The sequence below is a fragment of the Ixodes scapularis genome, unplaced genomic scaffold, assembly GCF_016920785.2.
Source record: "Ixodes scapularis isolate PalLabHiFi unplaced genomic scaffold, ASM1692078v2 PGA_scaffold0__279_contigs__length_252992795, whole genome shotgun sequence".
Taxonomy (NCBI): Eukaryota; Metazoa; Arthropoda; class Arachnida; order Ixodida; family Ixodidae; genus Ixodes; species Ixodes scapularis.
In genome coordinates this window covers 23,441,760-23,513,848 of record NW_024609835.1, presented here as the reverse complement: position 1 = coordinate 23,513,848, position 72,089 = coordinate 23,441,760, and the positions used below count along the sequence as shown (strand labels likewise).

Genomic DNA, 72,089 nt, shown 5'->3' with positions numbered 1-72,089 from the left:
AGACGGAAAGTACCATTCGTCGTGTGTGCTTTGAAAGCGAGGGGAGTCACAGGGTCCACGAGTGCGCAACCACAAGCCAAGGTTCACGACAGCGCTGCGTTCTTCGGCGATCTCGTTCTGTTTGGGGCAACACGGCGATGCGAGAAAGGGCCGAAACGTTCGTGGTGTGTGGTGAGGTGCTTGGAGGTAGAAAGCCGCACTAACGCGGAGCTCATATTGGTTGTTGTGGGGTTGCGTTTGGCGGGTTTAGCCCCGTCGTCGTCAGCTGATCCGGTCCAGCTGGTCGGGGAGGACGCAGCGAGCGTTCTTAAAAGTAAATCTTCCTTCGTTCCGTTTAAAAATGTGGAAGATTCCCGACGCATACCGTGAGTAAAATGCTGCGGACGTTTTCAACAAAATTACGTCGTTTTATTTGAACAAGGGACTTCGGATAGTTTCCCTAAATCTGCCGTTTCTATGCTTCGTGTCGTTAGACTGCATTCGCACAGCGACGTGTTCGCACAGCGACGCACACCGCTCGAGTAGATGATTCGGTCCCGCAAGCAACCGGTTATACAAAATTTCAGGGAAACTTAAGTCACCACCGATGTTTTCCTGTAAATCTCGTGTGACTCGTGTGAGTTTGTTGCGCTCATCATGCGGTGTGAATAAACTAGGGCAAGATTTTCTACCTGCCCACAGATGCATGAACTGAGACCAATTTTTTACGTAGAGAACATAGTGGTTTTTCTTTACATTGGGAAGTGGCCCGAATTTGTCTCTTTTCCCTCTGGCACTGCCCCAAGTTTCAAGTTGCAGTTTCAGTAGACATACCTACTGACAGGTACAAATTGCTCTAAAGCAGGTAAAAGACTGGGAAGTCAGGACGGTGCGGACACCGTGTTTTGCGCTTCTCGCAAGGTGACTGATGCTTTTGCGAGGTATGCGGAATATGCAAACGATTTTGTTATGCCCTTCGTTTGCGTCTCCAGAAAAAAGAATAAGATTATTTACAAATTTAGGCGCAATCACAAGCCAAGATTTACGATAACAGTGCGTTCGCTACGGCGGTCCGTGTAGTGGTATATACGCTGCTTTCTGCAACACCGCGTCATGACGAAGAGCTGGAGCGGTCACGGTCTGTGCTGGGCTAGCGGTTGACAGAAACCCGCTTCGCCTGCATCGGCACCGAGTGCACTTGGGCTGTTGATGCTCGAGCCTTTCATACGCGGCTTGTCGCCAGCTGATCCTGCTGCTCGACGGTGAGGAAGCGGCGAGTGTGACCTCTGAAGTAAATGTAAATCCTCGTTCATCCAGTTATCCAGTGTCAACGTGTGGAAGATGTCCGACGTGTACTGAGGGCAGGAACTACGAGCGTTTTGCCTTGCTTTTATAACCGAAACCAGAGCAGCGAGATAATTGCCTTGCGTACTCCAAAATGACGCAAGCAATAAGTTTCAACAGGTCGAGTACGTCACCGCGGATGTAGGCGAAACTGTGCACTGTTTAAGCGCTTGCAGTATCCAAGAGTGCTACCAGAAAAACGACGTCAACAGAGAAAGAGCTCGCGATTTTAGCATAATGCAGTGCCACGGGCTCGTGAATTTTCAATGTGGCTATATAGAAATATTTAAAAAAAAAAACGCATCAGCGCTACATTAATGATCACGAATAACACCGGTCACAAACTCCCAAGCCTCACCGCTTCGCTCGACACCAACACGACATACGACAACAATCTGCATCAAAACGCCCCCAAAGTGAAGGCGTCTGCTCCCGTACGCGTACTACAACTAGCGGAAGTGAAGTGTTGGGCGGATATCCTTCACAATAATATATATAAAAAATGACTTGCGCAAGTATAATTTCCATTGATTATTGAATACGTACTGATAAAATCCCAATCATTTGTTTTTCTATCTGATTCAAGCGAGTCGGACTGCTCATAACACTGGTCGAGCATGAAAATAACAAAAATTTGAACTTTTTCATGGCCGGTTTAAGACTTATTGTTAGTACATCGTTGTTTTTCGCAAAGGACTAATTTTACAGATTTTGCCTCCATACTTTTTAAATGCAAACAGTTTTTACATACGGCTGTCCATTGTGCCGTGTTTTGTGTCTTCTTCTATAAATCGGTAACGGTCAGCGAGCAAAGAGCTCACCCGTACATGTCAAGCATATATACGCCGCGGGGAGAGTCCGTTGTTAGTAGGAAGTGTCGGGCGTAGTGTCGGTGTTGTGTTTGTGTATGTGTCGCTGCTGTGTCCTGCGTGGTGCTCGTGTTTTCTGTAATGTATGTAGAGTAGCAGTCTGCTCGTGATAGTTCCCAGCGTATTAACCGACTCCTGCTTTTTTTTTCATTTGTTGCTAGAAATCGCACTAGGTGGCGCAAGTTACCGCCCGATTACAAGAGTTTGCTTGAGCTATTTATCCATGCAAGTTCAATATTCGTTTTTTTTGTTTGTTTTTTTGTTTTTGTCTAGCGGTTTTGTCGTATCTGCCGACGCCACCGACCGCCGACGATGCACGTAGGTACCTTTGCACGTAGCTACGTCCGCCGCTCGGAGACTGTTTACTGTACATAAAAGACATCGAACGAGAACGAACGCGTCCTGTATGCTTTCAGTTCGGCTGAAAGGCGCGGCTGGCTGGGCTCGTCCCTCGCCTGTTCTCGGCTGCTGGCCGCCATGTTTCGTAAGGAACACGTTGAACCGTGCTTCTCGGAAGGCAAACACGGTGTAGCGTGTTAACTTTACACCAGCGGCGTAGAGTTTCCATTTTCCCGGGGGGGGCAGACCCGGAATGTGGCTCAAAAAAAAAGGGGGGGGGGGGGGGAGAGGAGGAGAAGGTCCTTGTTTTATTTGTTCCGTGGGTTCTCCCCATAAGGGTCACCTGCAGCAGTCGGAGCCTTTACCGAGCATTTTGGTAAACCCGAGACTGGAGAAAAAGGGACAAGGACATAAACAAACGGACACGGACATTGTGACAGCTAACTACCTGGTGTCCTCAAATAAGACGCTCCGCAAAAGAATGACCCGGAAACTTCAGCGGTTTGACGCATCCAGTAGAAATTTCTCTGAATACGTGTTTTACTGGCCACATTTATGCAAACATATTGCAAGACTAAACTACCAGTACAAAAAAGCGAATCTTTTTTTTTTTTCTGCAGGGGTAGTTCGGGTCTAAAATTTTGTTGCATAAATGTGACCAGTAAAACACGTATTTCAGGAATATTCCTACTTGTTGCACCAAGGATCTAAATTTTGCGGGCCATTTTGTGTGTAAAGTGTATTTTGAGATGCCCATATAGTACCAAACTCCCCGAGTGGATACGCAGGCGCACCAAAAGTGTTAATCCTTTGATCCCTAGCAGACACAAGTTGCCGTCGGCAGGGCTTGTCTACGCGCACTCTCCGCCTGGAGGCACGCTCCCCACGCGGCGACCTTGCTGTCCGGGATGCTCGTTCCTTTCGGTGCGCCGCCTCGTGTAATCACTTTTTGACGAGCTGGACTTCGCTTTTCAACGCAGGGACCCATCGGAGAGCCATTCGTGTTAATTTTTACACAGGATACCGGACGAACTGTCACGTTCTTAGCCGAATCGGAACTGGGCGAGTCGACTTCCTATGAGAACGGCTTACGTTTCAAGAATGTCAATGGGTTCTGAGTTTAGGTTTCCATTTGCGGTGTTCGTGTCGGCTCACGGTTTAAGTTTCAATTGAACTTCGCTTGGCCCCGCTCGTTATTCCGGGACTCCAATCACGATCCTTCAGTTGCTTCCGTCTCTTTGTCAAATAAGCCTCAACCCAGGGAGTTAATATAAAATAGTTTCCACAGGTAATAAGCTCCGGTGACCTTGCCTCAAAGGAAGTGATCAAGCACTTGCTATTCTACTGACTGTTTGCGGCGTATATGTATGAATGCCTTCCCTGGGAATGTTCGTGAAGCCTATTCAGAATAAAACGGAAAAGGGGAGCGGATTGTGCCGCCTAGCGCCGCACTGTCCATACAAACGTTTTAAAAATGACAAAAGGAACACGTATCGGGCATGATGATTATTCTTTCCCCAAAGTTGGCCTTCGTAGAGACTCCGAAGGCCCAATCGCTCTCTTCCCCACAGGCTTTTGTTTCAAAGCAGTGTCCCTTTGTTTTTGTTGTGTTTTGCGATGCTGTTATTTGGCTTCTGGTGTGTATTTTATTGTCATGTTTTGTTTATTTTGTTAACACATGCAGCAGGGGAGAGTGGGGTAATGGTGGCACAAGAAGCTTTAATTATACGACTGACTTCAATTTTAAGAGGGCCAAAAATAATTCTCAGACGGTAGCAAAGACCATTTGATACCACTATACCTTGTGCGAAGCTGGGGTTACAAATTTTTCCGCCAAAAGTTGTTTTCTGGACGAGTATTCGAGTCGCTGTTCGGTGACAAGACTGGTAGTAAAGCCCTTCACTGACCAATCAAAAATGTGTACAATATTTTCTTGGCCGAAAGGGCATTCATTTGTAGACGCGCAAGAAATTAAAATTTTTTTCTTGGCGAGCAGGTCTGCAGAATCAGTCACTGACTCACTGTGTCGGGGATGCTTCCTATTCTCAGAAGCATTTTTGTTGTCTAAAAGCCGACAGAGATGTCGCGACGCTTTCAAGACTTTTTTTAGCCTGTCATAGCTGAAGCGGGCACTTCAGCTGTTCATTCAGACAGCATATTCCGCGCATCTAACTCCGTCTGAGGGGAATTTTCCACTGAATGTCTGACCTGTCACTGTCCCGAGATCCACCATTTAAAAGCCTGAAAGGAAATAAGAAGCGGGAATAAACAGGCCCCTGTGAAATAGCTGCCAGTCAGGACGGCCAACAGTCTACTGTCGATGGGCGCAGACCCAAGCCAAGCTCTTTAAAAAAAATCCCGGGCCGGGGCCGGGGGGGGGGGGGGGGGGGGGGGGCTCTGCCCCCCCGTGAAGCCGTCCGGGGGGGGCACGAGCCCCACTGCCCCCCCCGTAGTTGGCGCTTATGCTTTACACAGCACCTCATGTGTAGACGAAAAACACAGATGGCTCCGTGTAAAACGAACACGTTTCGACGTGTCCGCTATGGGACAACGGTTTACACGTCTGGGCGTGTTATTTTTGCTAACAGTGTGGGAGCGCTCCGTCGTTCGTGGAGGCTCTTTACGTCGGTCGTCTTCGGCAACTCCACCTCCAGGGGTTGCCGCGCCTAGTTTCCCCGGCGAGGTGCGAGGGGCGACAGGCTTTCACGTCGGGGTCGGTGCATCGGCGAAGCTGGATGTCGCGGTGACGGCGACCGGAACTCTCGGCGGGACGCAGGCTCGGGGGACTGGGGTCGTCGCAGGTACTCGTCGATCTCCCGAGGGCGTTCACCATACCGGGGGCGCGGGTCGCTTGGGTGGAATCCGCGCAGCCCGAGTCGACGGTATGGGCATCGGCGGTAGGTGTGGTCTGCCTCCCCGCAGTGGAAGCACAGAGGGCGTCGGTCGGGCGTTCGCCACACATCGGTCTTCCGCGGTGCACGGGGCTCCTGGCTGGCGTACTGGGGCTGGTCGTCGTGGCGTCGGTCGTGTTGCGGCGCAGGAGACTGGCGTCGGGGCGGCGCGACATAGGCGCGAGGAGGAGGCGGTGGCCGTCGGGCCACTGCGGCGTAAGTTAGCGCGGGTTCTTCGGAGACTGCTGCGCTGATGGGAGCCTCTGGTTGAATGGCTCTCTGCACCTCTTCCCGCACGACCTCAGCGATGGAGAGCGAAGCTGGTCGGTCCGCGGCGGGTAGTAGCTTTCGCAGCTCCTCCCGGACGACGTCGCGAATGATCTCGCGAATGCTTGGGATGCTGGACCCAAGGTCGCAAGCGGACGGCGGAACCGCGCTGACGCCGGGTAGCCTCTGGTAGTGGCTGGCTCGGGCTTGCAGGGCACGCTCGATGTTCGTTGCCTCGGCGACAAAATCTTCGACAGTTGTCGGAGGGCTGCGGACAAGGCCACCAAAGGTGTTTTCTCTCACGCCCCGCATGAGGATTCGTAGCTTCTTCTCCTCTGTAGCCCGAGGGTCGGCGCGGGCGCTCAGGCGCAGGACGTCCTCTACGAAGCCGGTGACACTCTCGTTGGGGCCCTGGGTTCTGGTTCGCAGTAGGTCCTCGGCTCTCTCTCGGCGGTGGTGGTTGATGAAGGTAGCCTTGAGATCGTTCTTGAAAATGTCCCACGACGTCAGGGAGGACTCATGATTCTCGTACCAGTGCTTGGCAGTCCCCTCAAGCGAAAAATAGACATTGTGTAGGCGCTGCTCGTCTGTCCAGCAATTGTGGCGGGCAACGCGTTCATACTGGTCAATCCAGTCTTCGACGTCTTCGTACTGCTCGCCGTGGAATGGAGCCGGTGTCCGAGGAGCGACGGGTAGGTAGACGACGGCAGGAGCGGCGGGGGTCTGCGACTGGTTGGCCATCGTCGGCTGCCTGGTCCTGGGTGGTAAAGGTCCGTATTCCGGGTGTAGCCCTTGGGTTCGGCGACTTGATCGAGTCTCGATCTGGTCTTCGTTGGGTCCTCGGGAGCTTGGGTTCGGACTTGCAGTGCGGGAACTTGGGGGGCTGCGCTGCACGAACATGCGGTACCCCGCACCTCCACCAAAATGTCACGGGTGGTGACTAATAAACAAGAAATAAACAGGAATAAATAAACGTTTAATGTGGCGAACTTGTGCCAAAAATAAAGAAGGAGACAGAAGAAAGCAGAGCGTCGCGGGCGTCGAAGTCGGCGTGTCAGCAGAACCGAGCGCTAGGGCGAGACTGACTCGACAAGGTCGCGGGCGGCCTCTTATCTAGAGTGCGCCGCTATCTCGAAGATTCGGCGAAAGCGGTTCGAGCGTCGCGGGATCGGGGCGGGAATGAACACGTACTTTCTAGAAAACAAAAGCAGGGATAAATGATAGAAGTTACGTGCGGTACATGAATAAACGGGAACTTTCTGGAGGACCGTGACCGAGCGTTTCTTTCTCAGCCTTGCGCGCGGCAATATCCTTCTGCACTTATCCGGAGTTACAAATCTTGCCATATCCTTCTGCACTTGTCCGGAGTCACAAATCTTGCCTTGTCCTTCTGTACTTGTCCGGAGTAACAAATCTTACCATGTCCTTCTGTACTTGTCCGGAGTCACAAATCGTGCCATATCCTTCTGTACTCGTCTGGAGTCGCAAATCTTGGCCCTTCCGTTTACTTCAGGATAAAATCTCACCAAAAGTTTGCCCTTCATACAGGCATACTCGTCCACGTCTGCGTAGTGAAAGCGTTTAATTTCTATCACAAGTTATTCTGTGACTTCTAATTTATCTTCAAGTTTCCTTACCAGTCTCATGGTTTAGACATCATGATTAATTCTTACTTTCTTTTGGTTTACCGATTAACCGGTTAAAAATTAATCGCGATCAAAGCATTACTGATCAATTGGTGTATTAATCGATCGATTGCCCGCCCCTAGGAATGAGTAAATACAAGAATGGACGAGTTATGTGCAAGGTTATGTTATCACAACACATGCGGTCGTGTATCAGCACTGCTGCACGTTAAAGATTCCAAGCTAGCAGTCGTACTGCACTGGCTAAATGTCTCACCTATAGAGTGGGTGACAATGTCGCCATATAATTTGGCAGACTGAACTTCTGCTGTATGAAAAAGTAACGTCTAATTTGTTTAGTTTGTTGTTCAGCTACCGGATTTTTCTACCAAGAGGAACGAGAAAGCATGTTTTCTCGTTTCTGTACACCGCCTACAATTTGGTGGCGGAACCCGGTATAAAACCCTCGATTATATTCATGACTCAATTGGACGCGAGTGTGAACTCCGCTCGAATAACCGTTCGCGCAAATTTCGTCAGGGGGAGTCTGTATTAGCTCTGGCATAAAGTAATTTATTTCCTGAAATGGTGGACCAACACGCAGACCATAGACCTTTTCTACACGGGCACCGCCACTTTGAAGCGCGGAACCTCCGGTATATAAAAAAACATAGTTTTACCCAACGTTCTTAGATCTCGGTCAGTAGACAAGCTGCGGAAAACGGCTGTCGCCTTTTCGCGGCGCGTCCGCTCGGTGGCGCTTGTCAGCCCGCCCCATGGGCAGACGCGGCGAAACCGGAGGAATGTCGGATACGCATTACCTGAGGTGGAGCGAGATTTTATTGCGTTTTTTTATAGTAAACATGAGTTTTGCGCCATACTTTACGCAAAAAAAGCGATGTTGAAAACATGTCCTTCACCGTTGCCCGTGGAGGCGTTGACTCTGGGCGTTAGGTATGCTATCCGCCCTTATCTGCTCGCGTGCCGGCACAAAAAAGAACCGTTTTCGAACGCCGCTTTTCCGTGGAGCTTGACAACTGATAGATCTAAAAACGTTGGTTTTACCCACCCCAGACCGCTGGGAGGTCACGTTTTAAGCGCGACTACCACTCTTGTTTTGCCTTTTTTTATATCATTTCACTCGTTCCAGGTTGTTTTTTATTATATTTAAATTGTACCTACATCGCCCTGTAAGTATTATTGTAGGTTTTTTTTTTTTTTTTTTTTTTTTTTTTAGAAAACATTATGACAAGTGGAAAAATAAAACATCATTATCATCAATGGACACAATATCTTCCGGGAGGTCATTCCACTCTCTCGCGGTTTTGACAAAAATGAATTAGCAAAACTGTCAGTCCTGTAAGTGGGAACAGCAGCCTTAAAATGACTCGCTTCTTTTTCTTTCTTTCTTTTTTCATTCTGCATACCGTGGCTGGGGACAGGGATAAACAATAAGTTCAATGTACTTGGAGCTTCCATGTAATGTCTTAAGGAGTTATAATGTTTTCATAAGTAATAAAGCTGATACAAAAAAGGAAGAGGCGCCATACACCATTCCACTGCTTGCAAAATCACAACCCAGCAGAGTTTGTCGATTGGGGAGTACGCAAAGCACGCGCCACACGCACGAAGACTGAAAATGGCACCTGCCAGAAGCTCGTTTCTGGAATGATCCATACTCCATGCGCTACCTCTGTACCTCCGTTGATGTGGGCAAGCAAGGTCGCAGCAAACTCTCGAGGACATGCACGCCGGACTTATTCGCACGCATAACCGGCATAGACCAAAATCCTGTTCTTGGAGTCTTACATAGAAGCTTAGGAAGAACAACTACGATGGTGCCCTCCTTGGTGAGGGCTCTGAGGAGTCTGTCGAAACGCGTTTTAAGGTTACGTGACTATTTACGTGTGATAAGCTCTCCCTAAGTTTCCCTACTACTGAATTTGTCTATGAGCCGATGTTCAGTGAAACAAACTTATCAGTAAGAAACTAACCATGTTGTCTTTCTCGATGACAAGTTTCTTTTGCTGAAAGAAATGACACGGTGCCTGATGTGTAATCGCAACCCTGCCATGCGCACAGCTAGAGCGCGCGATCAAAAGAGTCGCGCATCCAGATGGACATATGCTTGCGCAAATGCCGGTCCCGCTCTTTCGTCGTATGCTCTTCGTTAGATTCTTCCGTTTCGGCTCTCACCTTTCGCGAGCATCAGCATCGAACCCGCACCCGCTGCATGCCTACATGGTAGATGTCCATGATGACCTAGTGATCAGCGTTTTTAAACCACTCTCAAAGTATTCACAAGATAGCTTCTATATCTTTTATTGTGATATAGATGCAAGTCGGTAAAACGGCTTTTCAACTACTATTTAGTATTCGTTGATCCAATCTTTGTAAAAATCCCCAAACGTGCCTCCGCGAAAAACTGTGACCTAACTCCGGATTTTGCTTTTTTAGTCGACTATGTTTAGTTTTGTTTGAAAATAATACCACGTGTAGAATTTTTCATTGCCTTCCACATTATGTAAAGTTTGTGTCTTAATATCGTATGAGTACTAAAAAGGGAGGGAGGGGTTACAAAGCAGAATAAGTCAAAAGTACAGAGCACCCAAAAACAACAAAATCAACCACTCTTAAGTAGACATGCAACAAGGGTCCCAAAAAGTAGTTAAATCTTGGTGAAAAAGAACTTGATTACGTTGACAAATAACGTTATCGGGCAAGTCGTTCCAGTCAGCAATGGCGGATGGCAAAAACGAGCAGAAAAACAAGGATGACTTACAAGAAATAAGTTTAATCTTACATGAGTTATCAATGCGGGCTGAAACATAAAACGGTTGAGAGAGAAGGGATGAGTGAAGTGATGGCGAGTAGCACATTTTATGCAGAAGACATAGCTTTGATACCCTGCGGCGTATCTCAAGTTAATGAAGGTCAGCACGAGTTTTAAGGTTAGTTACACTGGTATGACGTGAGTAACCAGAAAAAAATGAAACGAACGGCTCGGTTTTGGAGTGCTTCCAGTGAGGCAGCTAAGTAATGATAATGAGGGTTCCAAATGCTGCAAGCGCATTCCAGGATCGGTTGAACAAGCGTGACGTATGTTAGTCGTTTAAGAGAAGATGGGGCAGAATTAAGATTACGTTTTAAATAACCGAGACTACGGTTAGCTTTTGAAAGAATGTAATTAATATGCATGTTCCATGATAGATCGGAGGTTAGGTGAACTCCTAGGTATTTGTAAGATTGGACTAATTCCAACGGGGTATTTTGAATGTAATATTGACTGGGGTACAAACAAGAATTATTAGGACGAATGAAACGAACGTGCTTGCATTTAGAAGAGTTTAAAATCATGAGCCAGTTAGTACACCATGAGCTGATATTTAGTAAGTCGTCTTGAAGGGCAGTAGAACCTGATGGGTTACTGATCCGACGATAAATAACGTAGTCATCGGCGAAAAGACGAATTTGTGAGGTCAAGGAGTTAGGCAAATCGTTAATATAGATAGAAAAAAGAAGCGGGCCCAGCACACTACCCTGAGGATTACCGGAGGTGACGGGAACAGGATTTGAATGATGGTTGTAGCGATAGTGTACTGGGTCCTGTTATGTAAAAAGTCTTTAAATCCATTTGAAAACATGCGGGTCAATATTTAGTGCAGATAATTTCGAGAGCAAACGCTGATGAGGAACGCGATCAAATGCCTTAGAAAAGTCGAGAAAAATAGCATCAGTAGCCTCCTTGCTGTACAAACTGGTGTGAATGTGATGTAAGAAACCAGCTAGCTGTGTCTCACAAGACAGTTTTTTTCTAACTGTGTCTCACAAGACAGTTTTTTTCTAAAACCATGTTGAAGGGTGAAAAGAAATGATTGTTCTCAAGAAAAGTAACAAGGTTAGTATAGATTATATGTTCAAGTAATTTGCATGACACACTGGTTATAGATATTGGGCTGTAGTCATTAGCAAATGATTTATCACCACCCTTGAAGACAGGAACGACCCGCCCGATTTTCCAATCATTGGGCAGCCTACCCTCTATCAATGACTGGGAAAATATTTCGGATAGTATGACACAGCTATTGTTAGAGGTATATACACTGGTTTTTGAGTATTAAGCCTCTAACTATGCTTAAAAATGATTCTGTTCTGCTATCAACATGAATTTCGCATTAAAAGTATAACATTTCGCGTTAAAAAAAAGGTTTCCAATAGGAAGTGTATTTTACTCCAATGTTTTAGTGTACATTATGTAGCGTATAGGGTTTAGGCTTGAGGCCTCTCCAAATCATGGCACCGGCGGAAATTGTCTGAAAACCCGCTTTCGGCAGTTGAGATTTTATAACGTTTAGACGTTTGTAATTGCTAACTTGTTATACTACGCCTAACGACATTAATGTCTTTTAGTTTTATATCAGCATTTATTCAGAGTCCCTTAGATTATTATAATAAATAATAAAATATACAGCTATAACCCATAAAGTAAACCCACCATCAGCATTTTTTTGCTTATTTAGACGCTTAGAACTCAAAACTAGTGCATATACCTCTAACGGATTGTATGCTTGCTAAAAGAAAAGTGTGAAAAACGCGAAGCAAAAAAAAAAAAAAAAAAAAAAAACAGTTTTTTTTTCAGCGTTGAAATTGAAAACGTGAAAACCTTATCTGCTTCATAATTTATTTATCTGTACTCGTACGTGATTAAGACACGACCTTTACACAATGTGGAAGGCAATGAAAGGTTCTACACGTGATATTATTTTAAAAACAAAACTAAACATAGTCGACCAAAAAAAAAAAATCCGCAGTTTAGGTTACAGTTGCTCGCGGAGGCATGTTTGGGGATTTTTATAAAGATTGGATCAACGAATAATAAATAGTAGTTGGAATGTCGTTTTACCGACTTGCATATATATCACAATAAAAAATATAGAAGCTCTCTTTTAAATACTTCGAGAATGAGAATGGTTCAAAAACGCCACACACGAAAATCGTCAAAACCCACCATCGGCATTTGCTCTTTTTAGCATATTAAGAAACTTCAAATTCAAAACCAAGGCAAATACCTCTAACGGAACGTATTCTGGCTAAAGGAAGGATGTGAAGAAAACGCGACGTAAAAAACAAAAATCTAAAAAGTTTTTTTTTTTTTTTAACAGCATGCTGAAGTGAAATTGAACGAAAAGTGAAAACCCTGTTTCATAATTTATTTCTCAGTACTCGTACAAGATAAAAGCACAAACCTTGCTTAATTTGAAAGGCAATGAAAGGTTTTACACGACACTAAACATAGTCGACTCAAAACAAATTCGCAATTTAGGTCACAGTTGGTCGCGGAGGCATGTTTGGGGATTTTTACAAAGATTGGAGCGACGAATAATAAATAGTAGTCATAATGTCGTCTTACCTACTTGAATACCCCCCCCCCCCCCCCCCCCCCCATTACACTAAAAAAATATAGACGCTCTCTCTTGAATACTTTGAGATTGAGAGTGATTCAAAAGCGCCCCACGCGACAATCGTAGAAACCTCGTCGTTCTTTCCCGCTTCTTTGAGATTTTTTTTCTCAGAAACTAAACATGTCAGGACATTAAAATAAAAAGGATTGTTCTTCTTGGAACATGTTCCACAAAATATAAAAATTTGAAGCAAAATAAAATTTACAACTGCGACTCGTTGCCTGAATCTAAATGAAACCATATATATATATATATATATATATATATATATATATATATATATATATATATATATATATATATATATATATATATATATATATATATATATATATATATATATATATTGTGAGGGTGTTTTGGGTCGCTTCAAGAAGAAGACAAATGCCGTTTGTTTCCTGGTCGAGATCTATATCAGCACGCGCCACCCGAGTCTCGTGTCCCAACCCCAGCAGCGCGCAGTCCCGCGCACTGACGATTGTGCTTCCCACGCCACAAATGCCTCCTTCGAAGAAAAGGCCATCCTGGCCTTAAGAGATCAGGAGGGAGGGAGACGCTGATAAAACATCTTGAGGCGGCCAACATGTACGATGTGTCGACCGGTGGTTCGACGATCAGATGGTGGGTTGACAGGCTCAACTAGGTAGTTGACCGGGGAGGTCTGACGAATGACTTTGTATGGGCCCTTGAACTTTGGGAGAAATTTTTCGCAGCGACCAGTTTGACGGAACGGGAAGAAGATTAAAACGAGGTCACCTGGAAGATAGTGTACGTCACGGTGTTGCGCGTCGTAACGACGTTTTCATGCGTCTTGGTGTTGCAGTGTGCGAGATCGTGCAAGCTGACGAGAAGCTTCGGAACTGGACGTGAATTGGGTCATGAGGTCGTTGTCGGGATGTTCGTTAGGATAAGGTAGGATTGTGTCGAGGGTTGAGGATGGGTCACGGCCGTAGAGCAAATAAAATGGGGGAAATCCAGTCGTTGTCTGAACTGCCGTGTTGTAGGCGAACGTAACAAAGGGAAGAATAGTGTCCCAGTTGGAATGGTCTGAATTGATATACATTGAAATCATTTTTGTTAGGGTGGGATTAAAGCGCTTGGTGAGGCCGTTTGTTTGTGGATGATAAGGCGATGTCGTGCGATGGTCCACCTTGCATGCTTGGAGGAGAGCTTCGACTGTTTGTGCCAGAAAGGAGTGTCCCCGGTCTGTGATTAGGACCTGGGGGGCGCCATGTCGTAGGATGATGTGGTGCAGAAGGAATCGTGCAACGCACTCGGCAGTTGCATCGGGAAGGGTTGCCGTTTCCACGAATCGAGTGGTGTGATCGATGGCTACGAGGATCCAACGGTTCCCTGTGGTGGACTGGGGAAGAGGGCCAAGGAGGTCCATGCCCAGTACGTCGAAAGGTTTGGGCGGTGGAGTTAGCGGTTGCAGGAGACCAGTGGGTGCCGATGATGAACGCTTGTAGCGTTGACTCTGTGGGCAGGAACGGACATATTTGCAAATGGTGCGGTACATACCGGGCCAGAAGAAACGGTTGCGGATGCGAGCGTAGGTCTTGAAAAGACCGAGATGTCCTGCAGTGAGATCGTCATGAAAATGATGAAGGATTTCGCTACGGAATTCGGATGGAACAGCCAGTAACCAGCGCCGACCTTCGGGCATGTAGTTCCGGCGATAGAGATGACCGTCAATTAGACAGAAGTTTTGAGTCTTCTTAATAAATCTATGTTTAGTAGAGGGGAAGGTTCCATTGAGGTATTGAAGTATTGGTCGTATCCAGGGGTCAGAATGTTGGGCGGAGAGAAAGTTGTGAGATGAAATGGTGGCGAGAATCGAAGGTGGGACGGTGGTCGACACTTCTGCGTCGTGCATAGTGCTCGGTGGAACAGGGCAGCGTGAAAGTGCATCAGCATGATTGTGTTTACGCCCTGATTCATGTATTACTGCGATGTCATATTCCTGAAGACGAAGTACCCAGCGTCCAAGACGGCCGGAGACGTTCTTGATGGACGAAAGCCAGCAGAGAGCGTGGTGAACGGTTACTACCTTGAAGTGGCGGCCGTATAGGTAAGGTCTAAATTTGTTTATTGCCCACACTACGGCAAGACATTCTCGTTCAGTAGTTGAGTAATTGGTTTCTAGTTTCGTTAGGGTTCGACTGGCATATGCAATGTCCTGTTCTAGAGATGAGTTATTGTGCTGCTGCACCAGCACAGCTCCTAATCCGTGTCCGCTTGCGTCTGTGTGGAGGGCTGTAGCGGCCGTGGGATCGAAAAAGCACAAAACAGGCGGTGATGTGAGTATGGCTTGAAGAGAAGTAAACGCAGTTGAGCAAGGTTCGGTCCATACAAATGGCACGTCTGTTTGAAGCAGCCGATGCAACGGAGCTGCGATTGTTGCAAATGCTCGGACGAAACGACGGAAATAGGAAGCGAGGCCTAGGAAGCTTCTCAGTTCCCTCACGTTTGTGGGGCAAGGGAAATGGGTAACCGCACGAATTTTTTCGGGGTTTTCCTTCCCATACTCCCGCGCACTGACGATTGTGCTTCCCACGCCACAATATATATATATATATATATAGGGTGTTTCATGAAAGTGGACAAATGCGATATTGCCACAACTAAAAAAAAAAGGCTTGTGTCGTTTTGGTCCTGGGCCAGGGGCCTATTTAGAAAAATTATTAAAGTCCGAGATAATTACATTTTTAATTATTTTTGTGTAATTAACCTTTTTAATATTGTGTTTAAGGTTTCAATTAGAAATCTCTCGTCGCGCAGCGCAGTAGAGGTTGGTTGCTTTATTTCTCCACGGGGCGTAGTGACGTCGGGGCCGAGATGCGCTCCGATAGCAAACCAAAACTTAAAAACCCGTCGAATTTGTGAAGTTTTTCAGAAAGCCGTAAAATGCTTCGCGTGCCTTCTATCGCTCTGCAATTTGTTGATTTAGTGTTTTTTGATGATGCTGAGAAATTTTCTAATAGAAACCATGCCCTTAAACACAATATATAAAAACTTAATTACGCGAAAATAATTAACAAACTAATTGTCCCGAACTTTAATCATTTTCCTAAATATAGCCCCTGGCCCAGAACCGAAACGACACAAGCCGTTTTTTGTTGCGACGCGCAGTTTTCGCAGTATCGAATTTGTTCACCTTTTGTGAAACACCCTGTATATATATATGGGTGGTTTCATCTTAACTCAGGCACGGCTTTTGGTCGAATTTTTAATTCTGACTAAAAAAATATAGGTTTTGGGAAAACCGTTTTGTGACAGAGAGTGCAAACCGCAAGTTCGGGCGATATTTTGTCCTCGAGTTATGGGCATTTTAAGCAGCCGATGCGCAAACTGACCTTTCTCTTGCCCGTCAGAGGTAAGTTTCATTCCTTTGAAATTTTGTCTTTTTTGGTAGTGTAATGTAACTTTTTTCGGCCATTCTCAGAATACCAATTATTCATGGTTCAATAACTTTATTGTGATTATTTATCTTCACTTTTGTTTTAAATACTGTCAAAGTGTGCCCCTTTGACAATATTTGTCAAAGTGTGACCAGCTCTTCCGTGTGACCTATTTAAGATATCGTAACATTTTTAGTATTTTCAGAAAGCTGAGAGTAAACTCTTTCTATTGATAATAAATTTAATGTTGTCAAAGTGTGACCAGCTCTTCCGTGTGACCTATTTAAGATATCGTAACATTTTTAGTATTTTCAGAAAGCTGAGAGTAAATACTTTCTATTGATAATAAATTTAATGTTGTGTGTAAAAGAGAAAGGGCAGTGTATTCTCGTAATATTCTCGTAATGGAGGGACCATTTCAAATATTTTGCAAATTGGAGGTCGACTTTCTAAAATACAAAAACTCATTTTTTGGCCGATTTTTTTATCTAACTAGCTATTGCAGTGCATTATAAGGTAATATATATAGAAATGTAATATTTTGTTTGTATGGCAGCTATAAAAGCTGGAAATCTGATTTTGTTTGACTGTTTTGTCAGTAAATGAATTTACTCGCAAAAATACAGTAATTCAAAATTGGCACCTCTTATTTTTTTTAATAGATACCTGTAAACACGCTTATTCTCTGATAAGTAATTTTAATGCAATTATTTATATGAAATATATTTTAGAAAAATTGCCAATATGACGTTTTTGGACGATATTTGTCAAAGTTTACCAGCTCTTCCGTGTGACCTATATAAGGTGTCTTAACGCATCTAGTATTTCGAGAAAGCTTAGAGTATACTCCTTCTAATGATAACACATTTGATGTTATGTGTAAAAGGGAAAGGACCGTATTTTCTCATAAAGCAAGGACTATTTCAAAACTTTTGCAAATTGAAGGTTGATTTTCTAAAAAAGCCTACCTTGTATTTGGCTAATTGTTTTTCTCTAGCTACCTAGTGCAGTACTTTATAAAGTAAAATAAACAGAAAATGCAATATTTTGTTTGTATGGCGGCTATAAAAGCTTACATTTTGTTTTTGTTCATGTGTCGCCCAGTAATACAAGTGACTCAAAAAAATACACTAACTCATAATTCACTCCTCTGGAATTTTTAGTAGCTACCTGAGATGCAAACGGCAAGTTACGCTAATAAAGCGTCTAAGTCATAATAGCCTTAATAATTCTTTAATAACCAACCCGCCTTTCTGCAACAATAGTTGACGAAATTCAGCAAGCTGTGCTGTGTGACCCAATCAATATATTTTCATGGTCGTTACACACCGCCGTAAAGTTCCAAATAAGCGTACTGAGGGATAGGTGACTCCTTGAGGTCACGTGACCTCAAGGGGGTCACGTGACTTCAGGGGGTCACGTGACCTCAGGGGGGTCACGTGACCTGGGTGGGTCACGTGACCTCGGGGGTCACGTGACCTCGGGGGTCACGTGACCTCGCGGTTACGCCGACGCCGCTCAAGCCGGAAACAGGCCCCTAAGAGCTGCGCTCTAAAAACGCAACGGCCCAAATGCCACCCACAACCAGGGCCGTAACCAGGGGGGGGGGGGGGTTGGGGGGTTCTGACCCCCCCCGGATATTTTTTTCTGGGTACGGCCCTGGTCGGTGCACTTGCAGCCAGCCGATTTTAATCTCCACCTCTGCGCACGCGCAGTGGCGCCGGTCGGCTACCGGGTACCAAACCGGGACCGGTTCTCCGGTTTGCTGTAACTCTCCATTATATGCCACCGATGCACATGATTCATAGGCGAAAATAAGACAATAGAAACTTTCAAAATGGCCGCCGTTGTCCCCGAAACCCGCCCCCCCCCCCCCCCCCCCCCGAAATTGTTTTCTGGGTACGGCCCTGCGGGCCACAACAAATGCTGTAAGTTCACCACCATAATAAATTGCTATGCCACCATGGCGGTTTATGGTGGTTGTGACTTTAACAACGCGAAAAACATGGTTGAAGGCTGCCTAGGGTGGCAAAATGCTAAGTCCGTCTCTGGGCAGCAAGGCGGTAGAGCCTTGGTTGGAAGCGCTGGGAGGTGCCAACTAGCTGGGAGATGAGTAAGCCGTGGGTTAAGGAGTGATTTATGATTTCTATCCCACAAACAGCAAGACCTACATGTTCTTCATGGATAGGAGGGTTTCCGGAGCCCTTGCAGCTCTTGCCCAGGGCACATCCGTCTTCCGATATGTAAACGACTATACCTTATCGTTCACCAAGACCTCAGATCCAAAAACTAAAGCACAGACGTTCCCAGATAATTCGTTTGGCTTAAAATTCTCCAGCGAAGTCCCCACGCAGCACAGAAGGCAGTTCTTGGATTTCTGCCTGCGTTTCTCGGAGTCCGGTATTTACTGGTTGTTCCAGCAAAAAGTGAGACATTTACAACGCTCTGTAACGCCGAATTGGAGCGCAGCTCTTGAGGAGGAGGAGGGAAGGGTACTGAGGGGAGGGTAGACCCGTCCTCCTCCTCCTCCCTCATTCTTTAATATGCTCCGGGGGGGTCACCTGACCTCGGGGGGAGGGGGTCAAGTGACCTCGGGGGGGGGGGGGGGGGGGGTGTCACGTGACTTCGGGGGAGGGGGGGTCGCGTGACCTCGGGGAGGGGGCCACGTGACCTTGGGGGTCACGCGACCTAGGGAATCACGTGACCTCGGGGGTCAGATGACCTGGGGGTCACGTAACCTTGTGGTGACCCTGGGAGGGGTCACGTGACCTCGGGGGGTCACTGACTTGGGGGTCACGTGACCTTGCGAGGGGTCACGTGACCTTGGGGTGACCTTGGTTACGCCGACGCCGCTCAAGCCGGAAACGGGCGCCTAGGAGCTGCGCTCTAAAATCAGGCAAAGCAGTACTTCCCTTCCACAGGAACCATTCGAAAAGTGTAAAATGCAACATTGTTGTGAACCGCCTCACCTCATCCCAATCGAAGTAATGTCCTCACCTGGTCTCGACGAGCTGCTCCCTACAGCTCACCTGCCTCATCAAGGCGGGCTACCCAGAAGACTTACTCGAGACCCGAATAAAGCGCATTATGACAGCTTAGGCCACCAGCACACAACCTAAAGGCAGGCCACGCGCATCCCGCTTGGCGTGAATTCCATACGTGCACATTTCTCACAGAATCAAATCCTTAGCGTTCTGACACGACACGCAGGTGTACTTTTCATGCTGCCTCAGGCTCTCCTCGCTCTGCAGGAAGTGCCCCAAAGGCGTGCTTCAAGAAACACACTACCAAGTTCGTTCCTTGCAGACAGGCCAGCGTCTACTCGATCCCACTCAGGTGCAGCTCGCGGTACAACGGTCAGACAGGCCAATGTCTAAACGACTGCCTGAGGGAATACGCCAACCAAGTCAAACAGGCGGCTTTCATAGCCTCCATCAAATAGCCCAGCACGTCTGCTCTTACCCGTCCTGCGAACCAGTTTTCAGCCACCACCACAGTTGGAAGCCACAGGTCGAGATACGGCCGCGAGATAATTGAAGCCTTTGCCATGCACCATTCTCCGCAAAACATTGGGTCTCCGACGCAGACATGGCCTTTCTGCGTCCGAAACTACAACAAACTTAGGTGTAATACGCCGAAACAACATAGACAAAAACTAAGGGAGAACTAGACAGGACGCGGCGTAACTTTCAACTGAACGGTTTTATTTCGATGACATAATTTTAAAAATATAAAAGCAGGCACACTTGGCAGAACACAAACATATAGTCTAAAAACGCAACCCCCCTCAACTGCCAGCGTCATTGGCTCTTCAAATAGTAGAATTCTTTATCAAACAAGGAAAAAGAGGGTGCGCTTACAAAACAGTTGTTGTGGTGGAACTTAATCACGAAGGCTTCGTGAATTTCTCTGGCCGTCTTTGTAATGGCCCATGACACGGGTGTCACCAAAGATGGAGCTGCACTTTCCAGAGTTGGGCCCGCATTCGTAATGGTCAGTGTACCGCTAGGTGGCCACACGGGGACTGCCTGATCGCCAACGCATGCTCTCTGACCCTATCATTGATGCACATCCCCGTCTGGCCAACGTACACGTTACCACATGACAGGGGAATTCTGTATGTGACGCTAGTGGCACAGTCGCAGAACTTAGTGACATGCCGTTTTTTGCAGGACTCTTGCGGCACAACCGATTCCTCTTCCAAACTGCTTATCCTTTTACACAGCAAAGATAGTTTGTACGGTGCAGTTCTCCCTGTCCAGTTCTCCCTTCGTTTTCGTCCATGTTGTTTTGGCGTATTACACCATGATGCAAAACCAACTAGCCCAACTAGCCATCGTTAAACAAACTTGGGCGCCTTTGAAGAAGGTTCCCCCACCCTTTCATCCTTCCTAGAGGTCACTCCCCTTATTACGCTAAATGAAAAGCTCTAAGGTGACGTGCAATGGTCGTCTTTCGAAGGCAGCAGGATGTTTCCACGTCAGACTTTACATCAAACGTGCCTTATGACACTCAAGCGCCATTCACACTCTTGCGACCGAGTTAGACCGAGAGACCAGACCGGTTTTTAAGCCTTTTGCGACTTCTTATGACCGGATGCGCTGCAGCGCGGAGCTGGTCCTAAGAGATCGCAAGAGGCTTAAAAACCGGTCTGATCTCTTTCGGTCTTACTCGGTCGCAAGACTGTGAACGGGCCCTCATTGGAACCACTATTTCTTAAATTCAATGTCATGAGGATTACCAGTGTATACGAGTATCGTTTGCTATGTTCCTATTTATTTTCGACCAATGAGTTCATTTCTTTGTCTAATGTATCCCACCTGACAAAATGTGAATCTTCCATCCTTGTCAGATGCAGAGAGTTCTGGAATGTGCCTCATTTTCGTACAAATTATGCACTGCAATTTATTGTGCATAACATGCCTACGTTACTTAATAAGTTCATTATAGACCACAATGATATACACTGTTTAACAAAAAAAGGATGTACGCATTTGTTTTATTTAGACAAAGTGTTGTATATAGTAGTTGTTTTTTTACCATGCCCTGTAAGTGTACGCGTTTGTTTTATTTAGACAAAGTGTAGTGTATAGTAGTTGTTTTTACCATGCCCTGTAAGAGCAGGGGCACCAGACCCGGCAAGCTACCTCATGAAAGCTTTTTGTCTGGTGCCCTCAGCACAATATTGCTGAAAATATATATTACTTACTTACAATAATGGTTGGGGTTATATATTTTTTCAATGCATTAGCATTAGTGCTCTGGTACATGCGCTGACCTTGGACTGGTTTGGAGCACGCGTATATAAAGTTTGCAACATCACCACGGGATGGCGCCACAGCCCCACTGGCTGAGGAAATTGGCTAGGAAACACCTGTAAGTGCCGACAGATGGCGGCAGGGTGAATATTTCGAGAAGCTTGACGATAGGACGCATAGCAACGGAGGCCACACGGGATTGACTGATTAGAGGAAGAAACGCGGTGATGTAGTACCTAGGAACCGAAGATCGCCGGTGATGACCCCTTCGCATTGCCAATTTCGGCGCCGCACAGTGGGGGACGACGGGTGTATCACTGGGGATCGTATTAACCCATCTGGCACCTCCCCCCCCCCCCCCCCCTTTACGCCACTTCACGGTGGGTCTGTGGATGGCTCATTACAAAATATTAACCCACCTCGGGCCACCCGTACACGTCACCTTGCGGCGCCCCACCAGTGACCTAAGTACGCCCTAGCCCCGCTGCCCCCCACTGTATCTCGGTCGCTAGGTGTTACTTTACGCCGTTGCTCTTTATAACCAGCCAATCCGGTGCAGCCACCGTCCTTCATGCACACGCTAAGTTGATGCCTAAAATTAAGATGGCTGAACAAAACCGATGACAAAGAAACAACAGACACACCAAGTGGTTTGTTTTCGTGTACCGCACCGCCGCTTTGCATTGGCGGCGCTGTAAATGTTAGCAATGATACGCCGCAGCTGCAGAGACGGCGGCGGCGGGCATCGGCTACACCACAACTGCAGAGCACAAAACTTCGTTAAACTGATTGCAAAAATAATCCTGGGTCTATCGATCAAGTTCGTTAAACTGAAATATTTGCTATTCCAAAATTTGTGTTTCGTTAACTAAAACATTTTCGCATAAAATAGAAAAACAGCCAATTTTTTTTTCTAAAGTTTATTTTGAAAATTTTGTGAAACCGACGTTTGCTCAAGCGAATTTACTGTAAACGTGAACCAGAAGTGTGCCGGGGCTACCCAATAGATAGCGCCACTGAGTTTGTAGCCAAACAAAAAAGGGTGATGACACGACTATAAGGAAGGCATTCTGCTCTACCGGGCAGGTGCTGGGTTCCCAGAAGCGTCTGCTACGTAGTGCTGGAGACGGAAACGCAACGACCACTACCCGCAAACCAAGCCCTTGCAAGAAGGCTCCGGGTATTTACCACTATGGTCTCCCAACTACAAAGGAATAAATGACAATACAGAAATAACGTGGAAATTTACAGCACAAAATATTTATTTCAAAACCTATTTTACAAAGTTGTTAAGAAACCTATTTCAAGCAACATTTGATGATCAGCATAAATGTACAGAAAGGAGTAGAAAAGAACTCTCACACAAACTAAACAAACTGTAGATGTCTTGATAGTTCATCAGTAAAAGTCACATTAAAACTTGCGTTATAGACAAAACACTAGCAAACACTGTCAGGAAAACATTTTGCAATTCCACGTGTGCAAGGAACTTGAATGTCAAGGCCTCAACGTGTCCACTCCAAAATTTTGAAAAATGTCAAACATTTGTATTTTTGGGCAATTGAGTTATTCATCAGCATGACTGTTGAGATTTATACCTGTTAAGCTCAACGCTGAGAGTCAGGATTTTGCGCCCCAGAAAAGCATTGTACTTCTTCAAGTAGCGGATCATATCTGCCTGCTTCTCCACGATGTCCTCGAGGAAAGAGCCATCCCTACAAAAACCAGAAAAAGTACATCCAATGGAATCACCATGCCATTTCATTTTGCTATGGTACTTGTTTATTTAAATTTGTTTATAATGCATAGGATTTAATAGTGAACAACATTATGGCTTTGATTATGCTTCAAACGATTGTTTTGCTACAGTTTTTCCATTGATTTAAGTTCACTTTATAATGATCATATATATACTATATTTTTTTAAGCTTTATGTAAAATGGTTATGTTTTTATTATGCCAAATATGACTGCTTGCTGCCCACTCAGAACCAAGGCCTTGCCAGGCACTTTTGCCTTTTGGCTTTTGTTCCTGTAATACTGTACTGCAAAAACAAATAAGAAAAAAAAGGCTTTCAACATTTCTCAGTGCAACTATGGTGCATGAAAACGTCCCAGCAAAAAGAATGCATCACCATTCTGCCATTGTGAGAATATCCAGTGCTGTTAGGCATTGAACACTCGAATACCAGGCCCAGTGTACACAGCAGACTAATAGGAAGCAGGATTCTTCCCGTGATGGTATTAGTTTGTTGACCCTAGCATCAACATACAACCCTTGTACACTGACCAACTGGCCAATTGGTAACAGAGCCACACCTATGACAGTGAGGTTCTTTCTCAGTCTATAGAACACAAGACATAAGGGAGTTTCAGTAGATTATTTCAATAACTCCGAAAATGATACTCAGTAGTGATATGACACACACACAAAGGAGCCAGCAGGGTACTGAGTATTATAATCAGAATAATCTACTAAAACTCTCTAATACTGGAATCCAGTGTGATTGCTTCCTCGAGGAATCTTTGGGGTGTCACTCAAAACCTTAGTGGATCTGCAAAGTGCACTGCTTGCTTAGAGCTGGGTATTTTTACTGCAGCTCATGCTGGAGCCACACAAGCAATGCAGAAGACATTACTCGAACATATAAAGCTACACTCAGTATGAGGCCTCTGCCAAATGCATTGAAATATGGTTAATGTAAATATTGCTGTTTGGGCTGCCCAAGTGATTTCAAATATGTCAAAATACAGCATTATTTAAACGTAAAAGCTGGTATATCGTAGCAGGTACATAGTCATCAATGTTTTTTTTGGGGGGGAGCTTCAAGATAATTTGTCACAGTAAGGCTGCTCGGGCCCTAAGGTAAATGGATGCTGCGTTTAACATGCATCTTTATGTGCACATATTCTCTGCATACGTCTAATACAACTAAAAGTAGTATACTGTTTGCTGGATGGCACTTTTCATGCTAGAGAGGCGTATACACATAAGCTGAAAAGAAAAAAATGAGGGTGTACCCATGCAATACATAGTGCAACACAGTTTGTGTAAACATGGATTGCCAATCTTTTGTCAGTTCTTTGCTCACAATTGAAAGAGGCTGTTATTAAAACCACAAGAGTGGTGGACAGTGTTCATTTGGGATACCAACCTAAGTGGAAAAATGCACTACCTGCCTGAGTAAACTGTGATGAAGAGCAAATGTGCTTGCACTAACTGCGTCATGCAATGTACCATATTTTACAGACTATAGTCCACAGACTAGTATACATGTTTAAAAGTTGAAATATTTGGCCAGTGCAGACTATAAAAGGATTTGTTTTTGTTTTTTCTGAATCCTTCACTGTGACAAGATGTGAATAATTTATGAATAACAGATTACTATATTAGTGCTGTTTTATGCATGATACAAGCTTCTTTGTGAGCTAATACAGCAGGCATTTGTCAAGGTGTGCTGTGTATGATAGAACCTCAGATTGAGCGAGTTGGTTGTTCATCTTGGTCGATGTTGCAGCCCACTCAAAAAACTGTCACTCGAGCTTTCACACACACACAAAAGGAACAAAACTCTCACACAGCACTCACTAACAACTTCGTATAGCAAGATCAGCTTTTGCTTCCACTTTTACTTAAATTTGAGATAATTTTCAAATAGAAAAAGACAAAAATTTTTATTTTCATCTTTTTTTGTTTGTTTTATTTTTGTCGCTTTCTATTTGAAAATGATCTCAAATTAAAGGGATACTACAACGAAATTTCAGCGCTCATTTTTTGGTCTATATGTGTTCAAAAAAGCAGCATCACATCGAACATACCAATATCTTGTTAAAAAAAAGTCACGAAAAGGAATTTTAGAACGAATTAAACGATTAGCAAAGAGCACCTGGTGGATGTCGCTAATGCCTCGCTTGTAATGCCCGTCTAGGAACTTTGACAGCTAGTGACGGAGGTTGTCTCGTCTCCGGCCACGACGAGAGAAGAGGGGCAGGAGGAACTCCCCTCTTCCCGAGAATGCCTTTTGTGTGTCGCAGAAGTCGCTATTGTCCCCCTACAAAATTATAGAAGATTAACCCATCACTCAAAATTCGTACAAAAGAAGCTGCTTCAATGGCTGGAACAACTAGGCCATCTTCTCGACGTCAGCCTCGCCGTAGCTTTGCTCGTCTTGAGACGACCTACGTCACAATTGCGTTGGATGTCACGTGGTCTCCGCTGGGCCTTCTCCGAGCGCTTGCCAGAGTGGGCCATTTATAACGAAAAATACAGCCACCAGGCTCAAAATACAAACGTGCGATTGTAAATTACGGATATTGTGAATCATATTCAACCTATTTTTGAACACGACGGGAATATTTCAAATTTCGTTGGAGTATCCCTTTAAAGTAGAAGTAGAAGCAAAAGCTAATCACGCAATACAAAGTTGCTAGTGAGCACTGTGTGAGAGTTTTGTTCCTTTTGTGCGTGTAAAAGCTTGAGTGATAGTTTTTTTAGTGTGCTGCAACGTCAACCAAGATAAACAACCAACTCGCCCAGTCTGAGGTTCTAACAGCTTTCATTTTAGTACATCGGACCCTTTTAACAATCTTCCTTTACAACCAAGCATCCTAATTTTGTGGATCGCCATTTATTATCACAAAAAGAGACTGATTATTTAGCCGAAAGTTTGCCTAATCGTTTTGCCGTTCATTTTGACTGGTCTTCCGGTCAAAAAGCAGCGAGCTCGCACTTGAAACTGACGTTGCCGATGTCGCCCCATCGGCCAAGTCGCAGGGCAGACGATGCACTACGTGTTGTCGTAGTGCGCACGACTCCTCCAGCTCCGCAATCTCCCACCGACATGTTACAGCCATTGGGCACTCTGACTAAGCGAGGTAGTAACGCGTTGGCGCCACCAAGTGTCAATGCACGTAACTACGGTACGCTTGGCCCTGGGAGGCCAATGACGTCGCAGAAAAATCATGGGTGCAACATATATCCTGAGACATACCATACTCTTCGATGGCCGATTTTGAGTGCTCACCAGAGTTATTAGAATTAAAAATACAGCCATTCGTTTGAAATACAAGTGTGCGATTGTCATTAGCGGATAGAGTTGATTATGTTTAGCTTATTTATGAATGTGAGAGGTATATTTTAAGTTTCAATTCAATATTGCTTTGAATCAAATTCTGGTTTTCTTTGAAGCACAAGACCCAAGAACGTGACAAGAGAGGGAAAACAGAAAAAAAGGGGTCTATATTTGTACAATGGGGGCAGAAAAACAGTGATGCAAAATGATGCATTGTAGCAGAGTATCAAATGTCAATTTTAAGATGAAATGTGTACCTGTAGAACAATTCCCCAACAGAATAATGTACCAATACAAAAAAAAAGAAAAGAAAAACAACTTTCAGCCTTTCCACTCTGGTGAAGAAGGAAGACCAGCGGAGCTGTACAATGGAAAGTAATGACCGGCCCCAAGTCGGCAAGCCAGAGTGGAAAGGCTTGCCGCCATCTATGAGCAACGGCGGCAACCAGATGCGTGGCTTTCCGCCGTCGCTCATAGATGGCGGTAGGTTTTGAGAGTTTGCGGTCTTCATTTCTTTGCGGGGTACACAATCTTGGGGAAACTAGCCCTTAACAGCTCCGCTGTAAAAAAAAAAAAAAAGAATGGATGACGAACAAGCTGGTGAGACTGGCTGACGTGCATTTGGGGAAAGCGGCCAAATGCAGATTTCGACACACGATTCCTTCTTGTCCTGAAGAGCTTTCAAGGACACCGAACACAGAATGTGCGAAGACAACCTTGCATGTCTGAGATGTACTTGGTCATCATAACTAGGGGTACAACCGGCATGCTTCAGCCACTGGACTTTCCAATGAACTGGCCTTTCAAATGTGGATTTCATTGCACACACACTGAATGAATGGCTACAACTGTCGCCAGAAAACAACTGCTGGTCAGCTAACGAGGGCGTCTCTTCCAGATGTCTGTGATTATATTCTTGAAGCACAGGGTGCAATATCCTTCAGAACCATCCAAAAAGCTTCAAGGGGCAAGGCTTTTCTAACAAGTTGGATGGCATCAAGGATGGCCTGACCTGGGACAAAGACCATGACATCAAGATGAGTCCTGAGGGCGGTACGTACATGGAGTGTTGACGACTTGGCATGGCCATCAAATCAATAAATGTTTTTTCTTTTCTTCTCTGCCAACATATGTGAGTTGTTTATATTTATTTAGTAGGGATAAGTAAAAAGTAAGAAAAACGTGCTAACCAAAAAAAGCATCCACTTCTTTTTTTTAGAGTGGAGTTGTTAAGGGCTAGTTTTTTTGAGTGTCGTGTAAGGTACCAAACAAATACCGACACAAAACTACACAAAACTCTGGACAGCTACCGCCATCTATGAGCAATGGCGGCAACCAGACAACGAATCTGGTTGCCGTCGTCGCTCATAGATGGCGGCAACCTTTCCAGTCTTTGCATCAATGTGCACGATGGTCCGGTGGTCGCCGTCGTGTACATCCGCCCCGCGACGCCCAAGAGAAACATTGAAGCATTCATGATGGACGTCTTCGGATGGGTCATGCTCGGCAACGACACCTCTGCCGTAGTGACGAGTAACTTTAATGTTCACATTGCACGCCAGGAAGGAAAGTGGTTCACATCGTTTATGCTCGAGCGCTTCAAGCTTGCGTGTGTAAACAAACCTACGGTGCCCACGACCAGGCATTGGACCTGTATAGACCTCGTCTTCACGAAGAATGTGCCTGCCGTCAGCGCACACCGTATGGCGGTGTACCACAGCAATCACAAGGCCATGGTCACTGACGTGACAAAATAAATAACAACCCCAGATCAGTATATATATGTCTGATTCTTTAGTCGTTCAAATAACCAATTACCCAATCACACTTTAATCCTTACATTTATAAATACCTCATTCCCACCATAGTACAGCTTTGCTGGTCTTCCTTCTTCACCAGAGTGGAAAGGCTAACAGTTTTCATGCAATGGCTACCTCCCTAGTTTTCACTCTATAGCTAGAAAAAAACCTGCAGCCTTTACAAGTGTACAGTAGAATGTCTATGATACAATCACGGTTCATCCAATTTCGGGGCGGTTCATTTTTTTAAAAATCCCTGGCCAAAGTTCCTTAAAGGGGCCCTGCAATCATATTTAAGTGTCTACCTTTATTGCGGTTGCCACGTCTCTTGGGGTTCGAGCAAGCCAGCGGGCACGGAGAAAGTAACTAAATATCAGTGCGTCATATTTTAACCGGGCGACGCGGAAACCTCCTCCACCTACGAGGGCGACCCGCGTTGCCGAAAGCGCGCAATATGTGACGTCTTTGGTCCTGGGCTTACTACTGGTCAGAGCAGCTAGAAACTTTTTTAGTCGAGATACAAAATAAAAGTGTTGCGAACCGTTTCAATTATGTATGAAAGTAGTTTTTGTTCAGTATTTTAGATCAGAAAAGAAACAAATACAGTTTATAAAGTACGGAAACAAGAAAAGACCCGTCGACAAACCCGCCACCAAGCGGCGGAAAAAACGGTGCATACTAGAAAGGGTTAGTAGGATGAGGCGCCAACGAACGGCAAGCGTAGAAAGGTCCCGGATGTACGCGGCGGCGCTGCGGTCGTATACCGGCTCGAGGATCCGACTGGTTTCGAGCGGCCCGAAGGCTTTCGGCACGGGCTTGGCTGGCGATTTGGCCATTTGATGGTATGGCAGCGCGAAGTGGCTCCCGTTCTGAACTGATCTTTACCCCGTGTTTGCTGTCGTTTGTGGCCAACGAAGTGTTATGCCGAATTAGTCTTTAATCGCGCAGCAAAAGCAATGCGAGCCACCCTGGCCGCCCGCTTCATACAGCCTATCCAACACGTGCTTTAGTGGCGCCCTCTCGAGCCGTTGACACGGAGTGCGGCAGCCGTGGCCGCTCGATGAGCTCACTACTCCTCCTCTAGTTCACGACCACTCAAGCCAGGACCTACGACATCATGAAGGAGGTTATTTTTTGCTTGTTTTTGTAATTCTAATTTGCCTATAATTTTTAAAATAAAGCGAAATTTGGGAAAAGAAATGTTTCTTTAAGTTACTACATTCAGTGCGCTCAGGTTCGGTGCAAATAAAAAACCAGTCAAAAAGTTGTTGCAGGGCCCCTTTAAGACTAATATTAGATATCGGGATAGTCCAAATGCTTTCTGGGGCCGCAATGGACCATACAAACAATGATTGACAATGTTTACACATCCTTTAGGGCTGCATCGCTCTGCTACGACAACCGTAACCGGCATTTTGGTGTCATTTTTCTTGCCGTTCTTTTAACATACGCACCGTGCAACCAAAATAACCGCGGCTGCATTCTGAAATTCTTAAACATACCCACGTCCAGGATTGCTGCACTATCTGTGTTGTCATGTGATTGGAATTCAACTCGATGGAGTAACTCGCATTCAATTACCAGTGATGTCAATTGCCTAAGCCATTTTAGAGCACCTTTCAGAGCAGCCAAAATAGTGTTTTGGAGCAGCAAATGTGACATTTGGAGCAATCAAAACAGTGTTTTGAAGCAGCAAAAGTGGCTTTTGGAGCAGCCAAACAGTGTTTCGGAGTAGCAAAAGTGGCTTTTGGAGGAGATACTTGAAAAAAGAAATAAAAATATTTATTTTAAGTGCTGCACAAACGGAGGGCACTTTGTGTTGTGTTGTGTTTAGATGTTACGTGTTGTGACGGAACTCGAGGCCTGTTTTTGTACTGCTGAGACCTCCCACAAATGTACAGTGCTGTAGGCATTGCCGAGCAATTCCAAAAGACCGCTTTCCACCGTTTTACTGATTCCAGACGTGCCAGATTTTCGTAAAAAGTAAGCAAACGTAAAACAATCGATTGCGAGCGTTTGGCTAGTGTCTTTGTCATGCAATAATGTTCGCATGCACGTGAGGGCAGCTTTGGCGGGCTTGCAGTTGCGCGTGCTTCATCGCGCGAGTGGAGACAATGGCTGTTCGATCGAAACGTAAACCATGCCACTCCACTCCGTCACCAACTGATCCCCAAAATTGTATGCAAAATGAAACTGTCGAGCATACGACAAAAAACAGTCCAGCGGCGCATGCTTGCCTGGCCGGCAAACATGAAAAAAAGAACCTGAGCGCATCTATGCAAGACATCACGAGCCAGGATCAAAACATTCTTGGAGCACTTTGTACAACGACTGAACTTGAGACAAACAAGCGTGCTGTGTGGGTTCAGCGTGCAGACATTGCCTTCTTTGCTTTAGCTCACTTCTCTTCACTAATTTTCTTTTGCGGCAGGTGTTTCACGTATCGGGGTCCCTCTCGAAAGAAAGCCCACCAAGAGAAACTTAGGTAATCAACACTTCGACACAGCAGTCTTTAAGTTAAATAGGGATTTTGATAGTAACATATGATTTAAACAAGAAAAGGAATGTTGATAAACATGCGGTGGTACTTAGTTTAATTCTAGAAAGCGCCATATCTGCAGCGACGTGGGGACGGCAACACCCAACGTCGTGCGATCACGGTGACTGGAACGCAGGAACAAAATGTAGTTTTCCCATGGTTGTTGCTTTCAAGAGCGAGTACTTCAGCTCACAAAATAGCTTCCGCTGCACAAAAACATGGTTTCGTTTCACAACATGGCTGGTACCCGGCACGCTAGCACCAGAGCGTCCGCACACACCCGCGTCTATCGATAAAAATATTTAAAAAAAAGACGCAAGACAAGACGCACGAGACGACGAGAGCGCGAAACGAGAGACGGCGGGAAAACAATGCGAGACCGGATGGACAATTGAAGGAGGGTACCTTGAGTCGGGCAGCCGCTTGCACCACATAACAAATGCATGCTCAATTACGATACTCACTTTAGTATCGGTTTTGAAAGGCGAGCGAAATTGTTTTTTTGGCCCAGGCTTGGTGCAGATTACCCATATTTTTGCAAAATGTAGCAGGACGTAGCAGGGTTAGCCTCTTGGCACAATTTGGCACAATTGGTATAGCTATCACATCACTGCTACACTAACCCTCAGCCCCTCACTCAACCTCACGCTCACTTCCAGCCCTTCACTCACCCTCTTTGAACCTCACAGCCCTTGCGTACTCATACCCCTCATGCACTCACAGTCCTCGCAATCCCCACTCACCCTCACACTCATGAATTTTTGGGGTTCAGAAACTCACTGAACCTCACCTCACCAGTGAAGATGAGCGTGAGTGAGCAGGGTGTCTAGCAGATTATTATTTTGAAAATCCCTGACTTTTCCAGGTTTTCCCTGACAATTCCAGGTGAAATTCCCTGACCACTGTGGAGGCGGTTAAATATATAAGACCATTACAACACAAGGCATTGAGCATTGAGCACTGTGAGGATCATTTTACATGGGTTTATTCCAACTTGCACATTCGACCGGTTCGTCCAGTCTGGATTAAACGAGCACCTTCTTGCCGCTGACATGGTTAGTGAAGAGGCCACTTCTGGAAACAGCATGAAAACTAGGGGTGTCGCGAACCGGTCAAGGTTCGAGTTCGACCAGGTTCGACTTTTTCTAACTTCTTGTGAAAAGTTCAACTCAGATTCGACTGCTATGCGCAAGCGCGACAGGCTGTCCAGTTGGCTTCGGATTAAACAGTGATGGCTAACGGATGAATTAAAGGCAGCACTGATCGGTTATTTCAGTAAATACAGTACAAAACAATTTAGCTATCAACTTCTTCAGTGATTAGAATTAGTTTGTTAATTGCAACTGTTCATAAAGTTAAAATAACCCCTTGCATAAAAAAAAATTCTTCAGACCTAGACATGCTTGTATCAAGGTCTGGCCACACTGTCCACAAAGTTGAACCGGGCGAATCTGGCTAAAAGTTCGAAGGTTCGTCGAACCGCTTCGACTCAGTCTAACGTTCAACCTAAAAATCCGGTTCTACAAACGTTTGCGACACCCATAATGAAAACACGACGCTCAACCACATACATCAATAAGCGAATAGCAGCATGGCCGCCAGATGCACACTTTCGGATACTTTCGGCTTAAGGCTTGAATTGGGGTCTGCGGCTTTCCCATTTGTTACTAAATCTAGTAGCTCTAACTGGATCTAGTCTAGTGTCGTGACCTCAACCAATCCAAGGCTCGGACTGGATTTGTCGGCTGTTCCCTTTGCATCAGGAAGCACACTCTGCGTTGGGTGAGCAGAGCCCGCGCTCCGCTCAAAGTGGAATTTCTTGCATATTCTTCTGCCCTCAAGTCCCCAACTTGTTGCTCAGGGCACTCGATGGCGTTTCCGGCTCATTTTCCCTGACTGGGATCGCTTTGTGACAATATCCCTGATTTTTCCCGGTAATTAAAATTTCCCTGACAATTCCCGGTTTTCCTGGTCGCTAGACACCCTAGTGAGGGCCCTCATGAGTGAGGTTTGCAGGGGTATGCCCAAAACCCAAGAGTCAAACCACACCAAGCATCCGCGCTGCGTAACTGTTGCGAGGCACGCGTCGAACCCGCTTCCCGGGAGGTGCCGCGAGGGGTCACAATGAATGTGCGACCCCTCACTAATTCTCTACACCTTCAAGCGAAATCAGGCCTCACAGAGAACTCATCATCTCGCACAAGTGCTTTGAGAAATGGAATCACACGTAAGCCTAAAATTTTTGGAATTGAGTGGAGTTGCCCTTTTGAATCTTTGTGTTAATATGAATGAAATTTACAGTATATACTGGTAGTTGCAAGGCACAATACAGTATAAAGTTTTATTTGTGAACATTAATTAAGAAATAAATTAATCAATTTTATCAGGAACATGTTGACATTGTTTAAAAAAACTATTGTTAGAAAACTAATGTAATACCCAACATTTTTCTACACTAGATATGCAGCACCTTGCATGGAGAGTGCAACTGTGAAAACAAAATTCCAGAAAAATAATTTGTCTTATGCTAATATCATGCTGAAAAATCAAATACTTTTTTTTGCCTTTTATGGTGTAACAATGTCTTAACATATTTTATAAAAGACATCCTCAAAGTAAAAAAAAACAAAAATTCCAAAGCTGCAATGCCCATAAAATATCAGTTAGGAAAAACAATGAGTGAGCCTTTCTTTTGTTCCATTAACAAAGGGTAGTTTTCCTAAAGTCAAAGTTATGGCAAAATGTGGAATAGAGACAAATGCGTTCAAAGTGCCCAAACCTCTATCTTATCTTTAGCATGGGTGGACCAAAAATAATTTATAAAAAAATAACTATGTAGTGTAAACAAATTAAACTTTATGGGAATACTCTCTAGATGTGGGTGGATGTGAATATAGCATTTTTTATAATCAAAATAAATGACTGGTCTTGCTTTAGTGGCACAAAATATGATCCCAGCCGAAATATTACACCAAAGTGAAGCCGCATACTCCACTAAAACCAATTTTAAAGCTGCGACCAGCTGCACTTTAGTGGGCGGCAAACGGGATAGCTTTGAGTCAAGGAACATTGGCGCAGTACCCTTGTGACGTCACGTCGCAGTGGAGCTGCGGCTGATTGGTTGTACCGCGTACCGCAATACCACGGTGACGCCACATCGCGGCAATACGGCTGATGATTAGCTTTGGGAGCTCAGAAATCCATGAGGGTATTCTGAGGAAACCTAGGGTTTCCAAGAGCCCAGTTTGAGAGCCCATTTTTTAGGGAAAGCTGGCTCATACCTAGATGCATTTTTATAAAAATCAAGCAATGCTATCCTTGTACTAAGTGTCTGTAGCCTGGTTAACAAACTTTCCGAGTTTGAAAGCCATTTAGTAGCTAGTGTGTTCAGAAAAGGCTCGAAGTACACCTAAGCACTCCTTATGACTTGTGAATGCAAAAGCACGCACGCCGCTCAGGGACGGCGCCAAAGGGAGGCGAGGGGTGGCTGGCGCCTCCCCTAAAATTTGTCCTGCCCCCCCAAAAATATGCCAGCCTTTACACCCCCCCCCTCTCACCCTAATTTTCGCGCGCAGACCCGCATACGCTACATGGCTCATCATTTTTCTAATTTTCTCGTCCCATCGAAAAGGCATTGGCTTGAAGGATAGCCAGCCTAAAAAGGCCTCATACCGGACGTTTTCAACTTTTTCGTGCCGTCCGCTTTATTTTCTTTACGTACCCCATGAAGAACGATGCATGAATATTGGTATGGCTTGCCGAAGCTAAGGAGCGTCGTCTACCACTCAATTCCTCTGTCGCCAACCATAAAAGACTTCCTGAAAGTAGCTTCACCCAAGTGGTTATTCGGAGAGACTTGGAATCCCATCTCCTCTGCGCCGTCGCTTCGTACCTGCCAGACAAAGGAACTCAAGGGCACTGTTCATGTTCTGATCGAGGAAATCTCACAAGGTCTTGAGACGCTCGGGCCTACTGGCGAGTTCCCAATGGGCGGCTTTGATGTGTCTAGGTCATCCTGCTTATTTCAAGTCTCTATGGGGTCCTTGCAGCAACTTTGGTGACGGCGACTGTGTGTGCTCGGAAAAGGGTACAGGTCGGAGCCTGACGGTTCGAGAACTGTTATGCTCCTATCATTAGTTACCTGGGGTATGGAGTCCCTTGAAGGACTATCCCAGGAGGCTGGAGGAAAGCTGAAAGTGTTTGTGTATTTGGGGGGGAGTAAGAAAGTGGAAGTGCTGTATTTTTATTTTGACAGAGGGCTGTCGAAACTGGAAGAAAGCTCTTCAAAAGGAAGGCGAGCTACGACGCCACTCCAACAGTGCCGCACGCAAGATGTCCCAAACATCATTAGCTTCCTTCAAGCAGATGAAGAAAATTGGCGCGGCTAAATCAGTCGCCGTGTACCTCGGCCAGGCGCATTCAGCAAAGAAGGGAGAATCGTCACTACATCTACATGACCGCTGACGTGCTCCGGTTTTCCGCGGTGCAGGGGATTGCCTAAAGAGCAGATGATGAGTCACGACAAGCGTGAGCGTGCTTATTTAGTATTGCGAAATGTAAACATGCCTGAATATTTTGCACGTGAAATGCTACATTAACCAGAGTTGTAGATAGGTTGTAAAATAATAAAATAAACTGAGCTGATTTCTATTAAAAACTCCCGAAGCGCCAAGTCATCGTCCCTGAATATTTGTTCTTTTAGTGGGATCGAAAGCCCCATGCCTCCCCAAAAATGCCGTGCGCCTCCCCACTGCCCCCTCACTATGAAAAGCCTGGCGCCGTCCCTGACGCCGCTTTTCGCTCCCTTCTTTAATCTGCGGCGTACGACGCACTGACCTTGGGCGTGGAACGGTGGAGCTGCTGTCTCGCAGACAGGCAGTGCCATCCGGTGAGCGATTGTTCAAACTATCGTGTGCCTTGCGGCGCGAGGAAGGAACAGACAGCAACGTAGTTCCCAGCAGAATGAACCCCTTGGTTTATTCCATGCGCCGTATATATTGCCCCGCGCCGCACAACTGATAAGAGGCAAATGAATGCGGTGATCAGCGATAACACCACAGTGTGATAACACAGTCAGAATGATACCACACAAACTGACGCGCAGCGGCCAATGGGAGCCTCGCCGACGCGCGCCAGCCATTGGGACTGAAGTGTAAAAGGTGCTGTTGGCTAGCTTTGCGCGTGGTTTCATTAAGGTGCCGTTATGCATGGTTCCAAAGCTGATGACGTCTGCTCGCTCCATGAGACAGTTAATGCTTTCGCATTAAAAAAGGCTTCGAAGTCACAAGGATCACTTGAGGAAAAGTACATGGGTCCCTGCCCCCTGTATTGCATTTACTCAAAAAATGATCGACACTTTTATGGACAGAGCCTCTACCTCACCTTTTCTACAGGGTCAAGCAAGTTGGCAATTGGGACATACAGAAAAAACCCAGCAAGCAACATACTGACTTAAGGATGCGACGTGCAATGAATTTGTGTGCTCAGAATATCAGTGCAGATCCAATTTTTAAGCCCGAATGTTACTGGTGCACTGGGCCCCTTCCATAAATTCCAACAATTGACTGTTTGTAAGCACTACGGGAAAGTATAGTGCATGGTTTTGTTCATAGACAAGTCAACTTAATTTTTAATAAACAGGGTAATCCACTCATTTGTTAGGAAACCCGGTGGGATTCTATACGAAGCAAGGCAACGTCTAAATTTGGACATACCTAAAACCAAGCTCCCCGCCCGACGACTGGGACTGTATGTAACTGAGCAACAGCTCGTCATGCTGGATGTCGGGCCTGCACTTGTTCTTGTGGAAGCTGATGGTCATTCCTGGGCAACAGATGTGGAACAGGGTCACAAACATAGCTTCCAGATTGTTCTCCTGCAGAACATGTACTGTCTCTGGCCAGCATCAAAGAAACAGAGACCGGATACACCCAAAGCTTCCCTCCCCACCCGCCCACAGCACATGCAATTAGTCAGTGGTGTCATCCAATGGCTAAACAAACCATCAAAGCACAGTCGTAAGCCAGTGCAGTGCGGGTATTTCTGTGCTTCAACAGTGCCAAAGAAGTGAGTGACGCATGAACTTCAAAGGGATTCACACAACACTCCACCGGCCAATTACTTCAACTTGTTTTCATAACATGAAGACTTTAAGAACAAACCTCTCTATCAATGTGTCGGTGTGCGCTTCACACAATTGTTTGCAAAAACTGATTTTCACAACGAGTTTTCTACTTTTTACATATTTTACCTACCCGAGCGTCGAAGTAGCCCTTATGGAACAAAATAAGAATCCAGCTTCAGTATCGTAGGGTATGTTGTTGGGCTAGTTGGTTCATCTTAGTTAAACATATAAAATAGCGCAAAAAACACAGGACAAGCACTATATAGCGCTTGTCCTGTATACTCCTTGTTCTTGTCTTTTTTGCGCTATTTTATATGTTTAGCTTCAGTATCGTTACTGAAGCATTCAATGTGAGTGATTGCTCAAGTGGTTAGGCTTACTGCAGCTGTCGTGCTTCACTCAATCAGTTCGACATTGTCCGTTTGCTTTCAATTGTGTCCTGCTAAACCCTGCATCATGTTAAGTTGCGGGTCATGATGACATCAGCACCTCTTCGCGGTGTTTTTTTTTTTAGATAACGTAAAAACGGCACAGTCAACACCTCTATAGTTCAGGAGGTATTTGGTCTCCAACTCTGAATTCAGATATTCACGGCAAAACTACAGGCCCAAGAGCAACAACATTGGTAATCAGCCAAGACAACGGAAGCAACGTCACTTCAGTGTCACAAGAAGTTTGAGCCGCACGAGCCCGGACAATTGATTTCTTTTTGCACAGACATCCAGAAGCAGCCCCATTTGTCAGCTCAGATAGCAGCAGAAAAGCATGAGCTGAACAGAAGTGACTAGACTTGCCCCACGTAGCCTCAGCAGCAGCTGACTTGCTAACACCCTGCCAGGGAGCTGAAGATAACACTCTTATTACCAGCTTTGAAAAGTGTCCTGGCCTTTCCGTGATGTGTCACTTTTGTTATAAACATTTATTATGCCCTCTAAAGGTGAATTCACACATTGCATCTTTTTGGCACATTCAAAGAAAGTTCTGACGGCACATCTGTTCCACCAAACTAATTTTTGCGAAATAGATGCGCCATCTGAACGTTTTCGAAATTTCACTGAGACCAGTAGGTCACCCGGAGGAGAAATGTGGATGCTGCCAATGGCTGCTCGACATCCCTGTGAAATTTGACCTCTGAGGCGGCACAAGCTTTCTGCTTTTCGGCAAAGCCGGAAAAAGAAAACAAACATGGCGGTAAGTGACAAGTGGAAGAGCAGTGCATACGAGTCGGCTGTGCGGTGCTGATTCATCAACAGTTGCAGCGAGGGCAGAACACACTGCACATACCGTAAAATAGCAGGAAAGCACCCACTCAATCTTTGGAGATAATCGCAAACTCAGATCTTACAAATTTGGTAATGGGCACTTAATGCGGAATGGGCAGATGTGCGGTACTCTATGGTAAACATGTGGACTGAGCATGACTGATCTTGTAGCAGTGCAAAAATTTCTAGAACATTTCGAGATCATCCAACTGTTCTTCAACGGTCGTGGTCTTTTTCTGGTTCGGACTAGGCGCCGTAAACCGAGTGAGTCAAATCTTTGCTGACAAAGTTTATCGCGCAACATTAATAAAGCAGACCGCCTCTAATGTAAATATTTCCCATCCCATGCTGAAAAAAACTTTATTCCAAATGCAGACGACAGGGTTTGGGAAAACCCTCATTAGTCAATATGCAACTGTTGTTGTGGAGAAAAGAGTGACCGAATCCTTTGGTGCTCTGGCACGGACTGGCCGCACGTCCATACCATATTTACTCGCATAATGGACACACTTTTTGTCCCTAAAAATTATTTGGGAGGGGGCATTCAGTACACGGGGTAAAATTTTTGCATTTACACACTTCGTGCAAATGTCATATTAGGTGCCAATATGACACGACAAGGTACTGTGGCACGTCTCCAATGATGGAGGCGCACCCACGGATGGTCGAGGCGTGCCACAATAACCATGCATTATAAACTGCAAACCTTTTTAGGGCACTTTTGGGGTGCCTTTCGCCAAAGGAAAAGCAACAGGACCGTTCTTAGGCGATATATATTGCTAGTATCCGGTGGGCACGCTCAGGTATATCCACGACTATGCATATAAGAACTTGTAGGAAGTCCAACCCCCAACCCCAAAAGCCCGCTTGCATAGACAGGGGTGAGACAGGTAAAACAGGTTTGGGGCAATATTTGGAGCAGAAAAATCTGGATTTTGGAGCAGCTTAGGAGCACAAGATTCTTGTTTTGGAGCAGCAGTTTATGCATTATGGAGCAGCTTCGAAGCACAAAAGTCTACAGTTTGGAGCAGAGTAGGAGCAGAAAATGTTAGAGCAGCTTATTAGCAATTTAAATCATAACAAATGTAATATAAATCGCATAAATCAGATTTTTTTTTTTTAATCATTATTTTTGTTTACACTGGTTCTAATAAGTCATCAGCGCCGACACGCACCGAGATAAAATATAAAAGAAAAAAAAAGAACGGAAAAGGCAAACGCGAGTTTCGTGCCATAGATGAGGACAGGAAACACAGGCTTGCTGCAAAGTTAGGTGGGCACCCGGTACCTCAAGCTTACACGAACTGGTGCTCAATTGCAATTGAAGTGCAAAACTTTTTAAAGCGGTGATTCGAGAGCATGAAGAGGGAAACACGGTTTACTACAACCAGACATCGATGCACGCTCGTAGAAAGCACGTGCAGATAGAAAAAAAAAAAAAACTTCCCACAAAAATGAGTCACAAGGTAAATAGTGAATTGGTAGAAAAACTATGAGCACCACATGCACGCTAAATACGGGTGTGTAACTGATCCATTCGATTGCTCACGCACTGGAAGCATGTGTGTGATAACCGAAAGTATTCACGGCGACAGCGCCGTTCATTTTGACGAGATAACGGACATGAATGAACAATTACACAATGGAGGTGCTCAATAGCACTTTTAAGAAAAGGTTTACTCTCAAAACGAAACAGATACTTAGGTTTGCTCATCTTGATAGCCTGTGCGTCGTACCTCCGCGGCCAGACAGCGAGACCGTGTGACAGTACACCGGTAGCATGCAGCCACAAATCACAGCGGAAAGTAGTAGGAAAATCGGGACAATACACATATCATATGTATAGAAGGGTACTACAGCTAAAACAATAAAAAAAAAAACTGCTCCGATTTTACTCAACAAGATTAACAATTTAATCAAACGTTTCGTCTCCCATGCAGGAAACATCGTCAGTGAAGTTTTTTCTCTCATTCCTGCTTGTAGGTTTCACTGACGATGTTTCCTGCATGGGAGACGAAACGTTTGATTAAATTGTTAATCTTGTTGAGTAAAGTCGGAGCAGTTTTTTTTATCATTATGATTCCCGGCTTTTGGAATATTTTTACAGCTGAAACCTTCGTATCCGGCGGTTGCTTGCGCCACTCTGTACCCGTGCCGTGTACTTTACTACGACGAGATTGAATGTTGCCTACCAAGCTCTCGTTTCCCGCTAAATCTAACGTCGCAGCAAACATTTTTTTTTTTTTTTTTTGAGTTACTTTGGTGCAGTGTGGTGCAATTTCGACCGATCCAACGTTTCTGGCGCAATTAGGCGCAGAAAATTGGGTTTGTATCGAAATGGCGCAATTGGCGCAGATGTCACACCCTGCATAGATAAAGTTTCGTTCATAATGGCAAACACTCGTACACAGTCCAATGCCGCGACCCCGAAGCCGGCTCGCATGGATCAAGTTTTGTTTACGGAGAAGCTGCTATGACACTCTCAGCCTACAGCGCAGCACGCTGTGCTGTTTTTACGGATTAAATGAACGCATTTATCAAGGGTATGCGAAATTAGGCCAAACCACTTTCACGGTTTCACTGTCTGAAACCGGACCACAGACGACGGCTTGCTTGTTGGCATCAATGCATCTCATAGGGGAAGAACGTCCGAGGCTCGGCAATTCCTCGACCCAAGCTTGGTCAAGTGTGCGCGACACTCGGTTTCACGGTTGATCGCTTCTTTAACTACCCCAACTACGCACTTGCAGCCATTACGAGAGTGGCTTGGCTTGGCTTGACTTGGCCTGACTGCTTGGCGGCAAAAGAAAACTGGCTTGGCGGCTTGCTAAATTGGACAGAATTCGAGACTCGCGAATTCGAAAATTGGAGGTTGTTGATTACAGGAGGGTGAGAAAAGTCAAAATATTGATATATATTGTGGGGGGTGCGTTTATCATGCGAGTGCAGTTATTATGCGAGTAAATACAGTATCTGTTTTCGCATGACCCTCGACTGACCTGCGGGCCTGGGCACGCTGCTCGAGCTTCGTGTAGCGACCTTTGTTGTGGGGCCCCTGGTAACATAAATGGTGGTGAAACGGAAAGAAGTGCTACACCCAATGCTGGCAACACAAAAAGAACAGCGACAACAAAACTAGCAGATGTGATATAGACATAACATATCATGTTGCCCAACAGATTTGTTTCGTGCTAGAGGATGCACTGGTTTTCTGGAGTGCGAACATTTAGTTGGTGGATGTGAAACTTGGTGCCAAGTCGTTGAAAGCAGGTTTTATGCAGTCCATGGCAATAGAGTCTGGATGTCCGTGCCAGTCAAAAGTGATGGTTTTGTCGGTTCTATTGAGGATTTTAAACAGGCTGTCGTATGGTGGAACAAGGCTCTTCTTGATGTCTTTGCGGAAATATGTGTGGGCACAAGTTGTAAGTTCTTGGCTTAAAAATACCTTGCGAGAACTTGAAAACCAAGGAGGCGTAGTATGGAGCTCTTGGATGAACCGTCATAAGTCGTCCAAATACTGTGGTTGTGGCAGAATATCCTTGGATGCGTCAAAAAAATTCTCCAGGGAGTCGGAGCGGCGATCTATACACCAATTCTGCTGGGGTGCATTTCAGGTCTGTTTTCAAAACTGATCTAATGCCGAAGAGGATGAACGGGAGAAGGTCGACCCATTGAACTTGCCTGTCTCATGACACGACCGATGCTTTCAGCCGCCGGTGCAAGCTTTCTACCATGCCATTTGCCGACGGGTGGCAAGAGGTTGTATGCACATGATGTGTTCCGAAAAGTTTTGCTAGGGCAGCAAACAGTGAACATTGAACTGGCATCCCTGGTCCATAGTGACAATTGAAGGGCAACCGAAACGAGCTACCGAAACTTCTACAAAAGTCCTGGCAACTGTCTCCGCTATGATGTCAGGAAGGGACTGGCCTCAGGCCACCTGGTGTAGCAGTCAATGCAGGTCAGAATATAGTTGAAACCCCGACATGGTGGCAAAGGACCCCCAATGTCGAGATGGACATGGTCAAAGCATGCATTGCGTATACGGAAGGAAGTTAGAAGTGTTACGGTGTGCTTGCTGACCTTTGACTGTTGGAATTGTAGGCAACCCCTTGTCCAGCTACATACATCCACATTAATGGTAGGCCACACATAGCAAGCTGCTACCAGTCACTGTGTGACTCGGATGCCCGGAGGGCTTAGGTTGTGCAGATGATCGAAGACTTTCCGACGAAGGGCTAGCAAAACAAAGGTTTGAGGACTGCTGATAGACATGCCGCAGAGGATGGTACCGGTAGAATGAGTAAGAGAGGAAGAAGAACTGCCCTCGATACCAAGGACTTCAGCCCGTCAGGATGGGCAAGTAGCTCCGGATCAGCCTCTAGCACCATAGCAATGCTGTCAGAGTCGACACCTCCAGGACTGGCCAAGACAGCATCAACACGGGAGAGCGCGTCTGCTGCTGAACCGTCTTCGCCTTTTACATCGCAGAAATCCACAGTGAACTCCGAAATAAAGGTTAGTTGTCGTATCTCTCGGGAGCAGAAGGTGGTGTGGTTGCCGTGGAAAGCATATGTTAGAGGCTTGTGGTCTTTCCGTATATGAAACTTGTGACCCTCAAGGATGTACCTGAAATGTTTAACGGCCAGGTATACGACAAGAAGTTCACGTCCAAATGTACTATGTGTTTCTGCGGGCTTCAGTTTCTGACAAAAAAAAAAAACTAAGTGTTCGCCACTCGCTGTCGAGCATCTTTTGCAAGGCAGCTCCGGCAGCGGTGCTGGAGGCATCAGTCATGAGACGGGTGGGGGCCTCAGGTTGCAGATAGAAAAGCAGGGCTGCATTTGGCCAAGGCCTCTTTCACGGTGGAAAAAGCTGATGCAGCTTCTGCGTTCCATGGGACTGTTGATGATGGTGGCCTTTTCCTGGTTTTGAGCAGATCCGTCATGGGTTGCAGTATTTCAGCACAATGCAGGATAAATCTCAATGGAAGTTTATCAAGCCAAGAAACTTACGAAGCTTTCGAAGGGACGTTGGTTGAGGAAACTTGCGAATTGCTATGACTTTTTCTTAGAGTGGTAAGATGCCCATTGAAGTTTTGCGGTGTCTAAGAAAGTCCAAGGCGTCCACTCCAAACAAGCACTTTTTCACATTGACGACAAGGCCGTACTGCTGCAGCCGGTCGAACAAAAGCCGTAGGTGTTTTTCGTGTTCTTCTGGAGATGAGCTGGCCACGAGGATGTCGTAAACGTAACCGAAAACGAATTGAAGTCCTCTTGTGACTTCATTGAGGGAAAGCCTGCACAAAGTTTCGCAGGCCGAAGGGCATCTTGGCCACATCTGCCGGTTCTACAGGAATCTGGTGGTAGGTCTTCATTAGGTCTACTTTGCTGTAGATATTGGTGCCAGTCAAACCAGCAGAGAAATCGTGAATGTGCGGCAAAGGATACTGGTCAGGTACCGTGCATACATTCAACGTCCAATAATCTTTGCAAGATCTCCTGTCATTCGGGTCCTTTTTTGGGACCATATGTAGCGGTGACCCCCAGTTGCTGGAAGACGGGCGTTTGATACCAAGCTCCAACATGTGTTCGAACTCTCGATGCGCAAGGTTTACTCGCTCGCCAAAGAGGCAGTGAGGACACGCGGAGATGGGCGGGGCATTGGTGATGATTTGGTGTGTTACACCATGCTCGATTGGCACCTCAGCATTGCAGGGTCGGATTATGGGTACTCTGTGAGGAGGGCTTTATACTTCAAGGACGCCACCAGGGAATGCATTGGAGAAGCCGTGATTGACGACAAGATACCCTGTATGGTCAAGGATGTGGTCGCATTGGTGAGGCTTCTGGCATGGATGTCGACAGAGAGGCCACAGCGTGCCAGGAAATCTGCTCCCAGTATGATCTGACGAAGGTCCGCGACAATGAAGACCCACCGGAAATGTTGCCTTAAGGCATGTTCACGCCGGCGATGCAAACTAGTCGTGCAATAACTTTCATCGCAAAAGCGACCATCGCGGGAAAAAAAGCGACGTGATTTGAATAGTCGCTTGCTGACCCGACTTTATTGCGATGCGATCTAGCCGCGGAGCGGCTGAGCCAATCAATGGCGTTCGGAGTGAGAGTTTTCAAGAAGCGACTCGCCAACGAAGGCGTTGGACTCGCTCATCGCGCACGCCAGTGTGACCATCTAACCTTTCCAAGATGCAATCTAGTCGCATCGCGCGACTCCTTGACATCACCGGTGTGAATGCACCTTTAGTCCTATGTCGATGGATAAAGATTGCTGGCCAAAGCTGGCAATGGCCGAGCTGCTGAGAGCTCATAGGGGTGCGGTATGTTGAGCTTGCTGACGGTCAAATCAAACGCGGGCAAGACGCTCAACTCAACCGCGGTGTCCACTAAGACATTATAACAACATTATAAAACAACTGTCTGTTGGCCATTGTCACTCTCCGCTGCTAGGCCTCGGTGTTTTCCGACCAGGAGCATGGTTGTTGGTAGTGCGTGGCACATTCTGCAAAGCGCCGGTGGTACTAGAATAGGGCTCCGTTGCTTCACCGTGAGGCTTGTCGTGCGGGTGAATGGGCGTGAGGCAAGCCCCACCTCGTTTGTTGAGACAGTTTCTCGTCTGACGTCCTCATGGTGGCAACAGCACAGGAAAGCTGTGCTATGCTTGCCTTGATCTCTGCGATCGCTGCTTGCCAGGGCGGGGGCTCGTGAGGCGCCACAGCAGCAATAGATGGTGCAGAATATTCGGCGGTGCAATCTGCCAGCATAGCAAGGCGACCTAGCAGCACGTCGTCAGCGGCTGCTAGAAACCTGCGCATTCCTTGTGGAAGTTTTTAAAAAAAAAAAAAAAAAAGCTCCAGCAGGAAACGGTTTTGGGGGTCGGTGGCTTGGGGGCCCAGCAATTGTTGCATTTGGCAAAGAAGTTGTGAGGGGCGGAGGTCTTCTAGTTCCTGGGCTGTCAGTAGCTGTTGGATTTGTGACCACTCGGATGCCGTTGTTCACTCAAGGAGTCTTCACGGGGTGGCTGCAACAGCACGTCATCGATTTCGTCGGCCACGTTTGGCAGCAGGGAGGCAATGACGTGGTAGAATCGGGACAGCCGAAGGTAGAACTGCGCCTCGATTTAGGTGAACCAAACTCGCGATTTCTTTCGCCAAAAAGGCGGAAGGCAGAAGCTGATGGTTGCGAGGTTGGCGTTCGAGGTCTGAGGAGGCGTACCACCGCCAGCGTGAGCATTGCCCTGGTCCATGTTCGTTGAGACCGCTAGAGAGGATAATGGGGGGTGTTCAGATGTCAAGTCACCATTTGTGGAGAAAAAAACAACCAAACACTGCTGGCAGGAACTGGCCGCACGTTTATATCTGTTTTCGCGTAACCCGCAACTGACCCGCGAGCGTCAGAGCTCGCTGCTCAAGCTCTGTGTTGTGGGCTCCTACAGTTGTTGCACATTAAACTGAACATGTAAATTAGCTGACTAAGTGAAATCTTAATTTCATGAAACCGTTGCACGTTGACAAAATGCACTATGTGAATAGACCTTAAACTGATACTATTATTTATTTGTAATAATTCTAGCTTTGAGGGCAGTCATCTTTTATAACAATAGTACTATATATTGGTTTCTGCATTAAAACATGCAAGTTAGTGAAGACGATTAAACAAAAACATTTTAGTATGCACATGTTTAAAAAAGAGGAGTGAAACTTTGCTATAATTTCAGCTTCAGTCAGACCAACCAACATGAAGTGTGCTAGCTATGTGAACTCTGAAAAATACAATACCATTTGGGTAAATGGTCAGCTAGAACGAGAGGGACAAACACAGACAGGGAGAAACAGAGACATACACACCGCTGTGTGTATGTTTCTCCCTGTCTGTGTTTGTCCCTCTCGTTCTAGCTGACCATTTACCTAAATTATGTACCAACTAGCTCAACTTCAGCCTGTTATTCAATACCATTTGACCATGACTTTCAAGCCATAACTAACTTTGAACTAACTGAACATTCCACGTGCGGATCAATGCCTCTTACTCATTTCTTTGACATTCAACCAAAATCTCCATTACACAATGTTTACAGTACAATAAACCTTTCCTGATCCGTAGACATCTCGGCTGGTATCTTAAGTCAACAAGTAGGAATCGATTCTGATATCTGCTTCTCCTATAGCATTAACGCAAGTTGTGAGATAGAGTGTATAACAAAACTGCAAACAACGTTATTCATATAAGTGCTGAACAAACTCACCGAGGTACTTGGCCAGGAATGGCAGCGCGACCAATGCCTCAACGATGAACAAAATCTGCAAATAATTCACCGCTGCGAGGGGTGCACGGGTACAAGCCTTCCGGTCCCGGCAATAGTTGTCCATGACTACCGCAGTTACTGAAAGCACCGCACATCCTGTAACAAAGTCAGATATGCATACTTTAACAATGAAGACCTTTTGATGCGTTTTACTCCTTTCTCATCTGCAGGCACGATGGCCAGCAACTATATTGTGTCAAGGGGTGGTGCTGAAGAGCCAACGGACATTCCCAAAAAAATTCCTAAGGCATGCAAGCTATGCATGCTCCGGATACTTTTCAATGCATCTTCCCTCTCACTCACCCCAAGCAGCAGGGAAGCCCAAAGTGGGATAAGAAGCATTTCTGTTAAACAAATAAATGGCCGACCACCGAGGCCCTGTCCGGCTACTGACTGCCTCACAAGTATGGGTCTTTCGTACTACTCTTATTATGTGCTTCTAATGACTTCTAACCCTTTGAGGGCCATGCCTGAATACACTTGGGTGCATTCCCGTGTGGCTTCAGATTTGGTTTGCTCCCTGCACCTTTTAACAGGGCAGTAATTTCTACTTTTTTTTTTTATCGTGTAACGGCATGTGTGAGCGAGCAAGCGATCAAAACAGTGTGTTATCTTGTAATGTCACTTTTTGATGCCACATATTTTTGTTTTGTTTGTTTAGATGGTTTCAGTTTTAGTGAGCTCCTTCGTTGTCACAGAATGGAAAATCTATGTCATTCAACCTTGCGCTTTATGGTGAATGCCGAGATCTAGAAATAACTAATGAACTCGATATTTGATGACTGCAAAAGCAAGAGGTTACAGTTCCAAACAAACAAAGGCCAAGTAAGGCCTTTCAGAAGAGTGGCCTTAGGGTCTGAGGTTGAGCTGCCACTACATACAGTAGAACCTTGTTGATACATTCCTGGTTTTGTGAGTTTTCCCGGCTTTTACGTTCAGAAGCGTCGGTCCCGCTGACCTCCCTAAGGAACACATGTATTAATTTCCTGCTTAGTATGTTCACTTTCCATGTTCTTACGTCCAAAAAGCCACTGACACAGCACCAAAGGCACCAGTCAATTCGCACAACTGAGCGATTCGGGGATGGATCGATTACGTGACGACACATCCGCAGATCAACCGCCCCCCAACCGCTTTCACACGGAGGGAGAGACGAGGGACAGCGAGGATCGACCAAACCACTGCACAGTGGCACTGTCGTCCAAGAGCTATGCAACGTTTGTCACTACGGTGAAGGCACCATCGCATTAATAGGAAAAATAATTGTTGCGTGCTGCTGTTGGGTGCTGCGTGAGGCAAAACACCGGAGAGGCTTAGCGTGAAGCGCCACTTCCTTTACTAACCCAAGGAATAACACAAGTGTGGTCCTGTTTGAGGAGGGTCCGAGTAGAAGCAATGGAATCCTCGGCTTGCAAAGGGGCGTTTGCCCATGTTCTCGTCCCGATGTACCCGCGCACTACACTTCCATACACCACAGGTGCAAAAAGGCCTTGCCCAGCCTCGTGGGTCTTGGTCTTGCCGCATGAAAAGCTGAATGGATGCACAGGACAAAGTGCGGCATGCTAGATGAGTCTCGATACGGACGTAAAGGAATACCGGAACCTGCAGTGTGTCACCTGTGAAAGTTTCTGCAGTTTTCTTCATGCGTAGAACTAAAGATCACGTGACAAAACATTCCAGCAAACAGACAAAACAAAACAATGCATTATCTTTGTTTTGCTCGTCAAAAAAAGCATTGTTGCAAGACAAAACACTTTTCAAGTCAACCCCCACTAAAAATATGTAAAAAGCTAAGACCGAAAAAGCCGAGCGCCTTTTCACTTGCGGATTTTTTTATTTCAAACACTATTAATTTGGCAATCAATTTTTTTTTTTTTTTTTAACAAAGCAACATGACGATGGTACATCATTGTTCTTTTTTGTCTATTTGCTGGTCCGTGTTGTTGTGTGGTTTGCAGTACCAGAAGTGAGACAAGCTGCAAGAACTTCGACTGGCCGACGCACTGCAGGTTCTGCTACTCCTCCGGGTCCGTGAAAAGAAGCTTCTGTCAAAACTTGTATAGCACGCTGCGAGCTCTCCTGCACGTGCACTAAAGCTTGTCATTCAGCAAGACCTTTTTGCGGTGGCTTTGGTGCACTGAATAATCCCTAATTGCACGGGACGAACCAACGAGGAAATGGGCAAACGCACTTCCACAAGCCCAGGACTCCGCTGCTTGCCCGCATTTCGTTCGCACGAAGTGCCAGGTGAATATTACTATCTTTTTCTGAACGCATTTGAGTTCACACTGACGTATGTTTACAAACTTTTTCTAAACGTATTTGAGACCACACCTACAAACTTTTTTACAGTTTACAAATTTCAGTTTACACCAACGAATGCTCACTAACTTTTTCTGACCCAAATTGAGTTCACACCTACGAATGTTGCATTAAGTACATTGTTTTGCGACAGTTGCTATCTGTCTCATCTCTAACGCCCCCCAAATAGCACTTTCGTTCCTCACGTTTTCCCGGATTGTATGTTTTATTTCCTTGGTCCCCTGAAAAACGTATCAATGAGGTTCTACTGTAGTACCGTATCTTGAAAAGTACACTTTCGAGAAATATGTCATACGTTGGAGGCATGCAGTCAATTAACTTTTTTCTCATAAAATAGTGTGTCTTTGATGAGTAAGCATTTTTCAAAAAAACATGTCACAAACTGAGACAAATACTTGCATTCAGCATGCTGGAAATAAATTCCGGCACTCAGGATTAATGGCCTAACCCAAGCCGCACTAAAGTGACAGACAATGCTTTTTCTTCAAAACAAGGTCAAAGTTTTCACGACTAAATCAGTCTTTTACAGCATTTCCTGTTCACAAACACATTCCTTTGCAGAGAGTCGGTAATGCTTGAGCATAAAAGAAGCTGCGATTATGGCAATTTTAAGACGTTTGCAAGCGACTTTTGTTCCGTGTTGTTCTACTAAAATAAGGCCCAATGGAATGTGTAAGCCAAATGTGATGAAAACGAAAAAAAAATATCTCTTCAAATACGGTCATTCAGTAATTAGAGAGGCTGCCACGGAAGTTACCCCTAACGATGCATAGCGCTAGTGGAGGTGCTTCAAATCTTTGTTGATTGATTACAGGCTTTATGGCGCAAAGCTACTATGGCCATACTGCGCCAAGCTTGTTTAGTTGGGACATACTCAGGTCTTTTTTATATGAATTATCGAAAAGAGGTTCATATGACAAGGTTAAAATTCATAGAGTTAACATTACAACTCTAGTAGGAAGCCGGTTTTTCTTAAGTAATTTATGATACGATCAAATGGTACTATAGGAGTCTCGCCAATTAGCAGCGCTGGGTGAAAAGGAATCTGGTGGGAAAAAAACTCGGCGAAATGTGTACGTCGTTCTTGCTCAAGCCCTGGGCACAGCCACAAAATGTGTAAAATTGTCAAACGCTCCCCACATTCATCACACAGGGGTGGGGCTTCCCCCCTGAGCAGATGTTTGTGGGTGAGGAAGGAATGTCCAATTCTAAGACGACACAAAAGAACTTCAAGGCGGCGGGTTTTGTGGGATGCACTCTCCCATATACCAAGAGCTGGTTTAATCCTGTGAAGTTTGTTTTCGCATTCCAGACTCCACTCCGATTGCCATAGCCGGAAAACTGATGATTTTACCAAGGGCTTCATGTCTTGAAATGGAATCTGTGAGGTGGTTGGCAGTAGGTGCTTAGAGCTCGTGGCCAATTCGTCTGCTGTTTCATTACCTAGGATCCCCACATGGCTAGGCATTCAGCAGAATTTTATGTCTCGGCCAAGCCGCAGACCACATTGTACCTTAGATCGGACAAGTTGTGCCAGTCTATTTTTACTTCCCTTTATTGAGCAAAGTGTGGTGAGCACACTTTGAGAGTCCACGAATAAAATAGATTTCATTGTCTTGCTGATGAGGATATATTCCAAGGCCATCAACACTGCATAGAGCTCTGCCGTGTAAATACTTGCACATTCCTTGAGACGCTGAACCTTACTGAATCCTTCAGAGTAAACTGCTGATCCTACAAAATGCGATGATTTAGCACCATCGGTATAAAATTGGGAGTATTTATCATACTTCTTCTGCACCTCAAGAAATTCTTGTTGAATCACCACAGGGGGGACGTTATGTTTATTAAATCTAGTAAAATACCAATTACAAAAGACGGGCAACGTACTCCACGGAGCTTCATTTTCACCCTTCTGCAAAAGGTCGGTCTCGTCAAGGGTGAGGTCAAGAGATGTACAAATGCCCTCAAGGCGAAGACTTAAAGGCGGTACAACCCTGGGCTTATGTTCGAAAAGACGAGCAAACCGAGAATGTTGCAAGGCACCATAAGTTGGGTGATTTGGATAGGACAAAATTCTGGAAGCATAAGTCACAGCAAGATAACGTCGTCTGTGCCTAAGTGACATCTGATTAGATTCAGCGTACAAGCTAGGAATGGGCGATGTGCGGAAGGCACCTGTAGCGAGCCTTAAACCGAGATGATGCACAGGATCCAACATTTTAAGTGCAGAAGGCCTCGCTGAGTCGTAAACTATAGCACCATAGTCCAGACGTGACCGGATAAGGGAGTTGTACAGGCGTAGCAGACATATTCTGTCGGATCCCCATGACTTGTGCGCTAAGACTTTAAGAATATTAGTTGATTTAAGGCACTTCTTCTTCAGGTTCTTCAGGTGGGAAACGAAGTTTAACTTTTTATCAAACGTTATGCCCAAAAATGTATGCTCCGTTTTTACACTAATAGGAACCCTGTTTAGTGTCAGTTCTGGATCTAGAAACAGCCCTCGACGCAGAGAAAATGGCACGCAGATAGTCTTCTCAGCTGAAAACTTAAACCCATTTTCGTCAGCCCACTTACTAATTCTGTTGATGGTAAGCTGCAGTTGCCGCTCACAGCTAGACAAATTACAAGAAGAGGCCGAGATGTGAATATCATCCACGTAGAGGAAGTATGAAACGGAAGGTGGAATTACCTTTGACAACGAGTTTATCTTTACGGCAAACAAGGAGACACTCAGTACACCTCCTTGCGGAACACCATTTTCCTGGACATACTGGTCGGATAGTGTGGTGCCGAGTCGAACTTGAAAGGAGCGACCTGTCAGAAAACTGCTTATACACCGCAACATGCGACCACGCACCCCAGAGGCATATAAATCATGAAGGATACCATACCGCCATGTCGTATCATATGCTTTCTCCAGGTCGAAGAAAACAGAGACACAATGTTGCCTATTTATGAAAGCTTCACGTATTGTTGTTTCCAGGCGGACTATGTGGTCCAAAGTAGAGCGCCCTTCTCGAAAACCACATTGGTTATTAGCAAAGAAGTGGTTATGCTCCAAAATATAAATTAACCGCCTATTAATGAGGCGTTCAAAGGTTCTGCCAAGGCAACTCGTTAACGCGATTGGACGATAACTACGGGGGTCCGAAGGGTCCTTCCCAGCTTTCAGCAAAGGAATTACATGCGCCTGTTTCCACATTTGAGGAAAGTAGCCTGCTTCCCACAGATAGTTAAAAAAATCTAGTAGTGTGTTGAGCGATTCTCGAGACAGTTGACGGAGCATTTCATAGTGGATTCCATCAGGGCCCGGAGCCGACCTCTTCTTGGAGCCCAGAGCCACCTCTAGTTCTTGCATTGTAAAAGGAGTGTTGCATGGCTCAGAGCTACAACCGGACATGGGTATACGGTGACATTCTGCATTTGCTTTAAAACGTTTAAATTCCGTCCGATAATTTCGGGAGCTGGAAACATTCTCGAAGTGCTGTCCAAGCACATTAGCAACATCTTTCAGCGAGTTAGCAGAAGAGCTAAATAGAGGAACAACAAAGCAACGGTAATCCCCTTTGATTTTTTTGTACCTATCCCAAACTTCCTTCTCTGAGACAAAACTATTTAGGGAGGAAATATACCTGGTCCAGGACTTCCACTTAGCTTTTCTCATAGTCCATCGGGCCTTTGCTTTTAGTCTTTTAAATTCTATCTTATTTGAAGGAGTAGGGTACCTCCGAAAGGTGTCCCATGCCCTATGCTGCTTTTTCCTTGCGGTGGCACAGTCTTCATTCCACCAAGGCCTACACCTCTTGGGTAAATTTTCGGAGGTGCGAGGAATGGCGTCTTGGGCGGCACTTATGATTTGCTCCGTAACATACACTGTCGCTTCTTCAGGTGACAAATTTGCTAGAACTGATGGGTCAAGCACTGCATCAAGTTTAAAGAGTGCCCAGTCGGCTTTGTCCAGTTTCCACCTAGGGGTTCGTTTTAAAATAGACGGCAGAGGAACGAGGCTTTCAATTACAACCGGGAAATGATCACTCCCAAAAGGGTTCTTTAAAACCTTCCAAGAAAAGCAGGGAAGTAATGAAGGTGATGAAATGGAGAGGTCGATGGATGTGAAGCAATTATGAGTGGAACTATAAAACGTTGGTTCTTTCTTATTTAAAAGACATACGTCTGAGGACAATAAAAATCTTTCCACAACAGCGCCACGAGAGTCAAGGCGCTTACTGCCCCACATGGGACTGTGAGCATTAAAATCACCACAAATTAAAAAAGGCGTTGGGAGTTGCTGAACCAATCCTTGAAGTTCATGAAGATGCAGTTGACGATGAGGTGGCAAATACAAGGACACAACCGTAATGAGACGATCAGCAAGAACACGTACCGCAACAGCTTCTAGTGATGTACGCAAAGGAACTTCCACACATGCTATGCCACTCCGTACAACAATGGCAACACCACCTGAAGAGTGGTCTGAATCCCGATCCTTTCTAAAAACGCGGTGACGATTAAAAACATTTGTATGGGTGTTGTTAAGATATGTCTCCTGCAAGCACACAGCAATGGGCTGTAGCTCATCCAGAAAGAAATGAATGTCATCAATATTTTGCAGAAAACTTCTACAGTTCCACTGTATAAAACTATATGAGTTCATGTCAAAAACGGTTTAAAGTAACAACACAAGAAAAAAGGAAACCTGCCCTAAGTGCCCTGGGGCAGTTTGGGTGGGGTTACTCGCGGATTGAGCTTTTTCTGGGATGACTTTTTAATAAGCCTTGCGTCATCAGGTGGGACCGAACAAGGGGGAGGAGGTTCACCAAGTTCCATCCGCTCCTCCTCAGGCGGAACGGCTGAGGGAGCAGCTGGTACGGGCACCTCCTTACGTGTCGAGGCCTCTCCTAAAGCCTTAAAGCGAAAACTACCCTCCTTCTTCTTGGGAGGGGTCCGAGTGACCAAGGCAGGCACATCGTTCGATGGCCCGTCCTTTAGAATGGAAGAGGCACTAGTGCCTTCTCCCTGAGGCTGGTGTTGCCGCCTCTCCTCTTGTCTCCCATCCATTGGCACAGAGGCATCTCTTGCCTCTGCACCATCTGGAGGCCCCTGTGGTTTCTTCGGTTCCAACGACAAACGGAGTCGTGGAGCGAATCTTTGTGAGGCAGGGGGAGGTGGTGGAATCACCAGGTCCTTAGGACAGACCTGGATGCCTACCGAAGACTTTGATGGCACACCCCCTGCACGTGCCACCAAAGAGTAAGAACCCTTCTGCAGGAAGGAGAATCGCTTCCTGGCTTCGGGGAATGAGATGCTCTCTTTTACTTTGAGTGTTATAATTTCTTTTTCTTGTTTCCATTTTTTGCACGATCGGGAATAAGCAGGGTGAGGTTCACCACAGTTGATACAGCAAGGTGCATTAGAGCAATTCTCTGCAGGGTGATCATTTTTGCCACACTTGGCACATGTTGTCTTCCCACGGCAGCTCTGGGCGCTATGGCCATATCTCTGGCAATGAAAGCAACGCTGAGGGTTTGGCACATATGGCCGTACTCTACAGTTCAGATATCCGACTTTCACTGATTCCGGAAGCGCCCTCAGCTCAAAAGTCAGAATGACATGCTTTGTCTTCACCTCTTGGCCGTCCCGTCGAAAAGAAATTCGTTTGGCAGCAATGACTCCTTGGTCACGAAGGCCATCGACAATTTCATCTTCGGGGGATTCTAGCAGGTCATCTTCTGATATTACGCCTTTTATAGTGTTCAAAGTGCGGTGGGGTGATACAGTAACCCTGTAGTCAGACACCACGTTGAGTGCCAGCAGGTCTAAGCTTTGTTGAGCGGTTACAACTTCAACGAGGAGATCTCCAGATGGCATTTTTTTTGCTTTAAAATTTTTTCCGATTACAGATTCAAGAGTCTTAGAGACCAGGAACGGGGATAACTTGGATAAAGGTTTTTCCGTTTCGGAATGCATGACGAGAAATCGGGGAAACTTCTCCACGGGTGCAAATGCTTCTCTGACGTGTACTTCGGTCCGGACCCTTTCCAGGGCCTGATCAGGTTTTTGGTTTAGTTTAGAACCCATAAGAAATGGGAAGGCGTTCGGCATCTGTAGCGCACCACCCACCACGGAGCCCAACATGGGGATAGGTAATGCGCCATAGCAATAAGGGTTTTGCTGACGACATTACGCTATCAGTGCTACCAAGACACTATAACCTAGTGTGGGTCCAGACAAGAGGTCTATTGCCACCCAAGGTTAACCCTTGCCGCCAAAGAGGGAAGAAAAAGGAGCAAGAGAAATGAGAAGGAAAAGAAGGAAACAGGACAGGTAAAAGTGAAAGATCGGAGGGGATAGTAGAAGAAAAGGCGACTAGACTGAATCATCCTGGCCGGGCCTTACCAGGACTCCCGTCTACGAGAAGCAGGGGCCGAAGTGGTGTATTGCCTCACCCGGGGGGCCCCGAAGGGTCCAAACCTACCCCGGGCTCGGCTCAACCACCAGGATGCCCTTTTCCTCGGACAGGGGAAAGCCACGCACAGCCAGACGTGGGCGGGCGAACCCGCATGGCTCGGGGTCCGTGGAGACGCCACTCTCCAAACACCTGCTTTCACAGGTGCCCCCTGCGGGGTCAAATCTTTGTAATAGTTCAGTAGTCATTGAGTTCTGCGATGGCAGAGAATTCAGCTGTTTATCACCAGTGTGAAGCCACCTAGGCTTGCTTCGGCAATCCTCATTTTTCTGAGAGCGTGCTCTTATTCGATTTATATCCCCAAAATAAAGATTATTATTATTATTATTATTATATGTGCAGTAAGAAAAAAATAAAACATTTAAATCTCAGAACACACTATCATGAAATATGTGCGGCAGATATTTGTATTGTTGTTGAGCATGGAACCAATGCATGCCCGACGGCAACTGACCAAACACGATGGCCTCTCTCATTTTGCAGGGCGTCCACAAAAACGTTGCTGAGCAGTCAACTGAGCAACACCGTGACATCTTCGCCTTGGGTGGGCGCACAGAATGCAACAAAAGATGAAGAGAATAATGGAATGGACTAAACTTTGCACAGGGTTACTTCTTAAAGGCATGCAAACAAAACCCAAGTCGCAAGTTACTTTCAGCCCCTGTCATAGCGACTGGATGTCACCAGAATACCGTTTACAGGGTGGTTCACAACATGGGTCAAATTATTCCTTCGAAAAGTATCTATCGCACACAAAAAAGTTCATGTCACACTGACCCCTGCCAAAGGGCCCATTTAAGAAAATGAATAGCATTGGGTATAATTAGGTTATAAATTACTTTTTGGTAACTAAATTTGTAATTACCAAATTTAAATGAATGGTTTTAATTGGACAATTTTTGAGCATCATAGAAAAACTCAGAATCAGTGCACTTTAAAAAAAAAAAAGGGCTCACACATTTTACGCCATTCCTACACACTCAATTTGGACGCATTTCCAGGTTTCGGCTTCTATTCGGAATACACCTCTTTGCCAGTGATTTCGCCCCCCTTGGACAAAGTGCTGAACCACAGCATCACCCGTCTCGTACTACGAGAAAAGAAAGGGTGCAACAAACCGGCGAAATGAAACAATGTGCTCTTCGAATGACATTGCAAGAATAAGCTTTGATTCTAGGGTTCATTTCTGTTGTGTGAACAATCCGTGGCAGAGCACATTAGATGCATACCTTGACCACGGGGCAGCACGACTGCTGGGGCGGAGATGCATTTTGATGGGAAACCTAATCTTCGAAACACATCCAAATTAAGCCATCTTTAGGAGCACTGTAAAACGCTGCGCATGTCTTAGATCTTTACAATGTGGGTGAATTTATTAGCTTTCTATGATGATGTATAGCAAATTTCTAATTAACACTATTAACACTATATCTTTCAATTTAGTAATTAACTTTTGAATACTGAAAAGTAATTAATAACCCAATTATGCCAAATGCTATAACCTTTTTCTAATTGGCCCTCTTGCCCATCTAAAAAAGATTTTGTTTTTCCCCTTTTTTTTTTTTCAATGTTCGATGCGTACTTCTTGCAGGAATGATCTGGCCCGCATTTCGCAAAACCCCCGTAATCTCGCCAGCACTGAACTTACCAGCAGAAAAGACGTAGACGTTGACTCTCCTCAGCCTCTTGGTGACTTGGTAGAAGTGGATGTAACCATTGCAGGTCAAGATGTTGTGCTGCTTTCTCAGGTAGCAGTCGACTAGAAGCATGATGGCCCAGAGGCAGGCATGAAGGTATTGCAAGATGGTGTAGGCGTCGTGCGGACTGCGGCCATCATCCCCAAGTATGGCAGGCAAAATGAAGGACAGTGCAACGATGGACAGCTGAAATAACAAATGAGGATAGCACTTTTAAACTGGGACCTTTGCTGCTACAGCTGACCTGCGACAAAGGCTACTGTTTAAACTATCAAAGTTGAAAACGCTAGGAATAAAGATACAATTGAGGCGAAGACTGAAAAATGAAGTGCCTCAGTCTGCTCCTGTGTTAGCGTCCAAAACTTAATCTGACTGTAAAGAAAAAAAAAAGGAAGTTCTGGTAAAACTTATCCCAGGGGGAGCCCAAAAATCAATGGTTTCTTGTATAAATCATAGAATTTAAGAATTTAGTAATGCAATGATAGGTAGTCTGCCATATAGATTTCTTTCAATCTTGTAAGTTGAGAAGCGAGGCATGTTAATTCAAAACCTCCCTTGGCAAAAAGTTAAAAAAAGAGCAGGCAACCGAGATGTACACATTTTTGTGCCAGATGTCCACAGCACTTTATTTGCAGTTCGAGATGCTCATCTGTCCCAATCCAAGCCCCTACCGATTTTTATTCTAGTTTAGTCAGTCACCAATTATCTGTGTGCAGCAAAGGCAGAAAACCTAGCAAATATACCGTAAAATACCGTGCGAGCGCCTACTCAAGCTTTGGAGATAATCACAAAAAAATAAGGGATGCGCACTTGTCCGGTCATCAATTTTACATATAAATGTACTGTGCATATTTTCTCAGATCTTACAAATTTGGTAATGGGCACTTAATGTGGAATAAACGGATGCGTGGTATTCTACGGTATGTTGTAGAAGTTCTTCCAAGGTAGCATATGCTGTGAGCAAGGTCGAATGTGTGAACACACCGATCTGTCGGATCTAAGCCACTTTTATACGAAAAATCTGTTGTCAAGAGTTAGCTCATGAGTATCTTCAGCTTTTGTTACACCAGGAATTATGAATGACAAATAAACGTGACAGTATAACACCTGTAGAGCTCTCTAACAATGTGCTGTTTGATTACCGCTTGAGTGACGTTAGACTTAGAAATAGTATCTACCATTAAAAAATTTAATGCCACTACCATTAGCTTAGGGTGAACAGATTTTATTCGAGGCAACAATGTCAAGGCAGTTCCACAAATAGGATATACCAGGTGTGCCGAGGGCTCACATCTATAGAGATTTCGACAGACACTTGTTTAAAAATTATTTTGAATATAGAAAGAGGACTTGCTGTTAAGTTTTCTGACAAGCTTTTCGAGGCATCAAACAAAAATGGTATTCATTAAAGGATGAAAATAGGTGGAGGGACAGCCTTGTTTTCTCTGGTATTATGTGCAGAGTCATGAATGTGAATGCGATCAGCGAAGTCACATTAAGGTGGCAGCCACTCAAGCAAACATTACCTTTGACTTCATAATGTTAATCAAGGAGAACAACATTCAAGAGCTGACAAGAGCAAGTAAGAACTTGCAATTGAAAGGGAGTTATACGGCTCACACATTAAATTTGAGTATTAGGTCATGGATGACTGAGAATTCGCAAAGTAGTGATTAACAATATAGGGCCTTGCCACTAAAGCAAAATGATTTCTTCCTTTCATAAGAAAAAATGCCTCATTTTCTATCTTGATTTAGTATTAAGACAATGCGTATTTGCCATTTATACTGCTCTTTAACCTGATAGAACACACAAGCCAACTAAAACATCTATCTTTGAGCGCGAGAGGTGAAAAAAGGCGGGAGTAACCACCTACGCCTCTGCAGACGGTATTCTCCGAGGTGGGTAGAAAACAACATCTTGGCCACGAGCTCACTGTAGTGTGTCTGGTTCTTGTACTTGACAAGACAACATACTCCACCAACTATCCAGCCCTCATTCGTAAAGAACCAAGGAATTTTCGTTCATCGCAGAAAAGGCCATTGCTATGACTAGCACAATGTCGTGTTTCAATACCTTCTATATCCTCCACTCAGAGCTCAGCACCCTGACGTCACTGCACCCACTGCGAGACAAACTTGTTTGCCGTATAGGATATTTAAGTAAAGCCAATGAGGCATGTATGAAACAATGTCCCATATGGACTGAAACGACAGAACCGGTGGAATGCTGGATGCAGATTGCCTGCAGTGGAAAGTGATTCTATTGCAGTTTTTAAGATAAACATAAAGTCTGAGCAAAATGAATGTCATTTCAAAACGGTCTTTCTCTGTCACAACTAGGGATGCCGCGAACTTTTTTCGAATCGAAGTTTCGATGATCGAATCAAGCGGTTCGAAAGGTTCGAAAGATTTCGATTTTTCGAATTGTCTATATCGTAAAATTCGACGGAGGTCGAATTTCCGAACTTGTTAAGCTAAGAAGTTCGACGCTTTTCGAACCGTCGAACTTATTACGCTAACAAATTCGATCTTTTTCGAACTTTCGAATTTATTGCGCTGCAAGGTTCGATGCTTGTCGAACTTTCGAACTTGACTGACCAAAAAATTCGATGAATTTCGAACTTTCGAACTTATTTATCAAGAGAATTCGAAAAGTTTCGAACTTTCGAATTCTGAAAAGTCAAAATTTCGACGAACTTCGAACTTCTAGGGTAAAAGTTCGACGTCCGTCGAATTTCGAAAGACCGGTGGACTTTTTCATTTGATTTCAAGTAGTGGGGTACATTCGTAATTTTTTTTTTCTCGATCTTTTACACGCGGTGCTGCGTTCCTTACGAAAGACAATGTCGTTTATTTCAATGTTCTGGCATGCTTAGGTTTAAAGAAATAAATCCCCAAAGGGGCGAGGAAGGACGACGGGTTTTTGACGATTATCGTTCGTGCCAGATTTGAAGCACGCTGCAGCCGGAGCTATTCATGGTAGATAAGTTATACTTTTTTTAAGAATGATCTATGTATAGCCTAGGTAAGTGCCGTCTTAAGATGTGATTATTGTTATTCAACGTGAGTTTCGAAGAGATGTCCAAACATGTATCTGCATGCAATTATGACCTAAACTTGATATTTATTTTCGTCTAAGTTGTTTGAGGTATCGCATTTAAATTAACACCACAGACAGTACATATCATTGCCATCTGCAGAATACAAAATAATATATTTATTGTTTTTTCACGTTAAGGAATAAATTAACTCATGGGAGAAGATTTCTAGTAGTGTTCAAGTTCAGCACGTCATTAAAAGAAAACTTCTTTTTTTTTCGCTTCACGTTCCTGGGACGTGTTTCTTTTAGCCTGTACACATTTTGGTAAAAGAAACTTGTTTCGAAGTTCTGAACCTCTGAATATGCAAGAATAGAACACTTCCGACGAATTCTTTATAGTTTTTTTTTTCTCCTGCTTTTTATTCCCGCATTTATTCTTTTTTTTTTTTTTTTCTTTTGTTACTATCGGCACAGGTGTTTAGGTCGAAAAGACAGCTTTGAACTTCCGAACCACTAAGCATGTGACGAGCAGTGCCTTCTGACAACGAGTTTCTAACAATGACCATCTACGCAACCTTTTATGCAGTGAAGAGCGACATTAGCTATACATATGCATAAATAATTTCAGATTAAAATAAGCTCGACCACGCCCTCTTTCCCCGTATTGTTTTCTTTAACAGTCCGAAATACCTGCAAGGGAAAGAAAAAGGCTGAACCCCCCCCCCCCCCCCCCCCCCCCCCCCCGCTGCCCTCTTTCCCCCCGTTTTTCCTGTTCCGACGCCACTTGTATGGTAGAACGCTCCTCGACCTCGAGTTGTGTCGGCTTTTGCGCTTTTTGCGAGGCGATTCCTCCGTCCCAGAAAATAAACCTCCAGGACAATTATAAACTTCACCGGCTCGGATTACTACCAGCGTGCAAGGGGTGGCGAGCTAGTTTGCCAGGTCGCTTCACGGTTTTTCTGAGCCTCAACCTCCTGCTCGCCCCTGGCCGTTTCGAACTGGAAGAGTCTCGTAAAACAGTGTGTTCGTGCAATCACTACTGCGTGATTCAGGTTAAAGGCCCCCCCCCCCGGGGGCTGGCGGTCACAATTCTGCACTGGCAAATATTCTAGCACGTCCGGGACATTCGTCGTCTCATTTAATTGCCTGACCAACTTCGCAGAATCTAGATATCACACCCTAACTTTTCTAAACTTGATTTTGTGAAAACCAGTGAGTCGTGAAAACGTTATTTGAAACTGAAACTGTGGCGGAAAAACTTGAAAATCGGATTTCGAACTTTGAAAACTTCGATTAAAAAGAAATTCAAAATCTTCGAAGTTTTTTTTTTTTTTTTTTTTGAATTTAGCGTTAAAAGAAAATCGAAACCTTCGAACTTTTCGAACTTTATGCAAAAAGAAATTCGAAATCTTCGAATTGTTCGAACTTCATGTCTATAAAAATTCGAAGCGTTCGAAGTTTTCGAATTTTTTTTACAAAGAATTTCGAAATCTTCGAATTTATCGAACCTGAAGTAAAAAAATATTCGAAATATTCGAATTCGAAATTTTAGAAACCGTGAAAGCTTCGAACTTTTCGAATTCGAAACTCCGCTGTGGACAAAAGTTGCGAATTTTTCGAAATCGAACCTCGGTCGGTACGAAAATATCGAAATTTTTCGAAATCGAACCTCAGTTCGCTTCGCAAATATCGAAACCTTTCGAAATCGAACCTAGGGTGGTTCGCGACATCCCTAGTCACAACGGGGAAGTGCCGCTGGCAGTGCTGGAACGCTATCCGGCTGTACCTGCTGGCATGCGGGCAACAGGGAATTTTTTTTTTTTTTTGGAACAACACTTTTCTGGAGCTTGTCAATTGATATACCTAAGAATGCTGCTACAAAAGAAACCTAGGAACATAAAGAATGAGAAACAAGCAACTTACGAGGCTTAAGATCTGGAAAATAATAACCCCCGCTGTTGCAACACTTTTAAAGGGCGGCTCTAGGTCTGGTGAGCCTAAGGGGTTAATCAACGGTGTGGCATCTCGTATAAGGAAGTTCACACTGTCAGCTGTGGATGCCTGCAAAAATACAACAAGCAAGTCAGTTCTACAGTCAGTCGCTTGAAAATGTCCACAGGCTTCTGAATTGCTGCATGGGCCAAAAAGAAAGTCTGTACACCATTTCACGCAGGAGACAATGCACGCTAAAAACCACAAGGATGTTCTAGAAAGTAGATGCAATTTCTTTCTAACGCTCCGTGACAGCACAGCCTGCATCATAGCTTCAGGTAACAGGCCTATGCCAAGCACAAGTTTGCCTGCTTCTTGCACAGGGGTTGTGATGATGTCAGAACGCAGAGCTCTTATTGGCTGATTGAAGAAAATTGTGGGTATACCTCACGGCATCTAGCATTGAGATCTACCCACTATCCTTTCAATCAAATCCAATCAGAGCTCGGTGCCTTCCTGGTGTCACCGCACCGCAACTCCAGCAAAAGAAACAGACAACTTTCTCTCCGCATTCTCATAAAATACTCTATCGAGGAATGGACTTCTTCCAAAACCGACGCGCCCCATCGCGGCGAAATACCACGCAGTGCACTCTGGGAACTAGTTGGCCACTCAGTTTCGGTTTCGACTGAGGTGCGCATAGGGGTTCATGCCCCTCTGACGCACTTCCGGCGAACGGTGCGACATTCTTCACACAAGTGCTCGACTTTTGCATTCTTAAAACGGTCTGTATGCGCGAATGTGCCTATATGATTGCAGGATAACTTTATGCGCATACGCGATGTTGAATATTAGTGAAATGCAAGCGGGTGGGGACTTCACTTCGTGCAGTGCTGCGTGTCAGTACAGATAAGAGATAAGAAGTGTGTTAAAATTGAGCTTTTCAATGGCACCTCCGAGTTTTACCTCGCATAATCAGGCACATTAAGAAAAACAGTAATTGCAAAAAGAAATATTTCGTCTATGGACGCACGAAGCAAACAAACTTCCTGATCAACAACACTAATGTAAAGGCGCGAGCTCGATATATGCATACTTATTGTTTGCTACAGCTTGTTGATTCGTACACAAGCAAGATCCCCGAGCACCCGAGCTTCGCAGCGTCGAGACTCCCAGCACTGGCTCGTCCACATACCTCGATTGGAGCGCTAACAGGAAGGCTCAAGTACAAAAATACAACAAGCATGTGTTAAGACAAGCTATACATCTCGAGCTTGTGCTAAAGCTTCGAGGTCTGGCCATTTAGGCTAGTTTAGAGACCACAAATGACGCTCTCGGGACCAGAAAACAATCTCTTGTCGACGTGTCAATCGAAACCGAAACCAAGCCACCCTCCCCCCTGGCCAACTAGTTCCCAGAGTGCAACGCGCGCCGTGTTGCATGCAGGGCTTTATGGAAGTAGTCTATTGCACAACTGTACACAACCAAGACAAGACACAATCTGAAAATCTTGATAACACACGCTGCATGCAACCATAGCCTCTGCGAGGTGCAGTAAGGTGGCAAAGAGTGACGTCCGATGTCTGCAAGTGGTGTCAGCTCCTAAGAGTGACGATGCTGGCCATAATTACTCATTACCTGTCAAGTGCAACAATGTTGATGGCAGCAAGGACACACCAGGCATACTGTTAGAAGAAATTGACACTAATGTACTAGATTTTTACCGGGATTATCCATGACGGGTATCACAGACTGTGATGCGTCGAAGTATATAATTTGTTACGAGGTAAATATATGCCGAAGATAAAGTTTGATAGCTCTCAGAACACTTCCTAGTGGCAGCACACCCAAATGGAAAAGCAATTTTTTGCCAAGTACAGTCAACTTAAATGTGACAACACCTAATAGTACAGTTTAAGTTTCTCATTCTAGCAAGCGTCATGCGAACAAATCTTTATTCGCCTCCAGGCAAGCATTGAACGCAGCGTTCAATGCCTACCTGGAGTCGAAGATGTTTTTTTGTTATGTTTTGGTGGAAGGGAGCGTGTTAGTAAAGTTACGGAGCTAAGAGGAGAATTACATACAGGACGACATACCTTTCGTGTCGTCCTGGTTTTGTCATATATTTAATTCTCCTTTAACACCGCAAGGTTTTTTACATAAACACGAGAAGGGGTGACATCGTGCAGCTCACTCCCACCGCCGAGTAATCACGGGATGTTTATTCGTCGATCAAAAAAGATACACGTTGTCGGCAGAATATAGCTCTTCTAAAACACTGTAATGTTTTTTTTTTTTTTTCTTTTTATTATTATTATTTAGCAGAGCGCCTTTTAGAAAGAGCTTCTCTTGTGGCTGTTATTTTATTCGTGGAAACATAAAGGTTAAGTTTCGGAGTGTCAACATGAAATAAACATCGGTAGCAGCGTCAACTTAAAAGCGTAGACTCACCTCAAACGTCTCATGATCCGCTAAGCTGACCATTCCTTCTTGATAGCGGTTTCATGAACTCCAAGAAACCAGCATTTGAACGGAATTTTGCGCGTCCGAATGTCACTGCGTTTTAATGACAAACATCAGGGAACCGAGAAAGACAACTCACGAAACAGCCAGAGGAAAATACAAATTCGCAATCACGTGATGGTTTCCAGTGTTCGTAACTGGACGCATGACCCGTAGCATAGCTCGCCAAATACGGCCATGTTCGACCTAGTTCTGCTATAAAACTAAGTTTTAATATGAACAACCGTAGGGACATATTGGCATCGTAGCATAAATGTTTAAAGAGGTTTTGCAAAATAAAAGCGATACGAGCGGCGCAGTGCAGGAAAAAGATATTGGAAACGTTGGAAACCCATGTGCAAGAGTTTCGATTGTCCAATCTCACTTGAATGCAGGGTTTACATTTTCGAATACGTGACCTTCCTTAAATTTATTGCACTGTTGTTTTTTTACTACCAATACATATAAAATGTTAAAGGACGTTTTGTTGTTCTTGTTGTAAATGCTGTTTTTGTTTTTGTTTTCTTGTTTTGTTTTGTTTTGTTTTTTTCGGGGGGGGGGGGTTGCGGAAGGCTTTTTGACATGCCAGAGTTTGTGCGCAGACAACGTTACTAAAACCCTCCGTTAGAAAACTCCCCCTTAAAACCTGGGCCGCTGGCAACCCTTTAGCCAAGGAGGTTAGAAGTACTGGGAGGGGGCACGTTGCAATATTGGTGAAGCCTAGTCATAAAAAGTTTAAACGATTTTGTGCCCAGCGTGACCGCAGATCTCTCTGGCGATTGGTGCGTGTGACATGTCACGTGTGAGATGGATGGTTGATTGTAGAAGGACTTGCGCGCGCTCCGTCCGGTAGGTTTTATCAGGTCGAAGTCTAGACTGTGGTGTATTCTAGTACCCCACAGCAAGACGAACCCTAGCTACGGTCACGTGATGTGGTCACGTTGGCATGGTAAGAGAGGAGAGTAAGGAGGAAAATGAGAAAGAGGCGAGGCGTCAAGGGAGCATGGCTTGTGGAGGCTACGCGGCCGACGTCATGCCCTCTCCTACCCTTCTATTCTCCATGCCTTTAGCGACGAGTTGACGCATGAAAGTTGCTTTACATAGCTACTGCGATATTCGCGACTCCAGCGACCTATAGGGGGCGCCACCACCAAACAAACATGGCGGCTGAGTCCAGGTCGCGGCGGCTCGGCCGGGCCGCCTGAATGGGTGGCGCGTTCAATTTAACAGATTTTCTTTTGTTTAATGCCCAATTTTATAGGTATTTGAACTGAGACGGTGAAGTGTAGCCGGTGCAGATAAACTTGCAAAGCATCGTTTTGTTTTGCTGGTGTTTTTTTGTTCTTTTCGTGTCAAACTTTCGTTTCGGAGATTTCGTTCAAAACCGAAACTATGGGCTCCGGAGAGACGGTAATATACTAATCAGTTTTGATCATCTAAGGAAAGCGGCGATGACTATAGAATTGTTCCACAGATAGTAACTTTTCAGCTAACTCGCATGGTCGACCATGCGACTTATCTGTCCGCGGAATCGAGCTTTTGTGCGTATCCACGTTTACGAAACAGCCCCAGTCGTCTGCTCGGCCAGCAACACAGGCTGCAGGAAAATTACGAAAATTAAGCAACCGCTTTTTGAGCCAAGGACCATGTTAACCCGCCGGCGCCCCACTAAGCAGCTGATACTCGTATTTCAATTCAGGTTTTAGTAGCAATCGAGAAGTCATTTTGACGAGCGGGTTATGTATTATATTACGTACTATGGTCCCACTAAAGCGATATTAGTATATCCTTCGGGTTGAAATATGAGCTTAGTTGACTAGCTATTAGGTGAGCTGCTGAATAAAAGTATATTTGACAGACGGAGACATACTACTTAAACTTAGCCAAATGGTTCTATAGCCGGCAGCACGGAGACAAACTGAAGAGAGTCTTCATTGAAGATCCCCGCAGAACCTCTCTGCATTGAACTTTGCTTCGAATCCTGAACGGAGAAAATTAGTATTTTTTGTGGCCGGTCAACCTGATCAATGTAGACGTATATTACTGCTGGCTTCGACGTCCTGGTAATATAAATATTGGAAGCGCGATAGGTCAAAATGCCGTGGCAGCATCTAACGTTGCGAGACTTGTCTCCCACCTTTTGAAAACAGATAATTTCCCTCATTCATCATTTGCAGCGAGCAAGTTTTCCTGAATCAAGTAATTGCGAAATCAGCCCAGCTCCTTCAGTGTGGTCCAGAGGCTTTTTCGGCGAAAAGCAGCCAAGATGAATAGCCAACGCACCGACCGGCGTGGGTGGCTCAAACTTGAAGCTAACCGAACACAACCAAACTCAAGAAAAGCAGCTATCGAACCTTCCCATTCTCTTGACTGCAACATGGATGTTCCCTCCAGTATCAGTTACCAAGCAGTCGTCACTTTGAATGTGATTCGAGACAGACAAGAAATCAAAAAGTTTTTCCGTGATTCCTCCCCATCCAAGAAATCGAAAGCACGCGACCGTGTGCTGTGAAGTAAACGGGCTTTCAAACACGTAATAGAAGAAAACAATTTACTGAGGCTTCACCACACTAATGATCACTCAGGAAAACTTAAGAAATATTCGGACCTTCGTCAAATCACATTGTTCGCCACCGCGCCGACAACACGTCTCCGCGAAAGCCACCAGAGACGCGGAGGGGCGCGGAGCGACCTGGACCGGCTGGTTCCCGGTTTTCCCGCTTGGCGGCGTCCGTTTTGCTGGAGTCGCGAATAGGAACCGTGCGCATCTAATTCGATGGATGGATGGATGGATCTGGCTAAACCCTGTGAATCGGGCGGTGGCTTGCGCCACCTAGCCAACATTATTAATCTAATTATATGTTTTGAATTCCAAGATTAAATCTCACCCCTGCCTCGATTTTAGCCGCCAGTCTGATAACCTCCGCTTGGTTATTTCTACCCGTGTAAAGTCTATTTTTCCTTCACTGTCTTTAAAACCCAATGCTTTGATTAAATCCGCCCGGTCACTGTTAACTGTTGGGTGAAGCCCTTTACAGAAAAGTATTAAGTGTTCAGCCGTTTCCTCCTGCTCCCCACACACACTACATAAAGTGTCCATCTCCTGGTACTTAACCCGGTACGTCTTAGTCCGCAATACTCCTGTCCTGGCCTCAAACAACAAAGAGCTTCCCCTAGAATTATCGTAGATATTTTCTTTGCAAATTTCCTGTTTGAACATTCTGTACGTCTCCAGTGCTGGTTTTGTCTGCATACCCGTTTCCCACAGACCCTTCTCTGTTTCTTTTATCCTTTTCTTAACCCGTAATTCCTGGTTGGCGCCCCCACTGCCGCCCAAATATTTGCTTGATAATTTTCTAGTTCGCTTTCTCCATTTGGTATCTACATTCCTCATGTACAAATAACTGAAAACTTTCCTAGCCCACTGCTCTTCCTCCATTTCCCTCAAACGCTCCTCAAATTCTATCTTGCTGCTAGCTTCCCTGCCCTCGAATGACGTCCATCCCATGTCGCCTTGTACGCCCTGATTCGGCGTATTTCCATGAGCTCCCAAAGCAAGCCTACCTACGCCCCGCTGTTTAATTTCTAACTTTGCTTGAATATCTGGTCTCATGCACAGGACCGCATTGCCGAAGGTCAGGCCGGGAACCATGACCCCTTTCCAAATCCCCCTCACCACTTCATACCTACTGTAATTCCACAGAGCCCTATGTTTCATGACGGCTGCATTCCTGCTACCTTTCATCGCTACATGTTTTTCATGCTCCGTTAGATACTCAACACCATTATTTATCCATACCCCAAGATACCTGTACTTATCCACTACCTCCAACATGACCTCTTGTATCCTATGCTCGCCACCATCTTTATCATTAAAAATCATCACTGCCGATTTTTCTTGACTAAATTTAAGACCTAGTTTATCTCCCTCTGTACCACAGATATCCATTAATTTCTGCAAATCTTCTTTGTTGTCGGCCATTAGCACTATATCATCTGCATACATCAGCCCCGGTAGTGATTGTTTAATCCATTCACCTTGCTTGATGAAAGAAAGGTTGAAGCCAAACCCGCTCCGCTCTAGTTTGTTCTCCAATCCCTGTAAGTATAACATGAACAACAAAGGCGACAAAGGGCAGCCTTGCCTAAGCCCCCGCTCTATCTCTATAGGCTCCGATACATTTGTTTCCCATTTTATAAGCACCTTGTTGCTATTATATATATCTTTTAAAAGATTAGTTACTCCAGCTTCTACCCCTAATGTACCCAGTATGCCCCACAAATTCTCTTGAATTACACTGTCGTAGGCTCCTTTGATATCCAGAAACGCTAGCCATAGGGGCCTTTGTTCCTTTTCTGCTATTTCGATACACTGCGTTAAAGAGAACAGATTGTCCTCTAACCTCCTTTGCTTCCGGAACGCATTCTGCAGCTCCCCCAGCACCCCCTCGCTCTCCACCCATGCCTGCAGTCTATCCTTTATAATCTGCATCACCACCCTGTAAATCACTGACGTCACTGTTATAGGACGATAGTTGTTTATGTCCGCTTTGTCCCCCTTTCGTTTATATATCATGCTCATCCTGCTTAGTCTCCATTCATCGGGGGCTTTCCCATCCGTTACCATTTTATTCACTGCCTCTCTTAATGCTTGCTTAGATTTTGGGCCCAAGTTCTTGATTAACATAATGGGAATACCGTCAGGGCCTGTCGAGGTGCTACTAGGAACTCTTTTCTCTGCCCTTTCCCATTCTCTTTGTCCGAACGAATCCATAGCACTTACCGGTCTGTTCTCCTGCGATAAAGCATGTGCCTCATTCCTTCGGTCTTTAAATTTTTCCGCCATCATTGTCCCTATATGCTGCATTGCCTTATCCCCTTCCAGTCGAGTACCTTGAGCTGTAACTATAAACCTCTGTTCTAAACTTGTCTTATTACTCATGGAGTTCAGATGTTTCCAAAATTTCTTGGCTGCCTTTTTATCCTTTTTGTGCACTTTTGACAACCATTGGGACCCCCTTGTTCTCATTTTCTCACTGATTAAACAGGATGCTTCCCTTCTATAAATTATGAAATTATCCCATTTTCTGTCTACTTCGGCTTTTGGTTCCCCCCTTTGCTTGGAATGTCTGTGTTCCCTGGATGCTTCCTGGCGTCTCTCTATGGCGTTCTTAACCTCCCCATCCCACCAACTCTTGGGTTTATGCCTTCCTTTTCCTTTTTCTCTAGGTCGGCCTTGGATAGCTCTAGCTCAAATAATCTCATTAAATTTGTGTAAGTCCATTCTGCTGTGGTATCGCCAGAAATTAATTCCTCAATTTGTTTGGTTGCTATCTCCAGTTGCTTCTCCGAGTAAAAGATCCTATCTGGTTGTTCATCTTGCATCTTTCCTTTCCCGGTTTCTCTCGTAAAGCTCAGCTTGATCCGTTTGTGATCACTACCCAGGCTTCTGACCCCAAGTTCATCTATGTTCATTACCTTTAGCCTATCATACATCCTATGCGACATTAGTGAATAATCTATCGTCGAATGCAAACTCCCTACCTCCCAAGTTATGAGCCCTTCACACTTCTCGGTACTGTTGCATAAAACCAAGTCATGTCTTTCACACATATCTAGCAGCATGTTACCTGTCGAATCCGTGTACCCGTCCATATCTTCAATGTGTGCATTCATGTCTCCTAGTATAATAATCTCACACCCCCTCCCTAGTTCATTAATGTCACTTGCTATACATTCTATAATTCTTTTGTTTTCCTCTTTGGCATCTGCTCCTGTCCACAAATACACAAAGCCAAGTAGTGTTTGCTCCCCCGCCACTTTTCCTTTTAACCATAAATGTTCCACACAATCCTGTTTTACCCTTTGCCAATCCGTACTTTTATGAATGAATGCCACAATTCCACCTCCCTTTCTGTAGCCTGACCAGGGCGCCCCTAGCGGCAAACGGGTCCATTGCATCGGGGAGCTTCTGCCAGTCGCCGCGTTGGTTGTGCGTTGTAGTGGGTTAGCGCTGTAATTTCTGAGATGGCTATTCCGCACCAAGAAAGCCGTAACAATTGCTGCGTGGTCGGCTGCAACAGTACGTCGAAGATCGCGCACGGCACGTAGTACTACATCGTCCCTTCGAAGCACGGTGTGCTTCGAAGCCGCACGAGGCGGAGTACTGCGCGACCTGGTTGCGACTTGTGCGTCCATACAGGTTAGTGGCGTTTCTTACCTTCCAGCTCGCGCTTTGTTTAAGCTGCTGACGAATAGTACAATTAACTTTTCTCCTATTCTAGCGACGATGGAACAGCATCGACACCGATGGCAAGCTCTAGAATATGCAGCAAATACTTCACCGGAATCGAGAAGCTGAATGCGGTCGCCCGTGCACCTAAGCCTACCCTTGGATGTTTCCATCAGCCTACAGTGGGAATCGCGAAACGGCGCGAAAAAAATCGCCCAGTTACTGTCAAGCTGATTCAGAAATAAACGTACATAATTACCACAGTCCACTCAACGCCAACTACATTTTTTGCGGGCGCGCTCAATTTTGTTAGCGGAGTACGGCCCTCCGTGACATCCACTTGTCCGTCGAAACGGACCTCCTTCACGTCGTACACGCGGCCAGATTCACGAAGGAGTTATTCCTTCTTCATATTGATACCACTGAAGAAGCTTTCTGAATTCGTAACCGCCTTAAACCCCGTCGTAGTCACCCCGGGAACACTGTCCGCTGTGCTGCTCATCGCCATTGCTTCCCCTCGATGATTCTGCACCGGCTACCGAAGAAGCTTTCCGGATTCGTAATCGCCCACTGTCCTCTGTGGTGTTCGTTGCTATTACTTCCCGATGATTCTGCGCCGACGGCACCGGCTACCGAAGGAACTTTCCGATTTCGTAACTGCCTTAAATTCCTTCGTAATCACGACGGGGACACAGACCGCCGTGCTGTTCGTCGCCATTGCTCCCCGATGCTCCTGCGGCGGCTATCGTTAGGTCGCGGTGAACAATAGGCGACCGCCGCGACACGGCCGGCTTGCTCGCTTCCTATGGCGCCCTGCGAGACCCTACGGGAACCAGAGTTGCGCGTCTGTTTTCCACGTGCCGCCGCGCCGCTATTCGCCGAGATCCGATCCCGTGAGGAGTCAGATCAAGTGCGGTGCAGGAAAGTAGACGTTGCGCGTGCCCCGGCGTATGTTCCCCTGCTTTCTTCTTCTTCTTCTAAGCGTTGTGAAAGATGGTGGGGGGGGGGGAGGAGAGGGCCAATAGTGGTTGCGCACCGGGCGCTTGGTCACTGGCTCTCGGGGGGGAGGGGGGGTGTGGGGAGAAAGGTTGGGGGTGGAGGGGGGAGATAGAAATAGATTTGTAGAAGGGGAGGGGGGGGGGGCGGGCATGTCGGAGTACGCGCGAGGGGGATTAATTTAGTTGCATCGAATACCGGGTGGCCGGGGATGGGGGGGGCGGGGGGAGTTGGGGGTCCCAGCGCTGGAGGCTGGCACGGCGCGGTGTCCGGCGATCAAGCAATCGTCCGGGGCGACCACGTCGTGTGGTGGGAGGTCCCACTCTAGTCCACCCGCGCCGG

General features: G+C 45.5%; 1 protein-coding gene across 1 annotated transcript; it reads right to left on the bottom strand.

The window, feature by feature from the left end:
• Positions 1-22,668: 22,668 nt before the first annotated feature.
• LOC8042294 (transmembrane protein 192) lies at positions 22,669-64,661 on the bottom strand. Its single transcript, XM_002415384.4, has 6 exons — positions 64,469-64,661; positions 62,009-62,146; positions 56,995-57,229; positions 46,493-46,648; positions 36,559-36,667; positions 22,669-23,150 (listed from the first exon to the last, which is right to left on the bottom strand). Exons 1-6 carry the CDS (start codon positions 64,499-64,501, stop codon positions 23,009-23,011), a joined length of 813 nt encoding a protein of 270 aa, XP_002415429.3. The 5' UTR covers positions 64,502-64,661; the 3' UTR covers positions 22,669-23,008.
• Positions 64,662-72,089: the final 7,428 nt, after the last annotated feature.

What these genes read in the sequence shown, in the direction of transcription:
- LOC8042294 (XM_002415384.4), bottom strand. Translation starts at nt 64,501, where the DNA reads ATGGTCAGCTTAGCGGATCATGAGACGTTTGAG. An exon ending in CGTCTACGTCTTTTCTGCTG is followed by an intron (nt 46,649 to 56,994) that starts GTAAGTTCAGTG and finishes ACTTTGTTACAG; the next exon opens with GATGTGCGGTGCTTTCAGTA. An exon ending in ATTCCTGGCCAAGTACCTCG is followed by an intron (nt 36,668 to 46,492) that starts GTGAGTTTGTTC and finishes TCTGTTGCCCAG; the next exon opens with GAATGACCATCAGCTTCCAC.